The 72,089-nt window shown below is 45.5% G+C and overlaps 2 protein-coding genes across 3 annotated transcripts in view; one reads left to right on the forward strand and one right to left on the reverse strand.

Moving 5' to 3' along the window:
• The first annotated feature begins 4,575 nt into the window (after positions 1-4,575).
• LOC144807784 (E3 ubiquitin-protein ligase RNF170-like) lies at positions 4,576-54,432 on the forward strand. The gene is made up of 6 exons (XM_078673435.1): positions 4,576-4,712; positions 22,201-22,270; positions 36,281-36,389; positions 46,211-46,284; positions 48,049-48,159; positions 53,212-54,432. The coding sequence occupies exons 1-6, from the start codon at positions 4,666-4,668 to the stop codon at positions 53,509-53,511; spliced, it is 711 nt and encodes a 236-aa protein (XP_078529561.1). The 5' UTR covers positions 4,576-4,665; the 3' UTR covers positions 53,512-54,432.
• A 15,842-nt stretch (positions 54,433-70,274) lies between these two features.
• The window catches only part of FGGY (FGGY carbohydrate kinase domain containing), a 2,115,431-nt gene continuing 2,113,616 nt past the window's right edge, over positions 70,275-72,089 (reverse strand). For both annotated transcript variants that reach the window (XM_078669875.1, XM_078669881.1), the window contains one exon: positions 70,275-71,927. In XM_078669875.1, the coding sequence (XP_078526001.1) occupies positions 71,846-71,927 (82 nt within the window). In that variant the 3' untranslated portion in view covers positions 70,275-71,845. The remainder of the gene's footprint in view (positions 71,928-72,089) is intronic.

A 72,089-nucleotide genomic window follows, 5' to 3' on the forward strand; every position in this document is an offset into this window, starting at 1 on the left:
TTAAGGGTTGGGCTTGACGAGATTGAGGGAGCCAGTTTCCCAGGTCCCGCTTTCCTTTACAAGCCGGAGCAGAAAGCCAAACAATGAACTTATTGCATTGTGGGGGTAATCATCATATGATGTGCGGGTCACTAATCTAGGGGGACATTGCACCATGCCAAACATTGCACCTGTCCAAACGACCCTTCATGGATGAGAGGTGAAAGTCAACATTATTGGTAAGCTATCATAGGGTTAGCTGGATTACAGGCAGCCTTCAGGCTAAGTATGGAGGGAGGATAGAGCGGTTTGTTTTACCGGCCTTTAATCTCAAGAATGCGTAAATGGGAAAGGAGCAGATGTATAACAACAAAGATAGGTATTAGTACTGAACACGCCCCGTTTAGTTCGGTCGGTAAACTTATTTAACGCACAAGTAGATTGGCGAGATACGTTGAGCCTATGATGAGATTTGAGGCGCATGATTACGGTGTGAAGACTTATATAATACACAGTAATTTAGCACCGGATACGTAGAGCCCTAGGGGTGTACCGAGAACATATATTAATAAGATAGTGGGGGGGGACCACGAGTGGCATAGAGGCAGGGCCAAGAGCCGTTAGGACGACTACTTGGGGTTCTGATCAGGATACAAACCCTGATGGCACACCTAAAAGGTGCCCATAGGGCCTAGTTGCGGCATCACATAGTTCCGGGGATACATGTGATCATGTCTGGGTGGCTGGGATGATATTTCTCAGACACCAAAGTGGCGAATGGAAAAGGGCCTTCAGGATACAAACCCTGATGGCACACCTAAAAGGTGCACATAGGGCCTAGTTGCGGCATCACATAGTTCCGGGGATACATGTGATCATGTCCGGGTGGCTGGGATGATATTTCTCAGAAACCAAAGTGGCGAATGGAAAAGGGCCTTCGCGCCAGCTTATGGCCTGGCGGAGTTGGGGCTGTGCTATATCTTGTAGCTAAAGACTGCGAGGCTGCACTACCAAGTAGGCTGTCTTCCTTTACACATAGATCCTATGCAAGAAGACATGGCTAGAGAACAGACAAACGGGGGCTATGCTGAACATTTACTGTACGTGTTAATGTGTACTGGTCTGACACTAAGATGATCTAAAACTTAGCGACGGATGGTTCTGTAAGGCTGCGGCGTGTACAGCTGTTATTGCCGGAAACACTAATGGTGTGTATTTATCTTTCCAGTTTATGTATGACCGGGTCCATGGTGAATACCTGGAGTGCCCCACATTACAATGGCTGCAACAGGTGGACAGCCCAAGGGATGCTTACGTCAGTCACGGCTGGGTCCATAGCGGATATCGGAGGAGTGCTCCACACCGCAACATCAACAGCTGGTGGACAAAAAATGGGAAGCAAACGTCGAGGAAGAGGACACCAAGGGCCCAGGTATTCCTGGCAGGTGTAAGTGCTACCCATTCCCTACGGTGGAAGTGGGAATTTGTCACCCATGTTTTCTTGGTCTTTTTCCTGGTTGCTGCAGTTTTCTCAAACCTGTCACGCAGGGGAGGGACTCATCATCAAAGCTGGTGGAGCTACAATGGGCCAGCACAAACAGGCTGGACGCAGGACAGGGAAGAGTTGGTTGGAGGGTCTGTGCCATGGTCAGTTCAGGAACTTCTTTCAGGGACTTATAGCTCAGCAGCCCGACCTCCTGTCAGCGGTGATACTTCACCTAAGGGGGGGTGAATTGGCCAAACTAGGGAGGCGAATACTCATTGATGGGTTCTTCCCCACTGTGGGCGGGTCTTCAGGACTTGGGTGGCACGGTAGTAGTGTCTCAACTTATCCCGTGGTGGCAGGGACTCGGTCAGGGTGTTGAATCACTCGATAACGGGGATCAACACACAGTGGGACAAACTATTTCAAGCCCCCACTCGGCTTGCAGATGATCCAACATGGGTGTATTGTTTCTACCTGGCAATGGGTGTATTGGTTCTACCTGGTAACGGGAGTTCATGTGACGGAGGAAGGGAGGGTCCTGTGGTCCGATGATGTCGGGGCCTGGCTGGAAGGGGTTACTAAAGGAAGAACTTTGTCGGATAGACTTAGGCAGGGGGAGGCCAGATCGTCGGTTAACAATGCTGGCCTGTGGCGGTAAGGTCATTATCGGTGAGCACATATTTGAGGTCTGAGGGGGCGGGCATCATCCTATGGAGGTTCCCGCCCAGGGGGAGGGGCCTGCGGGCCACTCCCAGAACTCCAGGGGCAAGGTAATAGGCAAAGGAGCGCGGGTTGGAGTAGTTCACGCTTTCCTTAGGCTGGTAGCCACCCCGCGCGCGTGGACTCATGACGCCACCGGCGCAGAGTAAGGGCCCTCCTTTAGTGGGTAAATGGAGTTCAGGGCGTAGACCGGGCAATTCCCGGGGTAACACTGCGCATGCGCACATCCAGAGGGGAGGCGCGGCTTGTAGGACCTGACACCGGTAGTGACCCTGCCATATGGCCAGAAATGTACAAAAATTCTAGATGAGGATGTTTAGTGTTGCTAAGAATTATGTACCTAAATGTCCTGCTGAATTTTGTATAAATTGTTGATTATGCAATTAAAACCTTTTTTAATTTCATACTTTAATAAATACGGCCGGGCGACTAGCGCCCGCCTTCCAAAAAGTAAAGACGTCTCGTGTCCACGTTCCTGGGTATTGGGTGCCGGATTGGGGGGGAGGCGGCAGCTAGTCGCTGACCATGTGAAAAGGGGGGGCCCTCGGCCCCCCCGCACGCATGGCGGCGCGGCGACCGTCGCCCCCACTCTCTCCTTTGTCGCCATTCGGCGGTGGGGGCGTGCCCTGGGGGGCGCGGCCCACCGCCGATTGGCTGGCGGCCTCCCTGACCCGGATCCTGGGAAGTGGGTCCGGGTCAGGGGGGGCGGGCGATAGGAGGGGCCACCTGGCCCCTCGAGAATAAAGAGATAGGGAGCGCCCAGGAGACCCCCTTGTCCCTGGACGCTCCCTCGCCGTAACGGTGTGCCCCGCGCTCGGGGCTTCTTTGTTTACCCACCCACCATCCCTTGGAACAAAAGTTTTGTAGCAGTTTTTATGTCTGGTTGAATGGTGAGTTTTGAAGGTACGATACACAGGTCTCACAGGGTAGTAGAGATGGATCCGTTGGTATATTTTGTGATGCTTTTGTTTAGGACTTTTTCCCCTTGTTAGCAAACGATGTGTGAAATGAAATATATTTGATGCCATGTGTCTTTAGGCCTTTTTTCCCTTCGTAGCAAACGATGAGTGAAGTGAATGGTATTCGATGCCATGTGTCTTTAGGCCTCTTTCCCTTTGTAGCAAACCATGTGTGAAGTGAAATGTATTTGATGCCATGTGTCTTTAGGCCTCCTTCCCTTTGTAGCAAACCATGTGTGAAGTGAAATGTATCTGATGCCATGTGTCTTTAGGCCTTTTTTCCCTTCGTAGCAATCCATGTGTGAAGTGAATTGTATTTGATGCCAGGTGTCTTTAGGCCTTTTTTCCCTTTGTAGCTATACGGTGATGCTGTTATTGATTAGCCAGTGTAGCTGTCCTTTAGTGTTTTTTCCATAGGTCGTCGTATTTATTAGGTATGGGGCATGCGGTAAGGTCATTATCGGTGAGCACATATTTGAGGTCTGAGGGGGCGGGCATCATCCTATGGAGGTTCCCGCCCAGGGGGAGGGGCCTGCGGGCCACTCCCAGAACTCCAGGGGCAAGGTAATAGGCAAAGGAGCGCGGGTTGGAGTAGTTCACGCTTTCCTTAGGCTGGTAGCCACCCCGCGCGCGTGGACTCATGACGCCACCGGCGCAGAGTAAGGGCCCTCCTTTAGTGGGTAAATGGAGTTCAGGGCGTAGACCGGGCAATTCCCGGGGTAACACTGCGCATGCGCACATCCAGAGGGGAGGCGCGGCTTGTAGGACCTGACACCGGTAGTGACCCTGCCATATGGCCAGAAATGTACAAAAATTCTAGATGAGGATGTTTAGTGTTGCTAAGAATTATGTACCTAAATGTCCTGCTGAATTTTGTATAAATTGTTGATTATGCAATTAAAACCTTTTTTAATTTCATACTTTAATAAATACGGCCGGGCGACTAGCGCCCGCCTTCCAAAAAGTAAAGACGTCTCGTGTCCACGTTCCTGGGTATTGGGTGCCGGATTGGGGGGGAGGCGGCAGCTAGTCGCTGACCATGCTGCTTCTGTACCTAGGTGCTGCTGGGAAGAGATGATTCATCTTGGCTGGAGTAAATCCTCTACATTACGCCCTCTCGCCGTTGTGTAATGTAAAACAATCAGTTGCAGGAGGCCAGGTGAGCAGGTTCTCCAGCCTTCTGCAGCTAATCGCAGCTGTGCCATGTCCTATGGTCAAACTACTCGTGACCTGTCAAGGATAACGCTGCCATTTCAGCACAGAATCATTATCCTTGTCACAAGCTATTTAAAACGGGGAGGCGGGTTTTCAGATCTTTTCCGATAACCACATGACCAGGTGCAGTCAATTTCTCCTGCGAGGGTTTCCTTTCCTGCTGTTGCTACATTTCTGAAAACCTTGGCATTACATGACCTGGTTAATGGTTAACTGGTGTAGTCAGGCTGCCGCTATGAATTGTACGCGGCACTCGCAGCTCACAACTCTTCCCCATCAGCCGAGGAGGCGCTTCAGAGATAGACTATGGCCACGATGCTCAGCCCCGCTTTCTGCGCCACGTCAGACACAAGGTGAGGAGAGTCGATGGGTTTGGTTGAATTGTTTGTTCGTACCTGACACGGAGGGTTTTGTGTGGTTAGACTAATAACTTGTGTGTGTGTAGGTAAAGGCACGTTTCTTTTCGTTTATAGGGCCAGTGCTGAGGTACTACCACAGGCGTAGTGTAGATAATAAGGCCCTCCTTGTGAGGTGGGGGTTAAATTCTGATCTCTACACAAACAAGAGTTTGCAGATGGGTGGGAGCTGGTAGTTTTGTAGTAAACGAGCACCCCTAACGAGCTTCTCCATGACACTTTACAGCATGGCAAACCTATCGAAATGTGTTCGTGAAAATGCCAGGAAAAGAAGCAAAACATGCAGAATTTGGGTCTGTAAATACCATATTCACATATTATGCCTTATTTCCAGGGCCCAAATTCTGAATATGTAGCATGTGTTTCACCCAATAAATACCTCAACCCCAGTTATCGAGTGTGATAAATACCCTTAGAAACTTGCACAACTTGAAATCAGGGCCTTAATATTATAAAACTGTCCTGACGCAGGGGATTATGTTTACATCATTTATCAATGAGTCACCAATTGTACAGAACGAAGGAGGCACCAACTATCTCTGCAGTTTGTGAAATTGCTCTCATGGTGAGTCTACATCGGGATACCACCATCACTACCCCTGACTTCTGGTTCAGTCACCGGAACACATTTCAAGGTGACACCCACGAATAGTACATTTGTAGAATGTAACTGTCCTTCCCGACTTTGTTTGGATTAATGGAGTCTGCGGCTCATGAAACAGTGTGACTGGTAACGCAGCTGAGAGAAACAAATATGCTAAGAATGTCAAACTCCACCTGCCCCTCTTGAATCTTTCCGTGTTTTTGGTAACGTAATGCGGATTGGCAGAAGAATGAATGCAGAACAAACGTGCAGGAACCTGCCAGAATATCCTGGCCAGAATGAACTGCTCAGAAGCACCAGTCCCATGATAAATTAACAGAGCATGTGCATGTGGGGGTGTGAGTAAGACAGCGTGCCACTGCCACCTTATGCCAACACGTCTTAGAAAACACGGAAGCCAAACGCATAAACAAGAAGGATAGTTCCACCCCCATCTGTACTAGTGTGTTTGTGCTTGATTCACCCTGACAGCAGCAAAACACCATGCGGTGAGCAGAACGTTTATGTCTTTTCACTGGCACTTTGGCCAGTGTTAGCCTCTTCCATTTCTCCAAATCTCTTTTCTTTAAAACCTCAATTTTCACGTGTATCTTGTTGTACAATATGGTAGTACAAGGTAGTCCCCAAGGAAGCCATCAGCATTGGGCACCAGATTATCCCAAAATGCCTCAACTCTAACCAGGTGACATAGAAAAGAGATAGTGAGGTATATAAATGTACATTTTGTTTTATTGTGCCGAAAACCCTCGAGCAAGTCGCTAACATGGGCCTGGTGGGTCTTTATCCTCTAGCTCGTACTGTCATCACAGGTTGCGCCTTTTTGGTTCAACCAGAGGTGCTTTAGCAAACTGTTATATCTGGTTTATTGTATTTTGCATCTTTCCTGATTCAAACCTTGGAGAAACTTAGGGCATATTTACAAGAGGATATAACCACCAGAACGTCACTTTTAGCAATGTTCTGGTGGCGATATCCCCTTCCCCGTAGTTACGAAGCGGCATTACTTAACGTGGCATAACGAACCTTGTAAATAAGGCCATTTTCATGCTTCACTTATCTTGACTTGTAGAGCGCATAGTTACCCTGAGGCTTTCTCAGCGTGAAAAGGGTGTGCAATGGGTGTTGCAGAGGGCGTTCCGATGCAACATCCATTGTTTTTTGACGCTGCCCCATATTTACAAAACTGGGGCAGCGTCAAAAACGAATGCATGGGAAATACCTGGTCCTAGACTGGCGATACGAGGAGAAATTATTAATTGCTCCGTGTTTTTTGCTCTTTGCATATGAGCTGCAGCACACATAGAAAGTGCAAATTGCCTTGCAAGATTGTTTATGTGCAGGAAGGTGTCCCACATAGCAGGCACCCTTGCAACTTGGCGCAAGGATCCCTGCGCTGGAGCTAGGCAGCTTTATTAGTGCCAGCGCTAGAGAAAACACAGGGGTGCGCCGACTTTTGTAGTACCGTGCGTCCCTGTGTTTTAAAAATGTCAGAGCACGGTGTTAGCAATTTTGGCGCAACAGAACACTCCGAAATTTAGTTGTAAATATCCCCCCCAGGGCCCAATTGAGAGTTCGCAGGGAACGAAAAATCCTCTACTTTCTGGAGGAAACACTAAATACGGAGTAGATTTTTCCACTGAACTGTCGCTATGGTTTAGGAGATTCAGCCATTGGACTGTTCTTTTAAGAGTTTTCTGCAGAAATTGAACGTTTTTCAATTCCCCCCAAACTACGAGGCCCTAAAACACAGGTACACGGTCGTTTTGTATAAGACTAGACACACAAAAAATTCCAAATAGAGCCTCTAAAACAGTTCCCTTCCGCCAACACTTTTCACCCAGGTTCCAGTCTGGCACTTGACAGCTGGCCTGGAATCATTCAGGGCTTTTTCTTCCAGCCTTCGATATAATAAAGCAACTGTGAGGAAACCATGCACATTCTAGATTAAGGAACTATGGCCTAAACCTCTCTAAATAAGTAAAAAGTGTTCAATCAATTCAATAATCAAAATATAGAGCCTTTTCGTGACCCAAGCACCCCTTCACCTTCCACATCATATTGTAGATGGAAAAGATGAAGCTTTTCCATGGCTCACGTGAGTGCTCACCTTACACAACCTTCTATATGTCCACCACGTGAGGGAGGCCGGCCTGCAGTTCCATCTCTGTGGGTGCTGACACAGGGCTCGCATAACTGGAAATAAATCACCTATTCCGCTAGAGTTAATTAACTTCCAACAAGCACTGACTCTGTTTCTCAGGGGTTGTGAACATTCTTTCACTCCTAACCTGTGATATGGTGCCGGTGGGATGGTTTGATAGTGTGATTATGCAAAGCATGTGGGCAGCCTTGTGGGAAAAGGGAGCAGGCCTCTTCATTCAAAAGAAGACCGTGACTGGCCTGGTAGCAAGTGCTGCTGACCGGTGCTCAGCGAGAGGCAAAGAGAACGGTGTTCACAAGACAAAGATATTTTCTGTAAGCATCAAAGGGCTTTGGGTCCCTTGACTAAAACCTTAAAGGGGGGTCAACACTCCTTTTGCAAACTATAATTATCTGGGGATCAAACGGAGACAAGTGTTATAAATTCTAATGCTCCTGTTGGGAAAGACCAAGCCAGGCCCGTGGTCTCGACATTAGAACCAGGATGTCCCACTGTGGGTACCAGAGTGCTCTATTGCATGCTATCAATTAATTCATTCACCCATTCATTCATTCTCATGCTACTCAAACAGCGGCATTGAGATTCAGGACTGTGACATAGTTATTATACATTGTTTACCTTTCGGCTATACCTAGTTAATGACTTTCTCATACCATCACATGTCATTATGTAGCTAATTAAGACAATGGGCCATATTATCAAGCAAGGGCGATACATTATCTCCGCTTTTATCGGCAGGAAACTGCCGCTAAAGCGGCGATAATGGCCTTGATAAAATGCCCTTGTGAATTCCCATAGAAGCCCAGGTTCTGGTGTTAACCTGGGCTTCTATGGGAATTCACAAGGGCATATTATCAAGCCCATTATCACCGCTTTAGCAGCAGTTTCCTGTCGATAAAAGTGGTGATAATGTATCGCCCTTGCTTGATAATATGGCCCCTATATTCGCCTGCCAAGGGCTATGGGCTGGATGTACTGATGTCAAGGGATTTCTAAGACTCACCTACCACTAAAGTGACTTCTTTGGGACAGAGGAAAATAAAGCTGCAAGAAATCTTTAAAGATTTTTAACAGCACAGGCTCTAGCACATTGCCTTACAGTAAACATACTCAATGTGTTACAATGGTTCAGGCATTACATTGCATAGTTTGATACATGCAACTGAAAAAGCGCTTCCATCCAGCCTTACTCCTGAAAACTGGTTCACACCCACAGGCCATGATAAGGCCTTAATAACGTCATTTGTTATGTCAGAGTACTTGCAGTTTGCACCACATTAGCTGTTTGAAGTTAGTGCAACCACCCCTGCTTACCAGCATTGTGCTGTATTTTAACAAATAGCTTTTGCTTATTCATAAACTTGGTTCTGCAATTGGGTATTCCAGTTTGATGTCACAAGTCTCTGTCGGAGGGCAGAATCTTGTGCACTATCACTATGGCTCTTGTCTCTAAAGGAGCCCGGATGTGGCGGTGGTGGGGTACCAGCCTGGAAGGTGAGTTTCAGGCCAGCAGGTCTCTTGCGACTCTAGAGTACCCGCAAATATTTTCCCAGGGGCCAAAAAGAATGGTCTGTGGTGTGATCGAAGGTCGCATTGATGCCAGCATGGTGGCAGCTTGGGGGTGTGTTTGGAAATAAGGTGGGTGCAAGGGAACAACGTTTGTACATCTGGTGGGTAAACTGTACAATGTAAAACCATAAAACTGAGGATCAGTCCCGACTTTCCCAGTTGACCACATTGTGTGATCCTAGGCAATTATTTTATTTGCCTTTCACTCATTTTTCTTAAAGGTCACATATAAGCTGACCTTGAAATACATGACTTTGGGGTGTGTGCTGTACAAAACCATCTCCTGAGTTTGATTTAATAAACTATAATGTTGTTCATAATGTGAAACAGTTCTGCATGTAAATATACTTTTTGAATTTTGAAGACACTTTATCGTATTTTTACCCTTTGGCTGCAAGATGTCTTTAAGAAAAAAGGTATTTCTTAAGTTAAACAGTGCAGGAGACTCTAGTTACTTCCTTTCTTTAACACCAATTAACCTTTAAATAAATGCTTACCTGTTCATCATATTTCAATGTTAGTGCTGAGTCGAGTAAACAGCAGCCCAGTGCTGCGGTTGACCAGGGGGGGGGGGCGTATGTAAAGATCTGGAGGGCCACATGCGCCCCCCGGGCCATACTTTGAGTATCACTTCTTTGGGAGAATAGGTGTTTCCACACCAATTTGAATGTGGGTAGAGATGGTCCTATCTACCATTCCTGCTCAACACTTGCTCTGAGGAGGCGGCAAGTAGGAGAAACATGTAAGTGTACAGGGTACTGCTTCTATAGATGCAGGTGTGACTTATTGTCCTAAGGAACACACTTTATTAGGCATTATTAGGCCCAATGAGCAGCCAAGCTGCTATTAAATTGCATTGAAAAGGTTGACGTTGGACAAAGACATTAGTGGCTAGTTTTCACAAGACTTTTTCAACACAGTAGGATATAAGAAGGCTACTCTTTTGACAGGGAGGCACAGAAAATCCTAAAACTGGAAAACTAGACCGACATACCTACTCTCAAGGAAACACACTAAATACATTGCAAAGTCTGCCACGTGATCATTCAGCACAGAGTAGCCTTGTCTCGGCACAAGGGGATTGAGAAACAGAGAAGGCCACACCTCTTTTTCCCTGCTTCATTTAACAATGCTTAGTTGAGAGCAAGGCTAATGATGGCAGGCCAGGCGGTCTTTCTAGTGCAGGCGATGTTACTAGTAGATCAGGAAACAAGAAATGCTGCAAAGGCTCCACAGTCACTGTCCATAAGCGAGAGACTGTCCATCAACATGAGACTGTCTATCAAACCCAAACATAAGAAGTCTAGACAAAACTAAGGCCTATATTTAACAATGAGTAGCGTTGCTCTTGCGCCACGCCACGGGGCGCAAGAGCGACGCAACTCATAAGTAAAATGTATCAAGCCACGCAAGGCATCCTTACGTGGCCCTGAGTGGCTTGATAAATCTAGAGTAATGCAACGCAGGGCAGCGCAAATCCCTCCGTTGGGTTACTCTGCCCCAGGGAGGCATTTCATGGGTAGTGCACGGGTGTTCCCGTGCAACACCCATGGAGTTTGATGCATTCCTAGATTTACCAGTACTGGTAGACCTGGGAGTGCGTCAAAATGCTACGTATCCCCAGGGCAGGAATAACGAGGAGGAATACCTTTATTTCTCCTTGTGTTTTCCTTTTTCGACGTGAGCTGCATTCTGCAGCAAATATAAAAAGAGGAAAATGCCTTAGGGGATTATTTTTGTGCAGGAAGGTACCCCTTCCTGTGCAAAAACAATCCTGCCTACAACACAGGCACCCTTGCACCAGAGGCGCAACTAGAGCCAAATTTCGGGGGGGGGGGCTAAGAAAAATTTTCCGGGGGGGCTGAACTTTTAATCAGTAGGCAGAGTGGAGCTGCAGGGCCTCCAACAAGGGGTGAAACAACACCAAGGCCTAATTAACATTCAAATGGTATTTTAAAGACCTGTGAAACGTTCGGGTGTGGCTGTGTTTGTGCCCGGGATCTGTCTCATCCCGGGCTGCCACACACGACGGGGGAGGCTGAAGCCCGGTGAGTCCAATGGGTGTTGCGCGCCTGCCTTGCACCATGGGACAATAGTGCCTGCATTGGTGTTAGGCATCACATTGTGCGCCAACTCCAGGAAAAGACAGGAATGCACCAGATTATGTTAAACACTGAACATTCCTGTCCTTTTCCTGTCACTCAGCGCAGCACAGTGCTGCGCTGCGTGACTTTTTACTAAATATACCCCTGAATGTCCCTCTTGCATCTTCTTACTGAAGAGTAGAGTCAACTTCACTGCAACTTTTGGAGCACCCATCTGTACCTCACTCACAACGCCACAAATGTGCCACTTTGGCCACTCATTCCACCCACACTCTACCAGCTATGCATAAAATGGAGTAGCACCTTACTATAATATGGTTGGAATGCACAAGAGTGACCCCCTCCCTCTCTTACACCACTCTCACTCACTCCATGCTTAAGCACAGGGCCAAGCTCACAGCAGCATGTTGAAAGCACCCCTCCGACCCTCACGCACGAGACTCAAACTCTTCCCATGCAGGGCACCCTTCAAAGCGACATTCTACCAACCATACAAAACAGACTATCCCACTACAGACCACCTGGAAGCGCTTCAGGGCCTAAATATGGGAGTGAGACGCTATACAAACTCTACATTACAACACTGCTATCAAACCATACAGAAGTTTCCCTCTCGAATGATTAATGTGTACGTTTGTGTCGCCAGTCAAACACCTTTGCCTGTTTGCCTAATGTACATTTCATTCAAGAGAAATCAATGGTCGCAGGCAGATGTTGGAAGGCATTATGCTCTGTCGCGCACTGCAGCTTATTAATAGGAGCCCATTCCTCCTGTCATGTTTGACTTCTCAGAGCGGCTGCCAAAATCTACGGCTGACATTGGCGCGGATTCAAGGTAAACAGAGGCAGCGCCGCTCGAAAGGTGAAAACTCCCCTCTTTATTCTGTCAATTTCTGGCGTCCTTTGTTATTTAAAGATGGGCTCGTGGTGGACGGCTCTGACCTCCCCTTGACCCCCTTGACATACTTTGAAAAGTTACTTTTGAAAGTCAAGGCTCGGTCACCAATCACACAGAACGACTCCTAAAAGTTGCCCAATCACGGTGTCAGGTTTCCAGTCTATTTTTGGATGAAGTGAATGGGACCAAGTGACACCGAATAGCACTCGACTCCTCCCACCCAACCCTTTCCAGCCAGGAACTGGATCAAGTGGCAGATTTGATGATAAAAAAAAAGAAATCTTATACAGTAGCACAGGTATAACAGGTGCAGCAGGAGAAGTGGCGCCGGAGTTCATGGTGGTCAGGGGGCCCTTTGCACCCACATTATGTCTCTCTTCAGCACCCACCAGGGTGTGAGGGGTACTTGTCCTTGCTTTCATTAGTGCCCACGGGCTTATTCTAAAATAGACATTAGACATTATAGAGTGTGGGGAGTGGGGAAGGGGGTAGGACTTTCTGTCAACTGAAAAATCAGTCCACTGGGTTGCCATCAAAGAGAAAGCACACACTTTATAGTGTTGTAGCCGTTGCACAAGTTGGTGTGTACTCTAGGCACAGCTGCTCTGATGTGGCCACTTAGAATGCAAGTTGGGTGGCACCGAGTTCACAGAAAAGCAAAATAAAAATAAATAAAAAACAAACGCAAAAAAATAGTGGGGGCATAAATGGACTGATTAAAGTGGGGTGCCACTGCTGGTAACTGTACCAGGGTCACACCCGCGCCGCACGGCCACCAGCTGCTGCGTGTGCCCCTGCCCGCCCTCTGCCTCGCTACTGCCTCGTTTTGCCGGCTGCCGGCTGCCCCCGCAGTAGGATTTGTTTTGACAAACATTTGTGCCTGTTTTCTTTCCTTAACTCCGTGCATCTCCTTTATTCTTTCCTTTTTTTTCCTGTTTTGTCCAACAGTTGTGCTTGTGTAGTATTTTCCGTGTATCTTGGTATCTTTCCCCTCATACCCCTTGTTTTGTAGCAGATTTGTGCCTGTTTTGTTCATCCCCCTCCTTCGTGTTGTCCGCCGCCCTCCACCCTCCCTTCCCGCCACCGCCGCTTGTCCCCGCCCCTTTCTTCTCTTCTGTATCCCTCCCCGCTCCCGCCTCCCAGCTGCTCCGCCCACCCGCGCACTTCGCCTTAAATGGCGACCGTGCGAACGCGCAGCGTTGACGCGCAGCGGGCGCGCCGATTGTGCGCCGAAGGCGCGCCAAAGGTAAGCCCGTCTGCGCCCGTCCGCGACCGGACCGCGACCAGCGCCAGGACCCCTGGACCTCGACGATCCCGACCGACCCGCAGGACGTACTCCGCCGCCACCCTCAACGCACTCAACACCGGCCGACGCCCAGAGTGCCACCAAGCCACTCCACGACGCACCCACGGACCTTCCAGCTGCCACGCCTGCAAGTTCGCCTGCATCCGGACCTGCCTCACACCAGCACCCGCCAAATCGAACACCAGCAGCACACACCTCAAGTGCATCCTGCTCAACACCCGTTCCGTCCACAGACACGCCGTAGAACTCTGGAACCTCCTAGACGCCACAGCCCCTGACGTTGCCTTCCTCACGGAGACCTGGATGAACGCCTCTTCAGCTCCCGACATCGCCATCGCCATCCCAGAAGGCTACAAGATCGTCCGCAGGGACCGCAACGCCAACCAGATGGGAGGAGGCATCGCCATCATCCACAGGAACACCATCCGTCTCACGACCAGCACCGACAACACCCTGACCAGCGCCGAACACCTGCATTTCCAGATCCACACCAACCCGAACACCACCCTCAGAGGCACCCTGATCTACCGACCCCCTGGACCACGCACACATTTCAGCGAGGACATCGCCGACTTCGTCAGCCCGCATGCCCTCCCCTCCGCTGACTACATCCTCCTGGGAGACCTCAACTTCCATCTGGAAAACAACAACGACCGCAACTCCAGCACCCTGCTCGACAACCTCGCCAACCTGGGACTCAAGCAACTGGTGTCCACCCCCACCCACCGCGCCGGACACACACTCGACGCAGTCTTCTCCTCCAGCAAAGACGTCAGCTTCAGCCACGCCACTGAGCTTCAATGGACGGACCACAGCTGCGTCCACTTCACCTTCAAGAGAACGACGACCCACCACCACCAGCAACAGACCGCCCGCAGAAGCTGGAACAAGATCACAGCAGACCAGCTCGCCACGTCCCTGAGCCAGCACCCTCCTGCCAGCTCAGCAGACCCCAGCCAGGCCGCCGACAACCTCACGAAGTGGATCAGCATCTGCGCGGACGAGCTCGCCCCTCTGAGGACCCCGCCTAGCAGACCCGGCAGCAAGAAGGCCCCATGGTTCACCGACGAACTCAAGAGCTCCAAGAAGAACTGCCGAGCCCTCGAGAAAGTCTGGAAAAGGGAACCGACACCGGACAACAGGACCTCCTTCAAACTCGCCACCCGGAAACACCACCAGCTGATCCGCGCCGCCAAGAAAACAGCATTCAAGGACCGGCTGGACAACAACGCACACAACTGCAAGGAACTCTTCAACATCGTGAAAGAGCTTTCCAACCCCAGCGCAGGAAACAACGACATCACCCCATCGCAAGACCTCTGCAACTCCCTCGCTTCATACTTCCACAACAAGATCACGGACATACACAACAGCTTCAACAACCAACCAACGCACACCATGACCGAACAACCACCCCCCACCACCACCCTCCACGCCTGGACCCCGATCAGCACCGAAGACACCATCCGCACGATGAACTCCATCCACTCCGGATCACCAACCGACCCCTGCCCTCACCACGTCTTCAACCAGGCCGACGCAGTCATCGCACCCCACCTGCGAGACATCATCAACACATCCTTTGACACCGCCACCTTCCCGGAGAGCTGGAAGCACGCCGAACTCAGCGCTCTACTCAAGAAACCAACAGCGGACCCCACCGACCTCAAGAACTACCGCCCCCATCTCGCTCCTCCCGTTTCCAGCCAAAGTCATTGAGAAGAACGTCAACAAGCAGATGGCCGCCTTCCTCGAGACGAACGGATCCCTCGACCCCTCACAGTCCGGCTTCCGAGCCAATCACAGCACCGAGACCGCCCTCATCGCCGCCACCGATGACATCCGAGCCCTGATGGACAATGGAGAAACAGCGGCCCTCATCCTCCTTGACCTCTCCGCGGCCTTCGACACGGTCTGCCACCGCACCCTAGTGCAGCGCCTCGACAACGCCGGAGTCCAGGGGAAGGCACTGGAATGGATCATCTCCTTCCTCGACGGAAGAACACAGAGAGTCCGCCTACCACCGTACAAGTCAGAGGCCACCGAAGTCATCTGCGGCGTCCCCCAAGGATCCTCTCTGAGCCCAACCCTCTTCAACGTCTACATGAGCCCCCTCGCGGCCATCGTACGCAAACACAACCTCAGCATTATCTCCTACGCCGACGACACCCAGCTGATCCTCTCCCTGACCAACAACCCCGCCGCCGCCAGAGCCAACCTGCACGAAGGGATGAAAGAGGTAGCCGAGTGGATGACGACCAGCCGCCTGAAACTAAACTCGGACAAGACGGAGGTCCTCATCCTGGGCTCCTCGCCCTCCGCCTGGGACGACTCCTGGTGGCCCCCCGCCCTGGGTACCGCACCCAAACCGACGGACCACGCACGCAACCTGGGCTTCATCCTGGACTCCTCCCTCTCCATGACCAGGCAAGTCAACAACGTCTCCTCGGCGTGCTTCAACATCCTGCGCATGCTACGGAAGATCTTCTGGTGGATCCCCACCGAGACCAGGAAGACCGTCACCCAGGCCCTCGTCACCAGCCGGCTGGACTACGGCAACGCCCTCTACGCCGGGACCACCGCCAAACTCCAGAAGAGACTCCAGCGGATCCAGAACGCCTCAGCCAGACTCATCCTCGACCTCCCACGAACCAGCCACATCTCCGGACATCTGAGAGACCTTCACTGGCTCCCCGTCAACAAAAGAATCACGTTCCGCCTCCTCACCCACGCACACAAAGCCCTACACAACCAAGGCCCGAGCTACCTCAACAGCCGAATCAACTTCCACGCTCCCAAACGCCACCTCCGATCAGCCAACCTCGCCCTCGCCGCTGTCCCCCGCATCCGAAGAGCGACATCAGGAGGAAGGTCCTTCTCCTACCTGGCCGCCAAGACCTGGAACTCCCTCCCTCCCGACCTACGCCTGACCCAAGACCACCTCTCCTTCAGGAAGAAGCTGAAGACCTGGCTATTCGAGCAGTAGCGGCACCCCCCCCCCCCCAGCGCCTTGAGACCCTTCGGGTAGGTAGCGCGCTCTATAAGTGCCATTGATTGATTGATTGAATGTTAAGGCCTTCCTGGGATGAATATTTTGCTCATAAGTGTGTCCCTTTGTGTATTGGAAACATCTCCAGTCCCAGGGACGGCTGCTCCTCAATGGCGGAGGAGCGTCACCCCACTGGCACTGAGCCAGCAGGTGAAAAACTAAAATGATGTTCTATCATCGTGTTATTTTTCACCTGCTGGCTGAGCCAGCGTGTGTAGGAAAGGGTGGGGCTATGGGTGGAGAACTGGCTTGTGCGCTCCTAAGTGCACATGTGTGCTTGGCTGGCTGCATTAGGCTTGTCAAACACATGTGCACTTAGGTTTCTCCAACCAGGCTGTATTGAACAACCAGGTTGGAGAAACAGCACAGACTACCTGTCCTGAGCGGAGTGTCAAACCAGCCCGCTCATGCCAATCCCTGCGCTGCTCTCACAGAATGAGAGCAGCGCAGGGATTGCACAAGGAGTCTGTGATGCTGTCCCAGTGTCTGCTGTGACCAGAAAGAACACCGAGGTGCGACGCGGGAGCTAGCCGGCAGCTTCAGGTAAGTTCCTGTATTGTTAAACCCCCTCCCGTGCTCCCCCTCCTGCACTCCCTCCACTACTTTTTGTTTGTTGCGGACGCCACTGTTCAGTCCTTCTGACAATTTCCAATTATTCGTGGTTTTATTGGCCTGCGAAAGACTTTCAGAGCTGGCCCTTCCGCCATGGAGCCTCTACACTTAGGGGCTTATTAACGAAAGTCTTGCGCCCCTGGAGAGTAACTTTTTTATGCTCTGGACACCCAAGCCTATCAATGATATCAATGAGGACAAGCAAAACCACTTTGCGTGGCCTCATAGATATGGAGTAAGACAAAGCAGCGCAAGTGGCTGCGTTTCTTACTTTGCACCAAGGAGGCATTCCATGGGCGGTGCAGTGGCTTCTCCCACGTATAACCCATGGATTTTAATGCCGCCCCAGAACGAGGAGAAATATTTTTATTTCTGCTCGTGTTTTTCTCTTTCCATGTGTGCTGTTTTGTGCAGCACACATGGAAATAGGATAATGCCTCACTGGATTTTTGTGTGCAGGAAGGTCCCCCTTCTCTGCACAAAAACCATCCTGCATGCAACACAGACACCTTTGCACCATGGTGCCAGTGTGCCTCTGTAGACGCAAGGTAGCATATTGTGTGCCATCACAGGGGGAAAGGACAGGAATGTACCTTATTTCATAAATACAGGGCATTCCTGCCCTTGCACATTACTGTAGGGCAGGGCAGCAAGAAGACTTGCGGCGCTGCCCTAAGTCATTTCCCTGTAAATATGGGCTTTGGGGCGCATAGCTCCGCACCTATGTAATTCTTCATTAAGTCCCACCCATGCCAAGGTGAAGCAGAAGTCATTTTAATTCAATTAGAAAATAGTCGCTCTGAGGCTCCTTTAGAATGCTGTTACACCACCACTGTTATGTTTTTATCAAAGAGGGAAATGTGTAGTTAGTTGCAACCAGCCTCCCTCAACAACAGCAAAATCAGAAACCGAAATATCTGTGAATTTCTGACACCAGAATTTAGATTTTGGAGTTTAACAGTGCTTAAAAAGTGCAAAGTCACTCCTTCCAAGCGGTACCTCTGCCAAGCTGGGACGTGCTTTCTGTCATGTATCGCAGGCGAATGTTGGCAGATTTTCACGGTGAACGAGTGGTAATTTTCCAAATGCCCGCCCCAGGGCCTGCCCAAGGACTTTGGTTTCCCATATCTGAAATTAGTCACCCAGGGATGTAATCCTGCAGTTGGCAAGAACATAACTTAAAATGCCCACAACACACCAGGGCAGGCACTGTTGATCAACACTTGTATTGTCATTCAGCTTCCAGAGAGAGCCCTATAAAAGTAATGTGGGTTTTTCTACTTTTCTATTTTTTCTGAGCTTCCACTTCATGTAATTGTATCAGGGAATTGTTTAGGATTTGCAAAGGTTCTATTGAGAAATTATACCAAGAATGCTACAGATTCAACTACCTTTGTGTGGCAAATCTTACATTAACTTGATCAAACGCCACAAGTAAAAACACACAACTATATGTGAAAAAAGACAAGAATATGTAGAAAAGGGAAGATAGATTTCTCGCAGGGATTCGGCTGGGAAAGCAGAACTGTGCCTTTGGATGTAAGGATATCAGAATGGAGGGACTGAGTCTCTCTACCAATTCAGTACTTGTAGGCCCAAATCTGACTAGCTCGCAGTGCCTCACCTGAACTTCTTACCTTCCAGAGAAGCAGGTGATTTTGGCAAACCTAGAACATGACCCTCTAGTCCCCAAGGGAACTGTGAAAACAGATCATCACCTTTCGTTTCTCACTCATGCATGTTCATAGTGAACAAAGGAGAGACCCAAAGAAAGTTAACAACATGTTTATTTAAACTATTGTAGCCTATTTTAATGGAAGTGTGCTGTGATAAGTAAACAAATACAACAAATCAACATAATCAACATTACTAGCAGGCTGTATATAAAGAATAACACAACCATGGCAACTAATATATCTTTCTAGGCCTACCCTTACTATGTGAGCACAGGGATGTATTAGTGATCTCTGGGATTAGCAAAAGACCTTATACCTGGTGTGTGTAGTTAGGTGGTCTGCATCGTAGGTGTAAGCTCAGTTTACGCAAGGCTGCTGCCTCCGTTCCAGGACCGGTCTCTCTGCTGGCATTCTCCTCTCTACCACCCTACGGGAAGGGCATCGTTTATATGATAAGAACTATTGTGTTAGACAACTGCAGCTGTGCTACTATGGTATGTCTAAAAAAGTTACGTGATATTGCTGACTGGACACAAGAAAACAGTACACCATGTTGTTCGACCTTGTACGAAATGTAAGAAGAGTCAATGAATAAAAAATAATATGTATAGCATATTTCTAAAAAGCATCATGTCACAAAAACAAATATTTTATGTGTGACTGTGCTAAGCAGTGGCAGGCAAAAACAGCTAATACACAAAACAAAGGGAGTACCAAAGTGAGCCCAAAAGGGAAATCACTACAGCATTTATGGAAGGATGACTATTAGTATAATTTAATATGTGGATCATTAAGTTTTCTGAATTCACTGTTCCTGGAAATAACATGCAAGAACACATAAGCCTCACCTTAAAAAAAGTTATTTGGTCAAGCGTGCAACATACTGCAACAATTCAAAATCCCTGCACCTAAACTGACCAGGTTCCGCAGACTCAGAGACACATGGCCACTGTGTCAATCTGTAATCTGAAAAAAAAACAGCAAAAAACACAGGGGAAAGTCATAAGGAGTATTAGGTGCCAAGGGATAGCACATGGGGGTCTATCTAAAAGAGGTCAACCAAATTACCTTCTCTTCCCCCTACATCCGCATAAAACCTGGGGGGGGATCGCATGGCACTTCCCATCCTGGAAGTGGTGTTACCCTAGCCTTTGGCAGGGGAACATCTCCTTCTATTTGCAGGGTGGAAAGGGGTGGTACTGAAGTTTGAGAATGTCCACAAATCTATATGATTCTGAGAGTTCCCAAAGTTCCAAGAGATACCACACTCTTTCTTATCTCTAGAGTGAGATTTACAACGGCGCATGTCTCCACACTATTAGTAGAAAAAGACACAGTTATAAATACATTTGCACCCACCAGGAATACATTTGTGAATTGCTAGAAGGAATAAATTAATTATTGTGGGATATAAACTTATGTTTATGGACAAAAATACTTTTATGACAAGCATTTTTTAAATTTTATTTTCTTTATTTTACAGAGTTTTATATAGTGTGAACTTGACCCGAATCGGGATTCAGAGCGCTTTACATAGCACCAGTTGTATTATACAAGGACATTCATTTTTGTTAGGCACGGGGAGATTAAGTGATTTGCCCAGAATCACAGGATGTTCAACGTCATTGCCGAGACGCGAACCCAGTTCCCCAGATTCGAAGTCGACCGCCCTAATCGTTAGGCCAACTCCTGTATGTCTTCGAACATGCCAGCTACTGAGATATAGAGAGAAAGAAAGAGAGAAAGCTAAGCCATGTTCCTATGACAGCCCATACCACCCCAATTCACACGTTTGCCCTCACTTATAAACTATGGGGCATATTTATGTAGTTTTCATGTAGCACAGCAAGCCACTTAGCTGCGCAGTGTGAAAGGTCAGGAATCTGCCATATTTTACATAAACGACGCATACCTGCCCTTTCCTTGCTATGATGCCCATTTGGCTGCCTAGTGCCAAAATGAATACCCTTGCACCATGGTGCAACAGCACCTGCATCGAAAGCAGGCATTTTCCTCTTGCTATGTGTGCTGCAAAATGCAGGACACATAGATAGAGGAAGTAACAAGAAGAAATTAAGATACTTCTCCTTACGCCTCACTTGGGGAGGCATAGCATTTTGATGCATTCCCAAGTTTACCACTGTTGGTAAATCTGGAAATGCGCCAAAATCCATTGGCGGATGCTTGGGAACACCCATGCTCTACCCATGGAACACCTCACTGGTGCTGAGTAACACAACACACCTATTTGTGTTGCGTTGCGTTGCTCTGGATTTATCAAGCCATAAAGGCAATGCAAGGTAGCCTTGTGTGGCTTGATAAATCTAATTTATGAGTTGCGTCGCTTTTGCACCCCATTGCGTGGTTCAAGGTAGATGCAACCCCTACTACTATTTCCCTGTCCCTCATGTGGCCACTTGAACAATTCCAAAGTTTGGAACGATGAAGCACATGCAGTTGTGACAGAGGGACCTTGATGTAAGAGCAATGTTTTTATATTCCTGGTCGAACCATTGCCAAACATTGGTAACTTGGTTTAACCAGGCTTCCAGCTGCACATCTGGTTGGGGAACCATCCATGTGGATTCTACCGTTGGCACTGAGAGTGACTAGATGTTCAGTAACTGTGGTCTAAGTCACTGTAGGTGGCTGGCACCACTAGCCGTGATACCCACTTCGTACAGTAGAACCAGTGGTACTGATGTGGCATTTGAGACACTGATGGTGACAAGTGGCATTTTCTATGATGGTAGGTGGGAGGTTCAAGGGGTCACTGTAGGAAAGTTATATCTGACTTGTCTTTATTATGATTAACTGTGCAGAGGTTGCATGTCAAAATATGGTGGAAAAAAATATCGACTCGCCAAAAAATAATGGGCAAAATGTTGACTACCACTTTATTGTGAAGTTAAGTATATATAGGTATGCGCAAAATTACTATTGTTAACCCCCTTGTATGCATATTGAAGATATGTAACATGAAGGTACATATAAGTGGAGTTAACAACAGTATATGTATAGTTATCTACATATACTTGCCGTCACAATATTGTGACAGTTGATATTTTGGTCACAGCATCTTGATATCAGAAGTTCAATATTCTGGTCAAAAATCCTATGTGGTTCTTGTTGAATTTGCCAATTTGTACACATGTGGGTTGTTGTGTACCAAAAAGAGCAAACAGGTATACAGTTTTATTTACATTTATCTTAATGTTTTGCCCTGAAAAAGTGACTTGACCTCGCAACACCAAACACCAAGACAACACCAAGGTGAGGTGATTACTACTCAGAACATCCCTAACAAGACATCACCATGCATCGCTTCCTCGTTCCTGTGTTTCTTTTGTGACATGAGATGTTAAACTATACTATCTCTATGTACTATACGATCGGAGTGTTTCATTCCTTTCAGTGTATCATGACATCAATTGTATCTTTTCAGATTTGCTCATGTTCACCAACATAAGATAACCAAGCATCCAAGACTCAGCAGTCACTGTTCTGCTCACAAGGTAGGCCAATCTTCTTAGTCCGCGTTTAATTGAATAAATATCACTACCTTAGGCTGCATTGTAATCATAGACAAAAGTAGCTTATACTTGTGTATCATTAATATCCTCCAAAATGTTGTTGATCTAAAATGCTATCACCAAAGTAGAGGTGACTATCCTAGATTTATTATGTCAAGCCCAACAGACAGCGCAAGCTTTCTGGTTGAGAAAGACATATTGTGGGCTTACCAAGAACAGACAGGGGCTTACTATGCACCCATTGCTTACCATTGGTTGGCTATAATTTCACTTTTATTTGCTTATTTTCTATTAAATGGCTTTCCTTGTTTCAGCCTGTGCATCTTGTATTTGACCCTCCCATGGAGCATAGCCTGTGTACAGCTCTGTCATTGACAGGCTTCTGGTCATATTTAGTGTACTCAATTTTTCTTTTTGTTTAAGCATTCTGTGAAAGTGCATGAGATTTTGAGCTATCTCACTTGTGTACCTTTCTCCCTTTATCCATGTTACTCTCTCACCTATGTGCTTCTCTCCCTTCACCCGCACTCATGCTGCTCTCTCTTGCCTGTGTGCTTTCCTCTAATGCTCCAAGTAGCAGTTATTCACCTGTTTGTTTGTCTCTTTGCCCATGTGTTCTTTACCTTATATTGCTTCTCCCCTGCCCACTGTATTGCTTCACACCACCTCTCAACCTGCTCCTGCAGCCTGCTCATCTGTTGTATTTTCTTTTTTTTAAATCGCTTTCACACTAACTTTAAAGAAAATGTTTTTGTACAACTTTCTATCTTGCGTCAGTAAACAAAAAGAAACACAAAAGCTTGTGCCCTTATGGAGGCATGCAGGTACGTACTAAATTACATGTTAGTCGTGTAATTGCAAACACAAGGAGATGATGGACAGAGCACTGAAACTTTTCAGACACTCACCCCCAGTCACTATTAGATCAGGGTTAAATCCATCATCATTCTTTATCTCACTTCGCCACCCCAGTTCAGAACCAGCCATTTACAAATCAGTCTTGACCATGTTTACCATGGGAACAGTCCAGCCCGAACTGCCAAGTCAGGTCTTCACTGACAGGAAACAGGCGCCCTGGGACCGGTTTTGGGCTAACACTCCTGATCAGCCAGGCTAGCTTGAATCCAGTGGCAACCTGAGCAAGGGGCCCACATCTGGGCATACCCTGCCATCCATTTTTAGCTGCATAGCAGCCGTGATGCTGTACAGCATGGGTATACATTACCAAAGCCAATAGGTCTCGTAGGTGTGACCTTTTGAGTTCACTAATCCTTGTTTCTTTAGGTACTGCACCCCTATGTAGCACTATATGTGGTCAGCTCTTTGGATAATCTGTAAGTCATTAGACTCACTGGGCTACATTCTTTCTTATAAAGCAACTCAACATTTTAAACCCAGGAAACTATTATTCTGGTCAAAAGCCAGGCTACCAAAATGATTTAGGGATTCACCTACTTGTCATTAAATCCAGTCTAAGCTAGATACTTGGGAGCATATTTATCAAAGTTTTGCATTGGCCTTGTACCACTCAAGGTAAGGCCAAGGTGACGCAAAAGCTAGATGAGATTTACCAAGCCACGCAAGGTTGACACATACAACCTAGATTACATTTAGCAAGCCATGCATGGCCACTTTGCGTGGCCCTGTGGTGCCTGGTAAAGCTGGAGTAATGGAAGGCAGCTCAAGTAGCTGCATCCATGACTTTTTACCTTTATTTGTTGGTTTAAGGATGTTTCGCTTAGTACTCAGACACAGGGGTAGCTAAGTACTGCAGCATTACAGTAGCTAATTCAAAAGACAGAAATCCTAGATGTATTAAGTTCCTCATTTTGTATAAATGCTTTTCTAAATTATATTTTGGTTCACTTTTTACCAGTGGTTAATTTGTGAAAAAAGAGTCGGTGCTTTTGTCAGGAGGCAGCTTGCACCAGCACATTTCTCCTATAAGCGCTGCCTAAAACAGAACTCCTGTGTCTACAAAAAATGAATGTGTCCATGCCGCAATACCTTTGGGTCAAGTTTGTGCTATAAGCACTGGTGTTCATGATTAAGTGTCAGTGCTGAGCACCGGAAACCACAGGCTCAAATTAAGCACTGCTTCTTACCACCTGCACTGAATTTACTTTTCTATATACTCAGAGTGGTCTGTTCTGTATATTTTAAGGTGAATATTGTTTAATCACCTTATGAACACAGCTTTAGTCTTGACACTATGTATACTGTCATGATAGATGTTGATGATACCCAACACGATGTAATTGCTCTGTAGTGTCTATACAGTGCCTCAAATGGCAGGGAAAGTTGTGCAGCACCACTTGCAGGCAAAGCATGCCATTGCACCATATGCTCACTCCCAGTGCCAGCTTCCCACGCATGCTCAGTGGGCATACCTGCCACACACTTCCACTGCGCGTGCCACCCTAAGCTGCCCACTCACAGAGACCCTTTACTGCCATCAAGTCTATATCACAAGCTGCACGTGCACTGCATTTGTTTTAGGGTGTACATACACTTTGGAAATATGCAAGGGCGATTTCCTTTACCGGAACACAGACTCTGTGTAAAGGTTATATTTACTCTCAGTTGCCTAGGGTAAACAGTGACCATGGGTGCTACAAGGCCAAATTCTCAATTGGTAGATATGCCTGCACTTCTCAAGTTTCCTCTAAATTTAAACATATACACTGGCCTATAAGTGGAAAAAATCGTGATAAAGGAGTGTCCGTTGCAGAGAGATATGCAGAATGCGGGTGAAATCTTACCAGATTTACGCAGGTTTTTATCTGGCTGTAATAGCTCATGATATGTGTATGTAAATACGCTGTATTAAGTGGACAGAAGCTCGTAATAAAAGACAAACTGTTAATATTACAAGCGACTACATAATCTCTCACATTCCATGAAGGAAAGCACTCGCTATATGTTAGCAGCTTCGATATTGGATTTGAGAATAGTATTCTCATTGAAAATGTAAGTCCAAAGTAAGACTATACAGCGTCACTCATGAGTGCATAAGTTGTGGTTCAGTTTCATTACTGACTTGAAAGTAAATTTACCATTTCTTAGACTTAACCCACGAAAAGCAGTAGACGTGAACACATGGACTCGGTGGGCGCCTGATGCCATCTCTGACAAGGATTAGGGAAGGCGCTCCTACTTCAGCGCCCCTGAAGAAGAGACCATTTATCCATCTATTTTACAGACTGAAACCATTCACTGTCTTGAGAAAGACAGAGGGCATATACGGCCTGAGCGAAACAGGTGTCGGCTGATCTTGTACAATATGTATCTTAGGTGGGAAACATTGGTTACATCGCGGTGTTCACAACGCAATACCTTTACAATGCGGTCATTACAAGTATGATTTACTGTTCCAACACCTTCCCTACTGTAATGTAGGCTGGAGTTGGAATAGTAAATCATACTATTCCTAAGTCCAGGACCCTCCAGCGCAAGTCGCTGTAACGACTTGCATTGTAATGCCTGCGTTGTAAAGGTATCGAGGTGTGAACCCTGCGAAGGTCTATGATGAAAATCTTTAATTTGAAGTAATTACAAATTTCTTCACAAAAAATGAGAGAGAGCATGGAGGGCCTGATTCACAAAGGGCCTCCCCGCTCGTGGCGGAGGCCCTACAGTCGTGGGGAAGTCTCTGCACTCGGGGTGGAATCTCCGCAATGAGAATCAGATGCGGACCATTCTTTCTCTTTATACTAAAGAATAGTTCAGACTCCATTTACTCTCAGTATTAACATAGCTTTAACAAGAACTAGGTGAAAGGTCACCTGAAATCCATTTTACGCAGCTCAGAAGATTAATATCTGAAGCTGATAGGATTTGAACTTTGGAGCCTCCGGGTGGTTGCAGGTTCCTACCATAGATGGCTATAGGTCTGACACACATGTGAAGGATAAGGTATGCGAACCCGCTGAACTGTAGGCGTCTGCAGGTGTTGCCATCTCACACCTCCAATGTCCTCCTATCTGTCCTTCTGACGCTGCACAACATTTATCTTTAAGTCAGATGATGCTGAGCTGAGCGATGTTTGATCATTAAACAGGGATGACGGGGAAGGCGAGGTGTTCCATGCTAGCAACGTGGATTGTCATGTAGTGTTATTAATTCCGACTGGAACCCTCTGCTTACAAAAGCTTCCTTAGAATGGAGTGACAACATTTTTTGCAAACTGGTCACTGTAACAAAATACACATTAAAAATGTGCTACTGTGGGTCAGTGAAGTTAAAGATTGGAAAGTGATTGCTCGATTACAGGATAGTCAAATGTGGTTTCATGAGCACCAGAGCTATGCCCGCTCTTTAAGACAACTGCTGTGTATTGTATTCCAATGTGGATTCATTGTATCTAAATCTTGTATAGAATTCATGAAAACTTGCCCTGAATCGACCCTTGTGAGCTACGATTTGAGAGGCCTTCTTCTACTATTATCGTTGTTTTACGTCAGGTTTTCTCAAACTAGCAGGGTAGGTTAAAGGTCATGATGCAGCCATGTTGGGGAGCCAGATCAATAAAATGCTCATCATCGGCTTAGCAATGTTGAAAATGAAGGGTGTGGAGTTGTGCGATTGTTAAATGATAATGGATCGTGTCACTGAGAAGTTTGAGAAGGCCTGATTTAACAAACTGAGCTGCAAAGCTAGAGTAGAGAGAGGTCATAGGCTTGATATGCGCTGTGAGAACTCCAACAAAGCCCAAGCAGTGTTGCTCCTTCTATAGTTTTAATTATGTCTGGAATATCTGCTCATCCCGGGAGCTGCCACTCAAAATCAGGCTTTCTTTTTTTATTTCAAAATATTTTATTGAAAGTAAATTTTTCCATATACAAAGGCAAAACATTCGTAGTACTTGTACTGTTCTTGCAATGTTGCGGCCTGGTGGGGCCAAGAGAGAGAGAAGAAAGGAAGAGAGAAAGAAAAAGGAGGGGGGGGGGGTCACTGCTCCATATAGGTGTCGAGAGCTTCCCACATGTTGTCTTTGGCAGTGTGGTTCGCCGTTTTTTGCTTGGCAGTGATGTTGTCTGCCCCCCGGAGGAAGGTTACCCAATTGAACCAGCGTTTGAAGGTGGCTTTGCTGGTGTCCTTCCAGTTACCCAAGATCGTTTTCACCGCAGCCGTCAGAAGTAAATCGACCAGGTCTCGTATTTCTTTGGACTGAAGTTCTGTTGCTAGGAAGACAGTGGCTATCCCCGCTAGTCATCTATGTGTGTTACTTCCTGTGACTGTGTCTATGACGTTATAGACCTTGTTCCAGAATGTTTTGACTTTGGGGCATTCGTATAACATGTGAGAAAGATCTCCTGTTGCCCTCTGACAGTTCCAGCATGTGTTGCTCTCGCTAGCTCCCACTCTCCCTAGTTTCGCTGGTGTCCAGTGCAGCCTGTGGAGTAACCAGTATTTTGTTTGTGCTAGTTGTGGCGTGATTTTGTTTTTGGACGCTGTCGTCCATAGTCTGGCTCTTTCATCCTCATTTAGCGGTCTATGTATGGTCTCCTCCCAAAAGGCCAGTGTCTTATTGTTTAGAGTTGTGGTGCGTGGAGTGATTAGCTTGTAAATTTGCGCTGTTTGGTGGCCTGTCTTGTTTAAGTTTTGTGCGTATTGTATGATGGTGGGTGTCAGTTTCGAGAGGTTTGCTTTGGTGATAGCTGCTTTGATTTTTAGGAATTCGTAGAACTCCTTGTTTGGTAGGGAGGTTGTTTGCTGTAGTGCCTTGTAGGTGAGTGGATTGTTACCTGCTTCTAGTTGTGACGGCGTTGTGATGCCTCTGCTATACCATTCTTTGCTGTCTAGTGTTTTCCCCTTGTATGTGACTTTGGTGTTATGCCACAGTGATTCCCATTTGGTGCCTTTGATACTTACTGCCATTTCCCTGTCTACTTTCAGCAGCGCTGTCTTTGTGTTGCGGATTATTGCGTTTTTGGCCTCTGGGTGCTTGTGTGCCGTGAGGGCCATAATTGGGTCTGCACCACCTAAAATACTCCGTTCCAGGTCCAGCCATACCGGCATGTATTCTGGTGTGGGGGCTATCCAGTGTATACCCTGTTTGGCAAGGCATGCCGTCTGGAAGGCCTTGTAGTTTGTGAGGTTCAGTCCGCCCTGTTCTTTTTTAAGTCTGAGTTTCGCTAAGCTGATTCTTGGTTTTTTCCCTCCCCAGAGGAACGTGTTGATGCTTTTGTCTATGTGTTTGTGGAAATCTGTTGTGAGTGTGAGAGGCAGCATGGAAAGCAGGTAGTTTAGCATGGGGGTGACCATCATCTTTATTGTCTCAATTCTTCCCCACCAGCTTATGAATTTGGGGCCCCACGTGTCTAGCATGGACTTAATTTTTTTTAACATCGCTTCTTCATTGTGGTCTTGTGTTGATCTTAGGTCCCTACCGAAGAGGAGGCCTAGGTATTTCAGGGGTTTCGTTTGCCATGCCAGGCCGGACGTGCCCAGGACAGCCTTGGTGGTGTGGCAGTTCATAGGTTTGCATTCGGATTTCTCCCTATTAAGTTTGTATCCTGAGACATGTGCATATTCTTCTATTGTTTGCACGAGTGCCTCAATTGACTCTTGTGGGTTGTTTGTGGTGATCAGAATGTCATCCACGTATGCAGCTAGTTTGAAAGCTTGACCTTCTATCTGCACCCCCGTGATCCGGGGGTTTGACCTGATCATGTGGAGGAGTGGTTCTAGGGTCAGCAGGAATAGTCCCGGTGAGAGGGGGCATCCCTGCCTTGTCCCTCTACCTAGTGCGAGTGTGTCCGATGTAGCTGCGTTCACCACCACTCGGGCCCGGGGGTTTTTGTAGAGGGCCATGACCATGCCCTTATATTTCTCGCCAAGTCCAAACTTGAGCATGCATTGGTTAAGGAAGGGCCATGAGACTCTATCGAAGGCTTTTTCTGCATCCAATGCGATCATGACAGCCTTTTCCTCACTGTTGGCTGTGCGGTTGATTAGATGGCATAGCAGTCTGGTGTTGTCCTGCGAGAGTCTGTTTTCCAGGTAGCCCACCTGAGATTTGTGTATGAGAGAGGGGAGATGTGCGTTTAGTCTTGCTGCTATGATTTTAGCGTAGATTTTGCAGTCCACGTTAATTAAAGAAATTGGTCTGTAGTTGTGTGGGAACTGGGGGTCTTTCCCTTCCTTGGGGATAACGATAATGTGTGCCTCTGCCATTGAGTCTGTCATATTGCCTTTCTCCGCACACGCTTGGAATATTCTGACTAGCGTGTCTTTGAGTAACGGTTGGAATTGTTTATAGAAGGTAGCTGTGAAGCCGTCCGGACCTGGGGCCTTGTTTGGTTTTAGTGAGTCTATGGCCCTCCCTACCTCCCCTTGGTAATGTTTTGATCTAGGGCCTCTCTCTGTTCGTCGCTTATTTTGGGTAAGTCGAGCTTCTCTAGCAGGCTTGCCCCGCCGTCTGCCCCCAGCGATGTATCGCCAGTGTATAGGTCTTTGTAGAACTTCATGAATGTTTCGAGGATTTGTTTATTTGCTGTGTGTGTCTTGCCGTCAGCGTCTGTAATTGCCGCGACTGAGTGCTGCCTTTGCTTGGCTTTCAGGTAGCCCGCCAAGGCTTTCCCTGCTTTATTAGCCGAGCATAAGTTTATGGATTTATATTTATTGATCCAAGTGGATGCTCTCTCGCTTAGGATTCTGTTTAGCTCATATTTTTTCTTTGTGAGTGTTGTGAGTGTGTTCCTGTCCATTAAGTTGGCCGTGTGGTTCCTTTCTAACTCCTTAATCTGCTCCTCCAGTTCTTTGATTTTTTTGCTCCTACCTCTGTTCATGCGTGCTTTGATATTCATGAGTTTCCCTCTTATTGTTGCTTTAAGCGCGTCCCATAGTGTTGCTGCCTCTGTGTCTGCTGTGTCGTTGTACTGGAGATATTCTTTGATCGCTACCTCTATTTCTATAATGTTAGCGGGGTTCTCGAGTATGTCACTGTTGAGGCGCCATCTCCTGCTTGGTGTTTCGTTGTGTTTGCCGCTTAAGGAGAGGGATATGTGTGCATGGTCTGAGACTGTTATGGGTCCTATCTCTGTTTTGTCTGTCAGGTGTGTGTGTGTGGCGGACATGAGTATGTAGTCTATCCTGCTATATGAGTTGTGGGGGTGCGAATAGAAGGTGTATTCTCTGGCACTAGGGTTTTGTAACCTCCACGGGTCCGCTAGTGCGAGTTTGGTGCATAGGTTTTTGAGTGTGTTCTGTTCTTGTGAGGTGTGGCTGGGTCTGTGTGGGTGTCTGTCTGTGGCATTATCCATCGCTAGGTTCATGTCTCCTGCCGTGATTAGTAGCTCGCCCAGTGGGATCCTGCTTAGCTCACTCTCTAGCTCCTCCCAGAATTCCTTGTCCACCGCGTTTGGCCCGTAGATGTTTGCTATGTGTATTGTTTCGTCGCCCCTTTTGATAGATGTGAGCAGCCTCCTCCCTTTATTGTCTGCGACATTGTTGTGTACCTGGAAATTCCCTTTCTTACTGATTATGGTGATGACCCCTCCCTTTTTGTTGACTGCCGGTGAGCATAGCACCTCGCCTATCCAGTTGGCTTTGAGCCTGTTAGCGTCCTCTAAGGACACTCTAGTTTCTTGGAGGACGTATATATCAGCCTTCAGTCTATTTAGGTAGTCTAGTGTTTTCCGTCGTTTGACGGGGTGGTTGAGGCCCTTGACATTGAGTGACACTATTTTTATGTCCGAGACTATCTGCGCTTGGCCCATAATGTCAGGTGTCGTCATGGTGTGATAGTTCTGTCGCTGTTGCTTGCAAGGGATCTATGTTTCTTCTCTTAGTTTTTTGCTCACTTGCTAACTGACTCCCGTCATTGGTGCCCCCCTGGGGTGTGGGATGGGATGGGGAGTTGTGTGTAGATATAGGAAAGAGGTGAGAAGAAAAAGAGTGCTGCCACCAGGCTAAGATTGTCTGTGCTACATGGCCTCCCGCCCGGCCCTGTCCCCCCCTCCGCCCCCCCGCCTCCCTCCCCCGTCAATGTACTGTAAACGTGCGACAGCAACGGTTCCCGCCCTCCGCCCCCCCGGAACTTTTTTAAAAAAAAACAAGAAAAGACCATCTCAGCCCCCCTCCCGTGCTGCGCATTTTAGGCAAAGGATATTGGTTTTACAAGTGTCTAAGGTCTTGTATTCTCTTGTGAGGTAGTCTTTCTTCCTATGAGATCGGTGTTACTTTGCCGGGTGGAAGTGTTCAGTGTTCATAAAGTGTCCAATGTTCTTATTCCCATTGTTGAGATAGTACCTTCTTCCGATGAGGTAGGTCTCTTTTCCGTAGAGGTAGATGTTGTTCTTCCCGGGTAGGTTATTATCTGCCGCCTGCTGCTCCCTTCTCTGAGCTATCTGATGAGGCTCTCCTTTTTGCCGTTCCAGGACTTGTTTGTTCCATCTCCTCCTGATCCGGCTTCCTGAGGTACCTACGTAGTTCTGCTGGGTCATCGAACATACGTGTGTCCTGCCCGTCTGTTACCCTCATTCTTGCTGGGCCTACAAAGCTGAACGTTATCCTTGCTTTCTTCATAGTGTCTCTTAGCGCGAGGAACCCTTTCCTTGCTTCCACCGTGCCCTTTGAGAGGTCTTGGGTGAAGATTATCTTCTTGCCTTTCCAGATGGGGGTTTGGCCTTTGCGAGCGAAGGCGAAAATGGCATCGGTGTGGCTGGATCTTAGGGCTTTGCAGATGATCGTTCTTGGCCCTTTCATGTGCGCTTGTTTTGTGGCGGGGATTCTGTAGGCCTTGTCGATCTCCAGAGCTCTTTCAAATTTTATGCCAGTCAGCTTGGGTATCAGTGTCTCAAGTAGCGCCGCGCATGAGCCTGCCCCCTCCTCTTCGTCCTCTGGTATGCCTAGGATCCTGATGTTCCCTTTCCGGTTTTTATCCTCTTGCTCTGCGAGCCTTCTCTGCATGTCGCTGGAGACCTTGGAGATGTAGCATATGTCTTTGTCCATGACGCCTGATTTATCTTCTATGTCACTGATCCTTCTCTCTGTCTCCGCTACTCTACTTGCTATTTTGTTCTGGTCTGCACGAATGGCTGTAAGTTCAAGCTGGACATTGTCCATGGAGATCTTCGTAGCCTTGGCCAGGTCGTTGGCTTCGGTTATTTTTTTGACAAGTAGGTCCATCGCAGACTCTGTGTTTTGCAGGTTTTTCATTTTGATCGGTGAATCCAGGTCTTTCCTAATTTTTTTGATGTCACTGTTCATCATCTCTAGGCCTCTTCCTCGTTGATGTGTGGACAGTCTCTCCTTCTTTTGCAGGTTGTACTGTTGTGTTCCCTTTGTCGGGCTGTTTTTGGTGTTCGCGGCTGCGTCAGCCTTTGCAGTGCTGCCGAGGGTGAACCTGCTTGGCCACTTTATCACCCTGGTTCTGGTTCTGCCGGTCGCCAGGGCTACTGTCCAGAGCCAGGTGCTGATCCCTGGTCTCTGGTCTCTGGTCTCAGTGCTCTTTTCCCTCTTTTCCCCTTCGCTGTCGCTCGCATCGGCAGAGCGTTGCCGGGTGTTTACCGCCCTGCTTGAGTAGGAGGCTGCAGTGGCGCGTTCCGGTGCTTAGTTGCGCTCCCGTTGTCCCTCGCCCCGAGGCTGAGAGCTCCGCTATCTCTGCTTGCCTACCTGTGTGCAGCCTCTCTTGTGGTGTCCCCCTGCCGGTTTCACCTTTCTAAGATAGCCTCCTTTGTCCACAGCCTCACTTCCGCCACCTTGCGCCTTGAGTCGCACTTCCGCTTCTCGCTTGTGACTCGCTTTGTTGCGGTGTGTTTGCCGCGCCTCAGTCTGTCTGCTGTGGTGAGGTCTGATGTGGTCTGCCCCTTCAAAGATGGCCGCCGCTTTCTGCTCGCCTCTTTCCTGGATGGGCACTTCACTATTTGCCGGCTGCTGCCTTGGTGCTCCCCGGTTTCGATGTCCTTCGCTCACCGGAAAGACCAGCAGTGTTTCGTTTTTTCCCCCTGCCTGCCTTGCGTCGGCTGGGCTGCGGCACGCTCTCCGCCGCGGTGTACCTTGCCCCTTCCAAGATGGCCGCCGCCGTTCCAGGTGGGCGTCGCCTCAGTGTTACCGGCCGCTACACTGGCGCCTCGCCTCATGAAACGGGACAGGCATTAGCTTCGTTTTGCTGCTTTGTGCCGCTTCCTTCACGTCGACTGGGAACTGCTCTCGTGCCTCCGTTGCAGGGGCGTGTCTTGCTGTACGGCTTGTGCCCACCTTCCGCCTCACTCCCGCTATACCGCACCGCCACTCGCACCTCTGTGTGTGGCTGCTTGCTCCGCTCTCACGCAACTCACGGTTGTGGACCTTCCGGTGGGGAGCTTCGCTGGGCTTGCCCCCGTGTGCTGCACCTCCTTGTTGCACTTCGGATGCAATCAAGATGGCCGCCCTTGTTTACCTTCGGGTTATTTCTTTTGTGCCTGCGTCCGGATTCCCGTTCTCCTGCCCAAGCCGTATGCCGCCTCTGCTGTGGGTTGTCCTTCAACCGTGTTCACCGCGTTTGGCCTGGTTTTGGATGCGCCTTGTGTTCCCCAACTCGTTGTGGCTTCTTCTTGCGCTCTTTATTGCACCGCCATCTTGGGTTTCCACTTCGCTTCCCCGCTTGTAGGGTTTTTGTTAGTTTTGCCGTCGTCTCGCTCCCTCATGCTGCCTTCCTCCGCTGCTCTGAGTATTCCCCCACACTTTCCTCCGTTCGATGTGGGAGACCGAGGGCTATCGCTGGTTAACTCGCCGTTCTTGTCCCCGGGGTTGCGGAGCTCTCGAACTTAGGCGACCGCCTTCGTTGCCATCCAAGCCACGCCCCCAAAATCAGGCTTTCAATAGAGAAATGTATATAATGAAAGTGTGACATATGTTCGAAACCGAAATAAATGTAAGAAAATAAAGAACATAAAACCAAGGTACTAGGCATGAGAGGAACTGAATAAACAAAATGAAAGCAACCTGATGTAGGTACCAAAATATAGCAGAAAACAACTGTTTAACAATAAAAGTCAGCTTTTAAAAAGTAAAATCAAGGAAATCATTTTCTTGGTTGTGGATCTCAAAATGGCCACTAGAGTGCAGTATTGTCCTTATTTTTGGCACCGAAGAAAGGAATTTAAACGAGTATATTTCTTTAGGGAAGATATGTGCATCCTTTTAACAGGAATTCTACCCAAAATATAGTTCTAAACATTCTCGTTAAAAACTATCTTGAAAAAGAAAAGGCAATTTCTTCTAAACTGGCTCCAAGACACCAGTCCACTGTGTAAAGTTCAGAGAGGGCTACCCTGCACATCTATTTCAGGCCTCCAGCAGCGTATACCTAGACAGCTAGTTCCTGGGGTTTCTCTACATTGGCATCTTGCGTTGCATTAGGCACTCCAGAGGTCCAGGGTAACAGTTCCGTCCAGTGCAAGTAGGAGAAATGTCTAGTTACTGCTGGTCAACTAGGTTTTTCTGACTGGACTAGAATCCCTTTGTCCTTGTGAGCCAGCAAGAGGCTATCCTTCGTAGCACCTACATCAGCTGCCAGTCCAGAGATTCAACTAAGAGATGGAGAGAAATACCTCTCCACAGACCACTATCAGACAGATGAGGATCGTTTCTGTAGAAGCAAACAGCCTTCTCTTTTCGATGCCTGGCAGTGTTTACGCAGGGACCTCTAAATAGCAAAGTCAATCTGTGATTTGCAACAACCCATAAGCAAATCAAACTAAGGGGCATGTTCATAATGAAGTGACAGAGTGCGGCATTAGCCTTGTTGACATAACGCAGCGCTCCGCCACTTCTGAAACGCAGGGCTGCACCGTATTTACAAGAATATGATGCAGCCCTGCGTTTCCCCCTGCACTGGCGCTAATTGCAGCTGCCTATTGCCAACGCAAGTACTATTGCACCATTATGTAAGGGAGCCTGTGTTGCAGGGAAAGATTGTTTATGTGCAGGAAGGTGTCCCATCCTGCACATAAACAAACACCAATGGCCTTTTGAAACTTCTATGTGTAATGCAGAATGCAGCACACATACAAGTTGCCATGCGTCATTTTTTTCTAAAGATTGTTTATGTTCAGAAGGGTCACCTTCTTGCACATAAACAACCAATGGCATTTTGCTGTTTCCATGTGTGCTGCACAATGTAGCACACATGGAAACAGCAAAAACAAGGAGAAACAAAGCATTTCTCCTCGTTTCGCCAGGGTAAGACCAGGTTTTTTTTGGCCTTCATTTTGGCGCTGCCCCATATTTACGCCACCCTTCCAAATATGGGGTAGCATCAAAATTAATGGGTGTTGCAGTGGAACACCCACCACAACACCCATTGACCTCCCCTTTCAAGCTAAGTATAGCGTGAAAGGGTGCCCTGTAAATGAGGAGAAGCCCGTATCGCCACCACACTAAAGCAACATTCTGCTGGCGATAGGGGCTTGTAAATACACTCCTAAATTTCTCTTCGTTTCTTAGCCTATTATTCAGAAGAGTGTGCCTCAGGCACTCTCTATAAAATGGCCCCTGGGGCCGCATTACAGACAGAGCGCATTTTCATTGTTTGCACCTGGTGCACCTTTTAAAAGGTGTGCCGGGCAAACAATGTGTAGGCACACTATTATGATGAATGTGCTGACCCCAGGGCAGCGCATCCATCATAATAGGGTGCAGCGCATTCAGTGAAAACATTTAGTGGCTGCTTTACAGGAATCATGCGTGATTCTGAGTGAAGTCCAGCAAAACATTTGTTACACCACCCTTTTAACTTTATGGTCCTGTATTTTTAGGAGCACATCTTAGTATGCCATTGAAACGTTAAATGTTGTATTTGTGTGCATTACGTTTTTCTCAATAGGCATTTTACATGAACAAATCTTATGTTTTTCATGTACAATGGGTTCTTCCTTGATAGAATAGTAAAATGAATCCATTGAAAATGCCTTCTTTTACTTTTTATGGTGAAATTAGCATAATATATTGTTGGTAAAAAGACTCACCAGCGCTTACAGATTCCTTTTTTATATTTATTTATAGGAGTGCATCAAAAACTGGCAGCCTCGTTACCACAGTGACTTAAACTGTCCCATCTGCCTCCAGACAGCAGTCCTCCCGGTGGAAACCAACTGTGGGCACTTGTTTTGTGGTAAGTGGAAGGGTGCTGCACACATGCTTCTTAGGATATTTACCATGTTCCATACCAAGTTAATTTGTTCCATAAAAATGTGTTCACAAATGTCATGCTTTCATGAGGAATCATATTGTACGTTCTTCATACAATGATGGTGCGATTTGAGTGTTATGCAGTATATGCTTTCATGGAAACCCAAATCTGCCAGACTCCCCTTGTATGCTAACACACAGTTGATTATAGTCACTTTAACATCTAAGAAGGTCTGGGATTGTGTTTCTGGCGCTTCCAGTTGTGTGTTAATAGTATTTTTTAAGCGATCACAGGGGAAGAGCAAGAAGTGACACAAAGCACAATAAAATAAACAGAACACCCCCGCTGAATGATGTATCTGGTGGTATAACATTGGAAAAAAAGGGTGTTGGACGCCAAAATTCAGACAGATGCACCAGAAGGCATACCTCTGCAAGATTTGACATTATAAAGAGAACTTCTGTAGTGAAGGAGTCAACAGGATGAAGTAGTTATATATATTTATTTAAGTTAAATAAAGGTAACAGGTGAGAGCCAGGGAAGCGATGTCTTGCCTTCAACCGCTCTCCATCTACTCTCCGTGTTCCACATGGAACTACAACACTACACGCTCTATATTCTAAATCACGAGCTAATTAAAGAGAAACATACAACATAACACATCCCCCCCCCTATACTATAAAAGAAATAAAAATACAAAGAAGAAAGAATGACAATATAAGAAATTTAAAAAAAACAACAAGATAATACATTGTAGAATCCTAATATGGTTACATAGTAAAATCTTTAAGCCAACCAGGCAAAACTCTAGTTCTTTTGTCAGGTAAAACATCAACCTTATCCTGAGTACCGCTCGAATCCAATCGTGTCGAATCCAAACGTGTAGTGGCATTAACATTAGTCTGAACATTAGAACTGCCACCCTCACCCACTCCCCTCTTAAAACACGAAGGTGGGCCGGATTTCCTGGGTTCAAAAGTAAAAGAAGTAGAAGCAGACACATTACCCAGTTGAGATTGAAGATGACTATTCTCAAAATGGTCTTCCACCCAATCAAAACTATTTACATCAGGATTGGAAAATTGTTCTATACAATTCTGATCAGGATTCATTGCAATATTCTTAAGATTCCACACTCTTCCATCATCCAATCTTACAGAATTCCTCAAGACTTCAGCAACTTTACACGGTGGTTCAAAACGACTCTCGCCTTTTGGCACTTTAAAGGGTTTCTTAACTCTCACCCAATCTCCAACCTTGACTGAAACCTCTTTAGTGTTATGATGGCAGTCATAAAACTCCTTGCTCTTGTCGTGACTAGACAGTAATCTATCCTTGACCTCTACCGGAGACCAACAAGCTATTTTCCCTTCAGAAAGCCATCCAGGGTTAAATTTACACCTTGCTCTTCTGCCTCTCATCATAGTGAACGGTGACATGCCAGTGCTGTTTTGCACAGTAACCCTATATGACCAAACTGCCTTCTGAACTTGCACTTTCCAATCAAGTCCACTTTGCACAGAGGCTTGGATGACGCCCTTGATCACTCTGTTGAACCTTTCAACAGTGCCGTTACCACTAGGGTTATACAGTGCAGTAGTCTTATGCTTAATACCACATTTGTCAAAATACTCCTTAGCCTGCTTGGACGTAAATTGGACACCATTGTCAGAAAGAATACAAACAGGCAAACCTTCAACAATGAACAATTTATCTAAAAATTTGAGTACCGCCTGAGTGTCAATTTTCTCTACAAATTTGACTACTGGCCACTTGGAGAAAAGATCAATGGCAACTAAACCATATTCTTTAGAATCACCAATGGGTCCAATAATATCAACAGCAATAGTGTCCCAAGGATAATCAGGAATTAAACCATCACTCATTTTAGGTTTAAATGTCCTAAGGGTTTTGTCAGCGGACACACAAACCGCACATTTCTTTACAAACTCCTCTATCTCACTGTCCACACCCGGCCACCAAAACATCCCTTTAACCACAGATTTGGTTCTCACAATGCCAAAATGTCCCTCATGACAAAGTTGCAAAATTTTCTTTCTCAATGACACAGGTGGAACGACTCTATCACCCCTAAAGAGTATATCATTTTCAGAGGACAATTCCGTGCGGATTTGCCAAAAAACATCCAACCCATGAACATCTCTCTTCTTGGGCCAGCCCTTGCAATTGTATTCTAAAACACTTTTCAAAATTAAATCTTTTTCTTGTTCCGCTAACCACTCAGTCTTACTAATGGCAGGCTCACCACAATCCTGCACTAACGCCACACAATATTCACTCCAAGGATCATCTTCACATTCTTCAAGAGAAGGTGGGAGTCTAGATAAGCAATCAGCAACACAGTTATCCCTCCCAGGTAAGTAAACCATCTTATAAATATACTCCTTCATCCGCATAGATAGTCTTGCTAGTCTTGCTGACGCACCAGAAATGCCTTCACATGACAATATGCGGATCAATGGTTTGTGATCTGTACGAATGGTCACAGGTTTGCCCCACACAAATGCTCGAAAGTGTTCCAATGCCCATGCACACGCAAGGGCCTCTCTCTCAATGATAGGATACCTACTCTCAGCAGGAGAAAGAGCCCTAGACGCAAACAGGATTATCTTTTCTTTACCCTCCCCATCCTGTTGTGACAACACTGCACCCAAACCCTTGTCACTTGCGTCAGTTGTTAATAAGCAGTCAATATTTGGGTCAAAACTGGCAAGTGCATTAACATTTTGTAATTCACGCTTGATCAATTTAAATTCCTTTTCACACAAATCACCCCATATGAACTTAGTGTTTTTCTTCAAGAGTGTGCGCATATTGTAAACTTTAGCAGCAAAATTTCTTATAAACTTGGCGCAATACTCGGCCATGCCAAGAAACGCTCTCAACTCAACCTTCGAAACAGGTGCAGGAAATTTGACAATATTTTCCACTAACATGGGTTTCGGTTCTACTCCGTCCTCACTTATAACGTGTCCCAAATATGAAACACTCCTTTGGCTGAACTTGCATTTGGATAATTCCACAGTCAGGCCAGCTGACTGTAAGGTTTCCAAAACTTGTTTTAATTTAAAGTCATGGTCCTCCTTGTCCTTTGCCGCAACAAGTATATCATCCTGAAAAAAAAAGATATTTTCCATGTCTCCAAAAAGCTTGTGCATCAACCGCTGAAAAACCGCAGCGGCTGAGGCCAAACCAAAAGGCATGCGCCTGAATTGGTAGCAACCAAATGGTGTAATGAACGCCGTAAGGTTCTTAGAGTCAGGATCTAACATCACCTGGTGGTAAGCGGCAGAGAGATCAACTGTCGAGAACCATGTAGCACCTTTAAGGGAAGATACCATTTCGTTAATCCTAGGAAGAGGAAATTTGTCCACAACTATATTATTATTCAAATGGCGCAAATCTATGCACAAACGGATTTTTCCATTGGGTTTCCTGGCTACCACAATTGGAGAAATCCATTCAGACGCCTCAATTTCCTCTATAATACCTTTAGCCAGCAATCCCTGAATCTCCTTCTTAACCTCCTCCCTTATCAGTATCGGTATGGGTCTTACCTTGTGGACCTTAGGTTGTGCATCAACCTTTAAAATAATTTTATGTTCAAATCCCTTAAGGACACCCAGCTCCTTAGTAAACACTTTAGGAAAACTTTCGACTAATGTCTCCCCCATCCTGCTACAATCATCCAAGATCAGTACCTTTTCCTTAGAATTAGGGTCTAAAATGATGTGCAATTTTTTCTGATCAAACCATCCTAACACCGATGGTCCAACATTTGCAACATATAATTTCGCTCTAGTCGACCTACCCTTAAACAAGAAAGTGAGCCACCTATAGCCTATCATCCCAATTCTGTTACCTGTGAAGCTGATTGGGTTAACATCTGATGGGTATAATTGCTCACCGATCTTACTCACAAATTTCCTTTTCCAAACTTCTTCATTTATAATTGTATATGGGGAACCGGAGTCCGCATACACACTTATCACCACTCCACCGAGAGATATCTCACAAATCGGTTTACCTTTTAGAGATTCTTCCGAAATGTTAATTACATAGTTCCCCCGAATACTCTTTATGCAACAAACATCCTCAGTTTCCACTTCATCCATATACTCATCATCATCCTCATACACATATTTCACATTACTGCGTCTACAACACATTTTGCTGAAATGACCTAAAAGTCCACATATACCACACTTTTTCTTCAAGGCTGGACATAATCTACTAAATGCCAGATGTTCTTTACTGTCACATCTATAGCATCTCCTATCTTCAAAGTTCCTATTCTGAACCTTTGGTGTTTGACTGTTCCATTTTCCTTGTTGTTGTTGTTGACGAAAGTTTTTGTTTGGAGCTTGAATCTTACAAATAGTTCCAGAACTTTTAGACACATCTTTCTCAGTCTCTTTCACGACGGTAGCGCACCTTCCAGACATTTCAGATTTCCTCATGATAGCTACCACATCATCAAGAGGAGCATCCCCATTAACCCAAAGACGATCTTGTAACGCAGAGTTGTTGTTGTGCATCACTAGCTGATCACGTATTAGATCATCATGTAAATTTTCAAATTTACAGTCAATGGCAAGCTTTTTAAGGTCATCCATCCATTCATCTACAGTTTCTTCCTTGGTTTGTTTCCTTTGAAAAAATTTGTGCCTTATCACCCCAATACATACTTTGGGTGCAAAGTACTTATCCATGTTTTTGATCGTATTTTCAAATTCATCAAGACTGGAATCATCAGACTTGCTCATCCTTGAAAAGGTTTTTAATCCTATTGGCCCTAAAGAATGTAATAAGAGTCTCTTCTTTTGTTCAGGTTTCATTTTCTTTGTTTCGTCAACAGCTTCCAAATAATTAACAAAATATTCTTTCCATTCTACCCATTTAATATTGGGTTGAGCACCTTTAACCCAAAATGGTTCAGGAGGACTAATTGAAAAATTTTGTTGCGCCATGCCTTTGTCTTTATCAGCAATGCTCACAATGCAATCACCTTCTTCCATGCACTGTGAGATCCTGAATGTACAACTTTATTCAAACCAAAGAAAAAAACAACCTTCTCCCGACTTCTCACCTGTTAAAATGTCACAATTTTATAATATATTATTTACTTCACCTTAAAATGTTGACCGGACTATATATTCTCCATGTGTTATCACTGCCTCCTTCGCGCTGTGAAAATAAACAATTTCAGCGTTTTTTTTTTTTTTTTGTTGTGAGAACGATCTCCTTCGCGTTGAGTATCCAATTTATAAACAAAAGTTCATTAAAATGGCCGCCACGTTGGGGTCACGCTGCGTGACCTGCGTTCGACGTCACCTCCTGAGGACGCGCCAGTATTTGTGTTGTTTAGTGACGTGCGCAGTCACAAAGGCAGTCGCAGAGGCAGGCGGCGCGTGCAGCGGAATGGCGATGCTGTTCAAAGCATGCAGGTACCCTTAAGTTACAACGGTCGCTTTGCGATGTACACGCAGCTTAGCTGAACGATTAAAATTGAAAGCGTAGTCAGCAAGGCGGTGACAATTAAAATTCAACTCGCAGGCATGCGACTTACGGATTTTGTCTACTCCGGTCCTTCCTTCACGATAAAAAAAACGAATTCTCCAGATCTTGAATTTTTTTTTTTTTTTTTTGTGAAGGTCTCCTTGTGTGCTCCAGTTTCCCTCGTCGCCAATTTGTAGTGAAGGAGTCAACAGGATGAAGTAGTTATATATATTTATTTAAGTTAAATAAAGGTAACAGGTGAGAGCCAGGGAAGCGATGTCTTGCCTTCAACCGCTCTCCATCTACTCTCCGTGTTCCACATGGAACTACAACACTACACGCTTTATATTCTAAATCACGAGCTAATTAAAGAGAAACATACAACATAACAACTTCCAACATCTCCATTAATTGCACCCATGCTATATGCCCTTCTATGTAAAAGTAGGCCAAGAACTCTTTATTTTCCCTCCGTCACCCAAACTCAGTATGCTCCAGTCCACAAAGATAAGTCATGCCATCTAGGAACCTATTTACAAAAAAGTTGCGCAGCACAGCAAGTCAACTTTCTGCGCTGCGTGACAGGGAAAGGGCAGGAATGCACCGTATTTTAAAGAACATGGCACATTCCTGCCCTTGTTCTTGTGCTGGCACCGTTTTGGCAGTCTATTGCTAATGCAGGCACCCTTGCACCATGGTGCAAGTGCGCCTGTGTTGCATGCAAGTTTTTTTTTGCGCAGGAAGCTACACCTTCCTGCACAAAAACAATTCTGAGAGGCAAATTCATCTTTTTAATACACATAGAAACAGAAACTAACGAGGATAACGATATTTCTCTTTGTTGCGCCTCACCTGCGGAGGAGTATCTCTATGGCACATTCCCAAGTTTAACAGTCTGGTAAATCTTGGAATGCGTCAAAAACACCCCTACAATGTCCATCGAAGGCCTCCCTGGTGCAGAGTAAGGTAATAGAGTAATTTGCAGCGTGTTGCTTTACTCAAGATTTATGAAGCCACTCAGGGCCATGTACGGTGGCCTTGCGTGGCTTCATAAATCTCATTTGCAACGGGGCTCGTAAATATGCCCTGGTGTCTAACTATCCATTTGTCTCAGGATATGATTCCATCTGACCGGGATTTATCTCTATCACTCTACCTTAGCTGACTTAGACCCCTCCTATTGTATTCCTCCTCATGAGCTTCTTCCCTCCTTTCTGCCACTCCTCTCATCAAACTAATGTCGCTACCATCCTCCTCACAATTTGGTTCCTTCTTTAGGCGTTCATTTGAGATTCTGAATTGGTAAAACCTTCCAGCGTTGTATTTTATAAAATCGCCGTCTTCACATTATGCTTCGGTCGTTAGTCCCCAGACCCCCTCCATTTTTATTATGTTTTAGGTTTTATTTTCCCTAATTGAAATCAAATATCCATTTCCCTTTACCACAGAAGCTTTAATAGCAAATCATTTATTGGCAGTGATATAGTGATAGGTAGATGTATTGGAGTTGACTTATTTTTTTGAAAACATTTTTTATTTTTATTTAATGCAATTTTATATAGCGCAAACATTACCTGGAGGTGTCAGAGCGCTTTACCAAAGAATCAGTTGCTTTACATAAGGATTTAGGATTACATGAGTTACATGAGAGAAAAAGACAGAAAAGAATTGCAAATGTACAAGTTGTAAAGTCACTCAAGGAAGAGATACAAACAGATAAAATCATATAAGAATGGTAGTAAGTACAAAGGTCTAACATATACTAGTGGTTAGAGTTGTATATATATATATATATATATATATATATATATATATATATATATATATATATATATATATATATATATATATATATATATATATATATATATATAAATCTACAAATTCACTCAGGATTACATTTTGGCTTGGAAAATTATATATTACATATTTACAGAACAGGAAATTCTTGCCATCGTACAGCCAGTAATAGGCGTGTACCCATTTCAGGAACCTAATCTTAGAGCAGGTGAAGTGTGACACCCTGCACCTTATTGAAAGAAATGACCTGAAATCAGATTAAGGTTTTCAAGATCCCTGACTTGCTGAAGAAGTGCAGCTTGAACAATATCAACACTTTAATTTAGAGTCATACACCTTAGCCTGTATTAAGAAATGGAAGATCTAATTTATTCTGTACACTTTTGGCCACATGTATATGTTGTTGTATTTACACTTCTAACCTAGAATAAACTCAACACTAATCAATAGTGGAAGTGCCGTTTATTTTATGAGGTTTTTATAAGTTTTGAGTTCGGCAATCATAACATTAAGAAATAGGCTTATAAAAGGATAGCCCTGATTGCACATAAATCAAAATCCATGTGACTAATGAGAAACAAACTACAATTAAATAAAGAGAGTGAAAGCCTTGCCCAGACGCTTGGAACGAATCAGTGGAATGACCTAAACCTATTGATGAAATGACTTGAAGATTTGGCTGATGCTCAGGGGACCTTCTGATTTTTGGAGTTCTCAGGAAAACCTTTACTCTGGTGTATGTTGTATGAAACTATTTCAAGTTTGACAGTATTGTTCTGCACAAATATTGCATCCACTACAACGCCAACTGCCTATTCTTAACTCTGCATCTGCTTACCTAGAGTTACCTTGTGATGTAATGGTTAAGCCGATGCAGTGAATGTTATATTGCTGACATGCAATATCATTTTTTTTATATAGTGGAGTCCCCTTCCCCCTTTGGGTTGAGACCAATTGACTTGCTGGGAACATACGACCAGCAGCACAGAACGCAAATCTAAGATTGACATCTAGTCAAAACATCATCAAGGGTAAAAGCATTTAAACATAAACACTATTTTCTCCAACCCTGAAGAGCACTTTGTGGACTCATTAACACCTTCCATGCTCAGGACGGCTCCCGGCCGTCATGAGTCACAGTAGGCGTGTGCTCATGACGGCCGGGAGCCGTCTAAACATTGCTCCTCCACCCACGTGCGATTAATTCCCCGTCTGTGCGGGAGAATTAATCAGTGGGTGGAGTTCGGACGGCTCCTGGCTGTCATGAGCACATGCCTACTGTGACTCATGACGGCCAGGAGCCGTCCTGAGTACCCGAGCGCCATGCCCAGTCCCGCCCCCGTGCACCACAGCAGAATTTGCTGCGTGGTGAAGGGGTTAATCCTGGTTTTCTACAGAGCCTTCTTTGTAGATCATGTCGCCTCCACCTACTCCCCAAGATGGTCATGAATACACGTGAGATATTTGGGACTTGTATCCAAGGGTATCTGCTGATATTTTACAATCAGTAGGAACAACGACATGTATTATTATTATTAATAATATTAATATTATGGTATCCTATTCATCTATCATATATCACACAAAATGGAGTTTGCAATTTCTAAACAATTAAGATGGCTGACTTAGGTTGGCCCCTAAGTCCGCAGTCCAAGCAAACCGCTACTCTCAGCCTTTAATTAAAGCGCGGTAAACACGCAACTTTATGGCGATGCAGCCATCACTGTAAGCGCTGTGCAGTCACATACGTAGCATCGGGGCAGGTGTTTGAAGCTGTTTTGGGTGAATCTGTCACCACAGTGTTAATGCTGACAGCCCCAGGGTTTGCTGTACTTCAAAGGGTTTTCTAACCTGCATATTCAAATGCTGCCTTTTGTAAATGTAAATGTAAATTGATACTTGTATAGCGCACTACTCACCCACAAGGGTCTCAAGGCACTTGTATGAATACCGCTGTGGAACCCATCCTGGCTTTCCCTGTGAGGTGTCCACTCCTGGGCACCCCCAAGGTGGAGGCCAGGCATCCTTAGCGCTGTGGGGGCCGTTGTGGAGATTAAGCAAGCTATTGCCCAGAGTTGCAGAGTGGGACTCCATGATTGGAATAGGCACCGAGGCGAGAATTATCAGGTCCGTGGAATTTTGAGCCCAAGACCCGCCGAGGCGGGGAATTGAACCCAGGTCCCGGGCTAGACCTCTGCATCAGGGTCTGCCGCTCTAACCATTGAGCCACACTTCTTCACTTTTTTGTGCTTATCTTTAGAAGGAATGCTGATCGCAGGAACCTTCTGCATGAACATAACACTGTATTTTATGAGAATTTGTTTTAAAATATTGACGCTCCTATTTTAGCATGCCGTAATGACTTTTAATGAACAAGATGAGTAGAACGACAACAAGGAAACGTCCAGTAAATGAATATGTATTTCCATGTATGCCAGCAATCGCTTAAAAGAGCATTGCCTTCTTTCTTTTCCCCTCTGTAGGCCCCTGCCTAATGGAGTACTGGAAGCATGGTTCCTGGTTAGGAGCTGTGAGCTGCCCTCTCTGCAGACAAAAGGTAACGCTGCCAGGATGTCAGTGCCAGACTTACAAATGTGTAGAAGTAGATCAGGTTGTGCAGTGGCAAGGGACCCGTCCACGGATGGGTGTGGGTACGCAGAGCTACAGACAAGGAGTCATACATCGTGAACCATGGGTAAGGCCCTTTCAGGGCAGGTTTTAAACCTGTATATGGAGCTTCAGGGGGATTTAGTGGTCAAGCACTTGTTCACCTTTCATCACTATCTGACGACTCTAGTTAGATCTTTAGTTGTCACTGAAGGCCTATGTTGAAGGGCTTCCTGTCATTGACTGAGGCCTGGATGACAGTGCAGCATTAAAAGACTATCAGAACATTTGCTCCAGAAAAGGACGCACTTGCTTCACGTTGTTGTGTTTCTATTTTAGCTAAAGATGTGATGAGACAATCGTGGGGTGATTCACATCAATCTCAGGGCTCCTTCTCAATTGTATATTTTTGCTCCATGTTTACCTCCAGAAAAGACCCGATTAGTCGCACAGGGCAGACATTAGTGTTATTGCATATTGAAGAATGTATGTATGTAATAATATGGACTTTCCAAATGTGCTCGCCTGTCTCCAAACACTGCATTCGGCTGCCTCCCTTTTTTAGTTTAGAAGTTTGAGCATGCTACCCTACCCTAAAATCATTTCAACGGGAACCCCAGATTCTTGAAGAGGCTCATTTTTATCAAGAGCAAGTATATTTGTCTGTCGGTTCTATGTTAAGCACCTTACTTTCTCAAAAGATAAGTAAGTAATTTTCTTTAAAAAAATACTTTTTGTATTTTGTTTGTGTTTAACTATTTTCCTAGTTGCTGGCTCTTCTAAACAGACATCCTAGTTGAAGTGACTTTCGATTTTAGTGTTTGCTGTACCTTGTAAAATTGTGGGGAGGATGAGAATGTTGTTGGATGTTTTGTGGTTTCCCTACAGCAATATGCACACTTACTGCTTATTTTAATGTCTGTATACCATAGTTGTGCAGAATTATATGAGCAATTCCTTATAATGCACTTCCTTTTCAAATACTTTTAATAAAACAAAATATAAAATTCTAAAGGATACAATAAATCTTATTTCGTGAAGCAAAGAGGTTTACACTGGCAGATACTTAATCAATTCCACACCATTATTAGAGGTGGGCTGAGAACTGACTTACATGAAGTAAAACAATTTGGCAGTTCTTGGTCCTTCCCAAGTTTTCATTTTAAATTCACTTTTCCCTTTTCCTGCCCTTTTGAAAACTACAGGCCAAGGACAGGACCAGGTAAATGGTTCTTATCTTGACTAACTCTATGCAAATGCATATAATGTGGATATCCTGGAGATATGGCATTACTCTTGGCCCTCCTAAAACAATGCTATAAACTTGTGCCCTACATTATAGATGGTTGATAAAGACTTAGGGGCCAATTATGATCTTGGCGGATGTGATACTCCGTAACAAATGTGGTGGACATCCGGTCTGACGTATAACAAGTTCCATGGGATATAATGGAATTGCAATACAGCGGAAGAGATATCCGCTACATTTGTAATGGAGTAACCCTGTCTGCCAAGATCATAATCAGGCCCTTGGTGATGTACATGAAAATTAGAGGATGTTATAATATCCATGTCTTCATTTGGTTAGGACTAATGGTATATCTAGAAGTTACATTAAATATTATATGTGGACAGTGTTTTCAATTACGGAAATCAGGAGATGGAAGAGGGGAATATTCTGAATAAAGCTGTACCTCTTGCTTCTTTTCTTTAGGTTTCCCTTCTCCATAATCTGTTTTGTGAGAATCAGCAGGAGAAGCAGAGCAGAGGAATTGCACACAGTATTCGAGATTATAATAAACGTTTTTCTGGTCAGCCCAGGCCTGTAAGTATATATTGTTTATTAGTAGTTTTAAAGCAGAAACACTGAATGTGTGTTTAATAATGATTGTTATTATTCTAAATTTGTTTCTGCAACCTCTTAGCAAAACTGATTTTCTATATGTCTTGTATTACTCTGCTTAACCTTGGCCCATCTCTATGCTTTCCTTGAAAATGTTCTGCTAGGTTGCACTCACTCCTGAGGGCTCCTAAATTTCTAAGGTCGACAACAATAATTATTCTGTCTTTTCATGTAAACCGTACTGGTTTTTTAGGGCTCGGACTCCTCCCCACTGAAAGTGGGAGGAGTTTGAGAACTAATGTTAAAGAAGAAAAAAAAGAAGTATCTCCTAGGGCTTTGGCTGAGACAAATTCCACACATTCCTTAGCGTGTTCTGTCATCTGGCCAGTGATTCGTCTTCGTTGTGTTGTCGTTTTAATAGGCTTGAAGTGATAGGGTAAATGTAGTTTTGTTCCGCCATTTTGGGCATATTTCGTTCGTGCTCGCGCAAAGAAGTACATTAATTATAATTAGGAGCTGTCAGGATGGCCGTGTAATGCATTCCAGATGGTGTGCGCGCGTTCACCATCTAGCAGTGTGTTTGTCTGGCGCGCGTCCTCCTCACGTGCACACAGGCATAGACGCCGTGTGCGGCTCCTTCCTGCCGGCCCGGGGAGCTGCTCTGCCGCTCTCTGGCTCACCCCCCGTCTCCCCGCCTGATTTAGACATCGGGCACACGTGTCCTTGCTTTTTCAACGGAAGCTGAAGAATCTGTGGAGGAATGGGTCGGGGGATTTTGTGCAACGACCTTAGTGCTCCAGGGCCCCGTGTTTTTCCTGCAGAAGGCATAACGCCATCCCTTCCCCGTGGATCAGGGGTGCTATCAGTCAGAATAAAAAGAGCGCGGAGTCCTCAAGTGACGGACGTGTACTTGGTAATCGGCTGCGCGATTATGCAAACGTTGTATTATCCGGTTTTGTGATGCAGTGCAGGAGAGGCTGAACATACAAATCTTTTACATCCCTTTCCAGCAGATAATGGATGCTCGAATGATCAGAGCAGAGGGAGACACAAACTCACAATTCAAAGCTCATAACTACCCTTGAGTTGTTTATTAGCCGCCACAGATGAGCCGGCAAACAAAAAGCCATTAAGCACCTATTATTTTAAAGCAGGGTGTGCGGTTTTCATCACTTTCTGTGGCTGAATTTTCACTCCCGAGTCCTGTTGGACATAATTAATTGCTTTCAGCTGAGAGCAGTAATAATGGAATAAATTATCCCCACACTTCTGGTCAGAGGACTAGTCACGCGCCAGCCTCCTTGTTAGAAGGGACGTGTAAGACAGGTGAGAAAAGAAATATGGTACAGTTGGCCAGCACTGTAACATTTTAAATGATGTCATTGACTCGCCAGTCAATCACGCGTCCTGCCTGGAGCACTCTTGTCTTATGATGAATAGCGTTCTCTTCTCAGGAATGTTGAAGTGGGTGGCTACACCGCTTCCCCCCCCCCCCCCCAATTTCATGTCGTCTAGCCCTGTTTCACACACAAGTGTATTTGCCTAAGTCACACTTAATGTGCAGGAAACGTGGAAAACGGTGCACAAATCCAGAGCACATTCACAAAGACAGGGGTGTCCTAGTTCTCCACGAGGAGAAGTCATTCGCTGAAGCTCTGCCCGTTTAAGTTTTAATTAGTGAGTGCAGAGATGTGAGTGCAGAGTAGTGAGTAGTGAGTAGAGTAGAGTAGTGAGTAGAGTAGTGAGTAGAGTAGTGAATAGAGTAGTAGAGTAGTGAGTAGTGAGTAGAGTAGTTAGTAGTGAGTGCAGAGTAGTGAGTAGTGAGTGCAGAGTAGTGAGTAGTGAGTGCAGAGTAGTGAGTGCAAAGTAGTGAGTGCAGAGATGTGAGTGCAGAGTAGTGAGTAGAGTAGTGAGTAGAGTAGTGAGTAGAGTAGTGAGTAGTGAGTGCAGAGATGTGAGTGCAGAGATGTGAGTGCAGAGTGGTGTGTAGAGTAGTGAGTAGTGAGTAGAGTAGTGAGTAGAGTAGTGAGTAGAGTAGAGAGTAGAGTAGTGAGTAGAGTAGTAGAGTAGTGAGTAGAGAGTAGAGTAGTGAGTAGTGAGTAGAGTAGTGAGTAGTGAGTAGAGTAGTGAGTAGGGTAGTGAGAAGTGAGTAGAGTAGTGAGTAGTGAGTAGTGAGTGCAGAGTAGTGACTAGAGTAGTGAGTTGTGAGTGCAGAGTAGTGAGTAGAGTAGTGAGTAGTGAGTAGAGTAGTGAGTAGAGTAGTGAGTAGAGTAGTGAGTAGTGAGTAGAGTAGTGAATAGAGTAGTGAGGTGAGTAGTGAGTAGTGAGTGCAGAGTAGTGAGTAGAGTAGTGAGGTGAGTAGAGTAGAGTAGTGAGTAAAGTAGTGAGTGCAGAGTAGTGAGTAGTGAGAAGAGAGTAGTGAGTAGTGTAGTGAGGTGAGTAGTGAGTAGTGAGTGCAGAGTAGTGAGTAGAGTAGTGAGTTGAGTAGTTAGTAGTGAGTAGAGTAGTGAGGTGAGTAGAGTAGAGTAGTGAGTAAAGTAGTGAGTGCAGAGTAATGAGTAGTGAGTAGAGTAGTGAGTAGAAAGTAGTGAGTAGAGTAGTGAGTAGTGAGTAGAGTAGTGAGTGGAGAGTAGTGAGTAGTGAGTAGTGAGTGCAGAGTAGTGAGTAGTGAGTAGACTAGTGAGTAGAGTAGTCAGTAGAGTAGTGAGTAGAGTAGTGAGTAGTGAGTAGAGTAGTGAGTAGTGAGTGCAGAGTAGTGACTAGAGTAGTGAGTAGAGTAGTGAGTGCAGAGTAGTGAGTAGTGAGTGCAGAGTAGTGAGTAGAGTAGAGTAGTGAGTAGTACATCACAGGCAGCAGCTGTGCAAGCATCTTACACTCACAAGGAGACCACAGGCAGCTGAGGTGCAAGCTTCTCCCACTCACAAGAAGGACATCACAAGCAGCAGCGGTGCAAGCTTCTCACACTCACAAGAACGACATCACAGGCAGCAGCAGTGCAAGCTTCTTACACTCACAAGGAGACCACAAGCAGCAGAGGTACAAGCTTCTCACACTCGCAAGAAATACATCACAAGCTGCAGTGGTGCAAGCTTCCCTTACACACTGACAGCAGGTACTGTGCCAAGGCAGCAGCAGCAACAGAGCAAGAGTCCCTTACAAAGAACAGGCACAGCACAGAGATGCTCAATGCAATCTTCTCATACTCACAGGCAGCAGCGGTGCAAGCTTCTCACACTCGCACGAAGGACATCACAGGCAGCAGCTGTGCAAGCTTCTTACACTCACAAGGAGACCACAGGCAGCTGAGGTGCAAGCTTCTCCCACTCACAAGGACATCACAAGCAGCAGTGGTGCAAGCTTCTCACACTCACAAGAACGACATCACAGGCAGCAGCAGTGCAATCTTCTTGCACTCACAAGGAGACCACAGGCAGCAGAGGTGCAAGCTCCTCACACTCACAAGAAGGACATCACAGGCAGTAACGGTGCAATATTCTCACACTCACAAGGAGATCACTGGCAGTACACACCACATGAACACACTCCATAACACATAGCAACAATACATTGGCATTTACAATGCCATTAGCTCAAACTCAAAAAATCCGAGCCCTATTGCATTTCTAATGCTTGTTTTACCTTGTGAACACTGGGCCAGGACATGGTGGTGAAATGTGCAGGTGAAGAAAGGTCTGGTGTTTGTAAAAAGCCTGTAGAAATCAGTGCAGGACTACCAATTTCTAAATAATACCTCATTTATGAGGTGTATAATCGGAATATGAAGGTATTCCCACGCCTCAGAAATACCGATCGACGTGGTATCGGTAACTATAGGTGCAGAAACTCTGAAGCGATTTACCTAATAAACTAGTAAGAAAGGCTTTAAAGTTTGTCCTATATCATCTATGTAATGTAGGAGGTAATATTAAGTACTTCATTCCAAAGATAATCGCTCATCTGCTGAAAAATGGTTTTAAGCTGTGTTGCCTTCAGGATTTTCACCTTCAATTAGCCAGGTAGCAAAATACTTGGGAATAAATATGGACAAGACCCTAAATGTTCATGAGCATGCTAATAACCTTGGAAGAACAGCTACAAACCACCTCCACCTTTTAAAGAAAGTTCACAATTTTTCCTACTATAAGACTTTAAGATCGTCTGTTGCATCAGGCAATGTCTCATATAAAATGCAAGAACCTCAAATGTATAATTTCACCTCTTAAACCCACACTTCATATTGCAGCACGACATGTAGTAAATACTGGGAAATCATTTTCCTAACATGATCCTAAAGCAACTCTACTGGATACCGGTAGAAGTACATATCAACTTCAAGATCACCTATATAACACACAAGATGTGTAACCCAGGCTCCCATGCTACCTACAAAAAACTCCATACCACAGGGAGACAAAAACTAGTATGAGGAAAGGTGAGACTAACAGTGGAAGTCCCAAAAACAAGGAAACCAACCCTTCGAAACAGGCTCTTTTCTGCCCCAGAATTTGGAACCAAACTCCTGAATTCATAAGAACAATTCCAACCCTTCTTAACTTCCTCTTTAGGGTCTTTCTGTTGTAGTACTCTGCTCCCTTGTACTTAAGTTCTAGTTATACAGATTCCCCCAGAATGCATTTAGAGTTGAAACTATTTTTATAAAGTTATAAACTATTTTTACTGTTACTGAACTATTATATTTAAAGTGCTCTGCTGCCCCTTAGCTAAGCTGGACTCAGGAAATCCCATAAGTAAATAAATGTGGCAAAAACAAAATTTCTGGAACTATGACATGGCGTAGGTGCTGTTGGAGGAGACATTTCAGGGCTTTCACTTCACCAACATAGATTTCACAACTCTTAGAACCATCCATGTCACTATTTAACAGCCTTTTGTAAATAACAAGCATTGTGGATCTGTCTGGTTTGCTTACCGTACATCTTGTTTAATGTCACTGTGTATGTTATAGAAGTGAGACCTGAGGCCAGTCTGTGCCTACTGTGTGAGACATGACCTTAACCAAATATTTTCTCTCAGTTTACAGACTACATCTACGATCTGCCGATGCTCCTCCATCTTGCCTTCCGGACAATCTTCACCATGGGTGGTCTGGTCTGGATCTTCTGCTTGAGGATCATTGTTTGCGCTTTTGGTGCCATCTTGTGCCTGCCATTTGATGTAACGTCTGAACCCCTTTGTGGGATTCTTGGAATGGTTGATGACTTAGTTGTTATATTCCTGCTCCTTCTTTGTATGATGAATATCTGCCAGCAAATTGAATCTGGAGGAGTGGATAGACCTCACTCCACAACTCAGAGCGTTCTAGCAGAATCTTAAGACACACAGTATTGACACCTGGAAATTTAACTTGAACATTCATTGAATTTCTTCATGTACTCTTGGCCTTAAAACATCTGGAACTTATGGAGAATGGTGCCATGGGAAGTTTTCATATGCACTGAGATATTCCAAGTGAGTAATTTGTAGAGATGTATAGTAAGAGTTTCCATTTGTGTAACTACAACCAGCCAACTCACATGCCTGTTGCTATGGGTCTTGCATGTGTGGTTTTCAGATATCCTTCTTCTGTCAATCATAATCCATCATACACATGGTGAAATGTGCCTTTGTAGCATGCCTGGTGGAAACTACAATTGATCACCTGCAAATGGCTTCTATTGGATACATGCTACAGTATTTGGGTTTTGCCCATTGGATTACAACAGTCCACTGGAAAGAAAACAAAGGGAAGTTTGGGGCAAATAAAATAGCAACTTAAAGCAAAGAAAACCAGTAAACACTAATCATCAGTTTGAGAATTCAGCTAGACGCCACTGGAATTCATTCCACAGAACTTCCCAACCTGAGGTGAGAGACAATAATGTGGAGAGCAACAAAGCAACTGTGGAGAATTCTGCAAAGCCTTAGTTCATTGACCACAGCCATAGAGACTTGGAGTTCGTGTTAACAGTATTAGCAATTTTCAGCCAGCCTTCACAACTTGGAGGACTTTTCACAGAAGCTCTTGCAATATCTGTCGGGCCGGCCTATTTCAAGTATTAGGAGATGGTAAAAGGATATACTAGGCTCTGAAATCTTGGCCGATAGGTGCATTTCTTTCTCCTCTGTCTGTACTTGTATGTTCTGAGAAAGCTTTGGAAAAAGCACATATTTTCTATATTGACTGTATATGTTGTACATAGCTATATTTGTAGATATGCGTATTTATTAATATAATAAAATGTATATAATACACAAGTTGTTTTCTTTGGTGATCCTTTCATTTTTTTGTCTGTCTACTCCTCATTAACGAAGCAGGGTTCATAAAATGGGTCTAAAAGCAACCTACATTTGAAATCTACTACCAGTATGTTTTCTTGACATTTTTCATGAATGCTCATACGAACTTCAATCAATCAAACAGGATTTATAAAGCTCGGATAATCACCCGATAAGGTAGTCAACTTCACACTAAGACCTCTTCCTTTGTCTTTTAGATCTCATAGTAAAAATGTACCCTTTATGGTGGGATGGGGTGGCATGCTGTTTACTCAATGGAGACATTCGTATTTCTTATTTCCGTTAACGACTGCACTCTAATCAGAAAAATGTAATTGAGGATCAAATCCTACACCTCTTAAATTTGAGAGACCGCATGTTCCTCTAGAGATGGGCGAGCCAATGAATGGCAGAGTCTGGATGGAAACAAATGACTGGCTTGGCTCGGGTTCAGTGTCTTTTTCATTGGACGAAATAGAGCCAAGCCAGATCTTTGTGTAATGAGTGATATTATTGATCCACTATAGCACCACTGAGGCAATGCCTCTTTTGTAAATATTTATCAGTCCCCACATTTCTTTTCAGGAGGCTGAATGTGCATAGGGTGTCGATAGCTGTCCTTCTAGCTCTACACTTAGCCTGGCCAGAATACTATCCAGGCATAGAAGCAGCTCTGGCAGTACAAAAAAGCATTGGCAAAGCCAAAAGGTCTCACCCCCTGGGAGAGCTTTTGACTTTGGCAATCAGTTGGGGAGGCTTATAGGGGAAGAGGGGTGAATAATGGGACTTAAACAAACACTATAAAGTGGCCATACCTAGATGCTTCATGTCGCTCCTTCAGTCTTGATTGCAAAGATGCAGGGGGAGGGGGGAGGAAGGTGGAAGACAAAGAGTACAAGAGAGGGAAGTGAGACATTGGGGAGGAGGGAAAAAGCAAGAGAAAAGGGGAGAAGGAGAGAAAGAGCGAGAGACTGATGATGTTAGGAGAGAGAAATGGAGAAAGAGAGAGATTGGAAATGTATAAAAGAAAGTGAAATTATAGGGCAAAAAAAGCATTAGAGCGTGGCATGGGAACAAAGCAATTAAAAAACAATATACAGCAGCGTCATGCAAAGACACAGATACACGTGGCCGTGGAACGGGAGAAGAATCAGGGACAGGATGGAGGGTGGCAAGGGAGAAGAAAGCGGGGAGTGTGGGGATAAGTTAAATGAGTTAAAAAAAAGAGCTATGGAGAAGGTCGCAGAGCAGAGCGACAATGACTCCAACCAATAGTAAGCTGTGGGCGGGTTCCAAGCCCATTATTAGACACACAAGTCTCTCAAGCGAGAGCACATGTGCTAGTGTATGCATTTGCAGGCTCAACCTAAAAAGGGGCACATATTTACACTCCACCTGTATTGCAAAGCGTACCAGCAAGGGAAGTATGAAAGACAGGAGTATTGATAAAGGCACCGCAGTTGTACGCCTGCATACCTCTGTCAGAGTGATGAAAGCCCGCCAACTAGAAAAGCAAGTCAGAGCAATCTGCTTACTTCAGTCACTCTGGCGAATGAGGCGAGAGAGGCTACACTTCTTACATGTGAAAACCTGCGACATCTCCTTACAGGCCCATGTAAGGAAGTGGCAGCCGCAGCGTTGGTACAGAAAATGTAGAAATGCTGCCAGTGTGATACAAGGTCGATACAGAGGGCACCTTGCTACGAAACGAGCTGTGTTGGTTGTGGTGTTGCAAACTGCTTAAAGAAATATGCGCTCCAAGAGAGAAGTGTGTATGTTCAAATCTGCAGTAACAATTCAGGTCTTTTCTCATGCTTACATAACGAGGAAAAAGTTCCAAAAGTTGAAGCGTCCAATCTCCAGAATCCAGGCTAATGTGCGGATGAGGCAAGGACAGCATAATTACTGTGCTCTGTGTTCGAAGACATTACTGTTGAAAGAAGTGCGCCATGCAACATAAAGTGGAACTCAGACGCAAGCGGGAAGCTTGTATTTGTTTGCAGGCTGCGCTCAGGTGGCATTTAATCAGGAAACAATAGCACCAGTGGAAGAAAGCTGTAACTGTCCTACAAGCTCAAAATAGGATGTTCCGGCAAATACAACTGTACATCAGACTCCGCAGTGCACTGCTTTACCAGAGGCAGGAGTTCTTGAAAATTAAAGCATCTGCAGACAAGCAGCTTACCATTGCTGGGTTGTCCATAGCAAATCCAAAAGCAACATACTGCTGCTGTAGTGTTTCAGTCCTCCTACAGGAAAGTTGTGGCTCAACAACAGTTTGCTTGCACTTAATAAAGACAATTATAGTTTTCCCCTGTTAAACAAACGTGCCAAAGGCTACTGCTTACACTTCTGCTGAATTGGCGGTAGGATGTGGCATAACGGGCAGAGCTGGTGATGGTGGAACTTCGGTACCATGGGGCATATTACCAAGGCAGGCGAAATGAAATTATCGCCGCTTTTGCGGCCGTTTTCGGCCGCAAAGCGGCGATAATTTCATTGCCCTATTAGCAAGCTGTCGCTAATATCAGCGACAGCTTTTAGGTGATAGCAAGCGGTCTGGGGCCCACTTTGCATGTCAGCGATATTTATCGCTAATGACATGCAAAGTGGGCGTACCCAACCTGTTAGCCACTGAAAGCAGTCGCTAACATCGCTATCACCTACTATCAACGTAGGCGTAGCGATTAAAATATTCGCGCTAAGTGCGAATATCGCCAAATCCTAACGCCTCCTCAGACCACTTCTTAGCGATAATGCCTGAATATCGCTGGAAATTTCCAGCAATATTCACGCATTTCGCCACTATCGCCGGATATTTTTTCGCCTTGGAGATAACGTTGCTAATAGCACGTTATCTCTGCGATAAAATCCGTTGATGCGCAGCGATAAAAAAAGTCGCTAAGCTTATTTAGCGATAAATATCGCTAGTTGTTGATAATATGCCCCCATGTTCGAGTCTCAGCGTCACCTCAACATCCTGTGATTCCGTGCAAACAGCGACTTCCCAAAAGAGTGGCTCACATTCTAGAATTGTTAATTTTGTTTGTAGCGTTACATAGTGTGAAGTCAGCGTCTGGCAGGAAAAGGAGGAGATCAACAGACTCATTTATGGCCCCCCTTCTTCCATGAGGGGAGAGGGACACAACCTGAGGAGCTCCCTCTCTGGCCCTAATCAGCCCCCACCACCCTAACTTTCCAGTCCTCCTCCCTACCCCAGTACTCTGCAAAGCGAGTGCTAATGGTTTCCCATCAGCAGCTCCTTGAGGCCTCTGTCCCACCTAGAGGGAGGCAGGGGGCAGGGACACCTCATGCTGTGACAGAAGGGGCAGCCTATTGTCAGTCTGCCTCTGACAATGAGCCGGCCTGAGGTGGGTCAGGCTTAGTATATGTATGCAAAGACTGGATTAGCATAATTTTACGTTGTGCACTTGCTGTGGAGATAGGGACGGCTAGAACCTGCACCCAACTGACTTGGGCTGTGTCCAGTGGCGTTGGTCTGGCCTTGAAATGAGCTTAAGTAGCTAGCTGCCAAACCACAGGCAGATTCATCAAACAACACCACAGTTAATATTTACTATAATGTCTATTCGCCCCCCCCCCATTTATCTTTGTACCCACTTGATGGAGTTGTTCAAAATTTGACATAACCAACAGAAAGCTAAACCTTTTAAACATCTACTAATTATTGGGTGGGTTCATCAAATGGGGTCAAATGTAATTGAAAATGAACACTCCTTTGACTCCAACCCCTTTGAAATGGGCACGTCCTCCTTGATTTGCCTGCATGGAATTGAGACAAAACAAATGGGTTAAAAATGCGAAGTCTAGGCCTAATTTCATGCAGATCCATCCAACGGTGCCAAAGTTATTAGGATATAAAAATATTTCTGATGCTCCCCCTTTTCACTCCCCCTCTTCCACTGGATCTGATCTCTAAACCTGATAAAACTGCCCTGGGTGTATCTTGGTAGGAGTCTGTCACATTTGATACAGATTCATCAAACAGTACTGAAGATATAAGCAAATGAAAAGCATATTGCCCCCCTTTAATTTTGCCCCCCTGAATGGATGACACAAAATGTGAAATAACAATAGAAAGCCAACCCTTCCAAGCTTCTGACAAATATTGTGCTGGTTCGTCATACAGTGCCAATGTTATTACAAAATAAACACTTTTTGCCTTGATTGCTCTGTGTCACCTTTAATATACCATGAGAAGGCCAAACAGGCAAAGTCTCTGCCAAATATCGTGCAGACCCATCAAACAGTGCCAAAGTTATTAGTGAATCAAAAGTATTTTTGACCCCCCCCCCTCCCCCCTTTAACTTTGCCCATCTCCATCAGATCTTCATGAAACTTGAAATATCTGCACTGGGTGTTACTAGCTCACTGAAGCCACATTTGATGAAGATTCATCAAACAGTGGCAAAGTTATAAGCAAATTCATGTTTTACTGCCCATACGCCCCTTTAAATTGCCCCTCCCCGATGAAATGGCACAAAACCTGACATACCAATAGAAAACTAACCCCTTCAAGCGCTTGCCACATTTTGTGCATATTCATCAGACAGTGCCAAATGTATTAGAACATGAACATGTGTTTGTCTCCCTCCCTTTTTAACTTGGCCCCTTTGATATATCTACATACATTTTTCAATGCCAAGAGTGCCCCCCTCAGCCCAGTACCTCAAGCTTCAATATTGCACTACCAAGAACATGCACACCGTCCCAGCACTTCTGTGAGATCTCAGAATATATGATAAATGTACTGCCTCCTTGCGGTATGTTATTGTATCACCAAGCTAATAAATATGACTGCTTTCTCTCAGCAACCTAAACTGCTGTCTTTTATACGGCGCCTCACTTGTCACTGAAATGATTATGCTCCATTATCATATTGTTCTCCAACATGTTGTAACATTAGCACCACAAACATATTCATTCTTAAATACATGAATAAATCAGCACCAATAGATGTACGAACACACATGAGTGTAGATGTATTCATTTAAGGAATTCACAACATTCTCCCATCTTTCTTCTGGAACTCTGCTTCAGTTACAGCATTCCAAATGAAATCCTGAAAACGTTTTTTTAATTCCTTTTACACATGTCAGAACATATCGGCAGTGCTTTAGCACCTGCACTTGATCATTTTTTGTTTTGCTTTTTTCCTCCAAGGGGATAACCCCCTTCCCCTCCCCCACAACATTTATGTGGAGGTTCCGACCTACCTCCCACATTGGAAAAAGATTTATTCCACCCCCTGATGGGAGTAAATCCGTGCAATTTGCTTGAATGTGGAATGGTTGGGAACATGGTTAGAGGCTTTGTACAAACAAAGTATATTCCTGCTCTGCAACACCCACTCCCCACCGACAAGAGATGGTTTACTCACATGGAAATCTCCTGAATTGGAAAAATGGTTTAACTCTCGCAATCCATATTATTAGCAAGTGTAAGTCAAATTTATACACACAAATAGTTTTATGATTGAAGCACTCAATATTGTTCTTTCTGCAAAGAGTTTGACTAGAAAATTGTTTTTTGTCTTGTTAGTCTAATAAAGAATGGTGTCCCAGATCTACAGAAAACACAAAGAGTAACTGTGGGTCTAAGACAAAGAGAAGGCTATGTGTGTGTGGGGATGACTAAGTGTACGCTTCCAACTAAGAGCAAACAACCGGACATTTACCTCATGTGAAAAGTGTCCATCAGTTACTTTTCCTGTGCCGCCCAATTCAACATTTGGTCTACTTCACATAGTAGGCAATCCGTATTTTTACCATCTCTTAAGATATTAAAATGAGATGGATCGTTCTTGTGATATTAATGCCCAAGATGATTGGTGGATATTGTCTGTTTGTAACTGAAAGCAGTGCACTTCTGAACAGGTGATATTTACCATTGTTGTTCACTAATGATTTTATTTAATCACTTTTGAGCAGTAGCAATAAAGTTAATGGGTCCTGAGGAAGCGGCAGACACCACTTTGGGTCTTTAAATGTCCGCAGAAACATGTCGACCAGAAAACCCAGTCAGAAGTTATTTGTTTGAACCATCTGACTTTTTTGCACTCCTTTGTTTTTAGTATTGGAAGTGCACGACTCCAGAATAAAATTGACATTGTGTACACTCTCCAATTTTATCAAGAGCACACTTTTTTCTTTTCATAAATCACACATGCACTGCTTTCAGTTACAAACAGACAATATCCACCAATCATCTTGGGCATTAATATCACAAGAACGATCCATCTCATTTTAATAACTTAAGAGATGGTAAAAATACGGATTGCCTACTATGTGAAGTAGACCAAATGATGAATTGGACGGCACAGGAAAAGTAACTGATGGACACTTTTCACATGAGGTAAATGTCCGGTTGTTTGCTCTTAGTTGGAAGCGTACACTTAGTCATCCACACACACAAATAGCCTTCTCTTTGTCTTAGACCCACAGTTACTCTTTGTGTTTTCTATAGCCTGTTAGGGGGATTGTAACTGTGTTGAGGTCGTTAAATATTCCCTCGGACCCTCCACCCATCTTTTTTGTTTGTTGTGTCCCAGATGTACAAACACTTTGTGTCTCGTTTCTGTTACGGTTTTGACACAAACCCGATGCAAAGTGTTGCAGTGGGATTTACAATCCAACGCAAATCACGGTTTTTGCTGGATTGTAACCCAAAGTAATGTAAAGGTGTGCAACATGCTAGCTTGTGTTACTTTGCGCCAAGTGGACGTTCCATTGATGGTGCATAGGCATTCCCTTGCAACCACCCATGAGTTTTGACGCAAATCCTTATCTACAAAGAACTGTAAACAGGGATTGGCACAAAAATCATGTGCCTCTTCAAAGCAGGTGTAATGAGGGGAACTATTTCATTTCTTCCCAGTTTTCCCACTTTGCATGTGTGATGTGTTGTAGAGAACACATACAAAGTGGAAAACATCTTAAAGCATAGTATTAGAACACAAAATCTATGCCTCCCACAATACAGATGCCCTTGCACAATGTTGCAAGGGTGTCTGCATTGGCGCATGGCAGCATATATTGCGCCGTGCAGGGAGAGCTCAGAAAAGCGCCACATCTCAGTAGAAATGGTGCTGTTCTGCTCTCTCGTGTTCACGCAGGCTATTAGTGCTTAATTTGTAAAACAGTAAGTGCCAGGGCCCTTCTTAGGAGGCCACTGCTGCTTGCACCGCCCAATGACCCCTGCCAGCACTGCCAATGACAGTATCAACAATTCAATTTATAACATTTATAGAGTGCACAGCTTCCTCATAGGAGGAGTTCCGGTGCTGGCAGAAAGCTCAAAGTAAGGGAAGGAACTATCAGCCTAGACACCCATTAGACAGGTGCCGAATAGTAGGGTTTTGAGATGAAGTCTAAAAAATGATTCAGAGGGACTGCTATGCAAACTTAGTGCGTTGTATGCCACAGTTTGGAAGCCTGGTAGGTGAAGGATTGCTCTCCTCTTCTAGCTTTGTGTTTGTGGGGAACTTGGAGCAATTTCAGATTGTTAGATCTCAGAGCTCTGGAATGGAGGTAGGGCTTGAGCCTTCTCTTCAAGTAAAGAGGACCTTTAAGAGTGAATGCTCTGAAGACAAAAGTGAATGCCTCAAACTGCATCCTCTTGATGACAGGGAGCCAGCGGAAATGCTGAAGTTGATGAGACACTGGCGAGCGCAGGGAGATCTTCAAGATAGAGCATGTGGCAGAGTTCTAGATATTTTAAAGCCGTTGGATTAAAAAAGCCGGTAGACCCAAATATAAACTGTAAACCTAATCCAGTTTCACTATAACCAGGACGTGGACTACTGTTTTTTGAGAGTCAACAGGAATGATCCATCTGAAAGATTTGAGGGTAGCAAAACAAATAGAGGATAGGGAGTTAATTTGGGGCTCAAATGTGAGATTTGCATAAAAAATTACCCCTAGGTTTCTGGCCATCAGTTCTCTGGCGGAGGGAGCAGCACCCAGTTCAGGTGGCCCCCGTAGACTAGCCCCTGGGAAGAACGTGGTTCCAAAAAAGAGAATCTCATTTTTTCTGAGTTCTGGTTGAGGTAGATTCCCTCCATCCATTCCATGACTGCCTCCAGGAAGAGTTTGAAGGAGCTCAGGACTGCTGGTGCGTTTTCAAGGAAGCCAAGGGCAGCTGGGTGTCATCCGCATAGGAGACCACCCGCACACCCCAGGACTCCACCAATTTTACCAGTGGATCAAGGTATATATTATAGAGGGTTGGGCTGAGCGCCAAACCCTGAGGATTGCTGCAAACCAGAGGTTTGGAAGAAGAGGTGCATGGTGGAAGGAATTCTAGCCTGAGAACGATCTGACAGGAAAGATTTAAGCCAAAGCAGAGCCTGGGCTCTGATAACAATTCTCGCGATTCTATCAAGTAGGATGGCATGGGAAACCGAAGACAGAGCCAAGAGCATTACCATCACTGGAGAGCTCTGATCAAGCATTCCAACACCTCACACTCCTACAAGTGTGACAATTCAGACTAGTCCAGGCCACTGAAAGATACGAAAATGGCTTCAGCAGCAGGTATTAGTCATTTTTAGGTTTCGCCTGGAGAACGGAGCGTAAGCTCCGCCTCCAGAGAAATCTCTTGATTTCAGTAAGGACTCTGGAATACGCCCCCCTGTCCCATTGGCTAGCTCCATAAATGGAGGCTAGCCATTGGAACAGAGATCTGTCCGTCATGGCCGGACCAGATTCGTGGGCGTTCCTGCATTTTTTTCCCTCTCCACCCTTTTTGCATCGTCATTGGGTGGTGGGCGGAGTTTCGTTTTTTTTGGGGGGTATTTGTTTTCCTCATTTCATGCCGACCACGGCCGCCGGAAGAAGTCCATGTGAGTGCGTTCCTTCCCCCCCCCTGTCCGTGTCTTTCCCGCCCCCCCTCCCGCTTCCGTCGGCCATCTTCGCTTGGGAGTTAATGCCTGGAAGCCTTCCCGCCCCCCCGCACGCTGTCCGTTCCCGCCCCCCCCCCGACAACGGAGGAAGCCTTCCCGACCCCCCTCCCCTGTCCGTTCCCGCCCCCCCCCTGTCCGTCTGCTTCATGTTTTCCCGATGCGCGATATCCAGCGTGGCGTCCAGGTCATCTTAGTTAGTGAGCACCTGGCCACCTTGAACATCTTGCTAGTGCCGTATTGAAACTCGTATTCGTGCCATCCTTCACGGCCCTCAGCTTCCCAGTTACCATCCCGTGGCCGGTCTGTTCCCTGTCCGGTGTGAATGTTTGTAGAGTGTCCTTATAGTATTTTATAAGTTGTCGGGGACCTTCATTGTGTTTTAAAAAAAAAAGTGAGCATGGCGACTGATCTTGCAAGTTTACTTTTCACAGTCTGCGTACTCCTTCGCCGGTCTGGACTGAAGCAGCACGACTGACATGACTCTCGAGGCTGCAACTTCTTAACTTTTATTCTTTTTGGTTTGTTTATTTGTAAGAGTGGAGCCCGGGCGCCTTGTGTTTGCTGCGCTGTAGAGTACCCGCTGTGGATTTGCTCCGGGAGGGAGGGGAGGTGCGGTTGAGCTTGTGAGTAAACTGTAAAAAAAAAACAAGAGAGTCAGATGTTTCCTCCATACTCGGACGGGTGGTCTTCTCGTCTGCAGAACGTATACTGATGTATTGAGAAACGGAGCATATACTTTATAAGCTAAGGAATGTTTTATGTGCATTACTGTACACTCCTGTAGCGGGCACCGGGCTTGTTCCTGGTGCGCCGGAAGGGTAGGGGTCGGTTTTGTTACTGGGGGCCAGCTATGCAGCGGTTCTGCAATATGGGCACCAGCCCCCTGTAGCAAAAGCGGCAGTATTGAAACTCGTATTCGTGCCATCCTTCACGGCCCTCAGCTTCCCAGTTACCATCCCGTGGCCGGTCTGTTCCCTGTCCGGTGTGAGTGTTTGTAGAGCGTCCTTATAGTATTTTATAGGTTGTCGGGGACCTTCCTTGTGTTTAAAAAAAAAAGTGTGTAGAGATATATATCTATATCCATATTGTGCAGTCTTCTTTGTGCCCATTCCCGTACCCCCCTCCCGCTGTCCGTGCCTTTCCCGCCCCCCTCCGCCTGGCTGCTTTCAATGCCGCGCCACTTGTAAAGAAACTGAACGTTTCACTATCAAAGCCGAGCTAAGATTCACGGGCTTTGATCTGTGTTGCTTCCCCCAATCCCCCGTCTCTCTCGGCTTTTCTTCATTCTCCGTGTTGCTTCTCCTGCCCCTACTCCAGCTCGTCCTTTGCTTCCTATGTCACATCCCTCTTTTTTTAAACATATCCAGCCCTCACCCGGCTCTTTCCTTGTTCCTATTATTTTATTTTAAAACACCCCCCTCGGCCCCCACCTCCGCGCGATTCCAGGGGTAGAACTAATCTGACTGGGCAGAGACTGGTGCAACTTCGTGATGGCGGAGGGCAGGGGCTAGCAGTCTCACTCTCGACGTTTCACAACATCCTGTGAATCTGCGCAAATCACTTAATGCTGGAGCCTAGCGATCAGGTAAGGTTTCCTCATAATAAGAATGTGTTTTTACCTATTTGTGCATTTTTTATGTAGCGGGAACTCCACTAGAAGGCATCGGAGCGCTTTTCACGAGCACCGGTTACATTTCGGAAGTGTTATTGTTCACAAGCACGGGGAGATTGAGTGATCTGCCCAAGATCACAGGTGTAGAGCGGACGCCGGGACTTGAAATTACGCAGTCGGCAGTTCTGACGTAACAGAAGCCACATGAAAGCTCGGCTCCTGGTGGGTTCCAACAGCACCTCGAGCCGAGATTCCCGCCTCTGGGGCAGTGGTTCTGTGCCAGTCCCTGGTCTGTGCTCTCTGCCCCTGTGGTGAGCACACACCCTCTCCCTGGGGTCTTTGGTTCGACCAGGGCCTGTCAGCGGTCTGTCGACCGTCCGTGGGCGCTTTGAGGTTTTAACCACAGTGGTAATATTTTACAAGTTGGCGGAAGCGATGTCCTTAGATGTTAAATTGCCCTGGAGTTGTGCCTAGGACCATCATCCTGGGTGAGTGTAACGACCCTCCGTGGTCGTTGCCGCCCCCCTCCTCCCCTTCTTCCTGTGTTGGTGGATTCCTGGGTGTGGGTGGGGTCCTGTGGTCCTGGGATCTTAAGACATGGCTGCAGCACTTCTTTCATGATTTCGGTATTTCATCTTTCAACGCCCCTGTGTCTTGTTGAACCCACGGGGTCCCCCCCCCCTATGCTGCCCCCTCGGTGGTGGCGGCTGCTCTCCCATTTACACTGAATTTGTCTCTACAGGGGGGGGGGGGGGGCGTTTTCTGCTCCCCATTGACCTCTTGGAAGGCCAGCACGATAGCTCAGTGAGCTAAGCTCCGCCGGCATCAATCTGTGCCTAGCGCCCTGAAGCCCCCATACTGCTGGCAGTCTGGGTGCTGGGCAGTGGGGTAGTGAAACTTGAATCCCCCTCGCACCCCTGCAAAGTACATGGAGCCCTCCCCCCACCTTCCGGCCCACCTCCTACCAGTATTGCTGAGGGACCCCCCTGGAGCTAATCCCCTCCCCCCCCCCACTGCGGGGTGGGGGGTGGGGCGCATTGTTACACCTCTGGTGCTCAGATGTTGATAAAATGGGGTGTTTTCAAGCGAGCCCCCCCCTCCTCCAGATTAGACCCCGTCCGCATTCAGTGCCCTCCCTGTTGAAAAAGGTACAAATCGTTTATTTTACCAGAAGAACCTTAACCCTCCTCCCTGGCTGTCCCTTATTTGTCTTCCTATCTGTCTGTCCCTTCCTACCTGGCTGTCCCTTCTTTGTCTTCCTATCTGTCTGTCCCTTCCTACCCGGCTGTCCCTTCTTTGTCTTCCTCCCTGGCTGTCCCTTCTTTGTCTTCTTACGCGGCTGTCCCTTCTGTGTCTTCCTACCCGGCTGTCCCTTCTGTGTCTTCCTACCCGGCTGTCCCTTCTGTGTCTTCCTACCCGGCTGTCCCTTCTTTGTCTTCCTACCCGGCTGTCCCTTCTGTGTTTTCCTACCCGGCTGTCCCTTCTGTGTCTTCCTACCCGGCTGTCCCTTCTTTGTGTTCCTACCCGGCTGTCCCTTCTGTGTCTTCCTACCTGGCTGACCCTTCTTTGTGTTCCTACCCGGCTGTCCCTTCTGTGTCTTCCTACCTGGCTGACCCTTCTTTGTATTCCTACCCGGCTGTCCCTTCTGTGTCTTCCTACCCGGCTGTCCCGTCTGTGTCTTCCTACCAGGCTGTCCCTTCTTTGTGTTCCTACCCGGCTGTCCCTTCTGTGTCTTCCTACCTGGCTGACCCTTCTTTGTCTTCCTACCCGGCTGTCCCTTCTGTGTCTTCCTACCTGGCTGACCCTTCTTTGTCTTCCTACCCGGCTGTCCCTTCTGTGTCTTCCTACCTGACTGTCTCTTCTTTGTCTTCCTTCCCGGCTGTCCCTTCTTTGTCTTCCTACTCGGCTGTCCGAGTATATATGCAACCATTATAAGTGCACAGAAAGTGCCTGCTGCTTTTCAGGCTGGGGTCGCATCACGCTTCAACAAGGAACTTATCCGCATGCAGTGCCTACTGCCTTCCGTGTTCTGGGTGGAAACACTGACTCTCATTCACATCTAAAGCCTGATGCAAGTAGTAACGTTTATTGAGACCCCCCTCTCCCTGTACTTGGCACAGGCCTGCCTGTTTTTATGCGTTATCTTCTTTTTTTTCTCAAGTTGTTGTATCTGTTTTTTCCAAAACACTCCTACTCTAGGTTACAACCCGCTGCTCCCTCTGTCCCATGTCCCTGTGTTTCTATGCCCCTTGTTTTCCTGCCCAACTGGTGTTATTCTCTCTAAGGTTACCTTTCCTCAAGGCTACTTGCCCCCTGGGTCTAGGTGCCTGGAGATCCTCTATCCTCCATCCTGTCCTTCCCAGGCTCCGCGGATAGATATTGATAAATGTGTAGACAGGTCGCTGAATCAGAGGCATAGGTAGGTAGATGGACAGACAGGTATGTCAGTAATGAAGGATAAACCCTAGGATAAAGGCAAAGCTCGACTATCTGTGACCAGTGGAAGAGGACAGTGAAAGAACAAACATCTACAGAGGATAAGATACTCTGATGGGCCAGACATGTGTATATATATATATATATATATATATATGGCATTGGAAGGCCTGGGCCAAGAGCCGTAATCTGTCTGAGTTTTTCTCAATTTTGGTCTCAATGTAACATTGTGTGGGATATTGGTCATAGGACAAAAAGTGCATGCGATATCTTTCCCTAATGAAAATATAGAGAGTAAGACTTTTTGTTACGAGGGACAAATAAGTAAAATATTATTGTTGTATTTTATTACAAAATGACTACTTGTTGGCCGCACTATTGTAAAGCATTCCCCAAGCGGGGCCAATCCGAGCCGCAAAGTAGGACCGAATGCCATGGGCTGAGGTGCAAGTAACGAAAATGCAAGAGGCTCACACACAACCACACACACTACCACACACACAATCACACACAACCACACAAACACAATCACACACACACAAACTAACAATTCCAATCCAACCCACATAATTCCACTACACACCACATGCATACACTCCAAAACACATGGCTAAAAGACATTGCCATTTACAATGCCATTAGCTCTAACTCAAATAAATCCGAGACCTATTGCATTTCCAATGCTTGTTTCTCTCTGTCTCTCGATAAACCTGTTTGCCAGGGTCCTCCCCTGGGCATCGCACTCAGGGCGTATGAGGCTTCCTTACTATGTTAAGTTTCATTTCCGGTTGTACTGCACAACACTTTGTTGCCCATGTGATTAAGTTGGCAAAGAAGTTGCTCAACTCTTGCAAGCTTTTTACAAGCCTTGGGGTGCTTTCTTTTATCAAATCCTCGTCTCGGGACGATGTTTACAAAGCTGAAGGCCATCCATCTCTACCAAGAAAGTGATAATCTGTCTGGGGAGTCGGTTTCTAAGCACTAGAATGCCAGAGTGTGTAGGCATACACTTCCAAGAAGGGGCCTTGGGTTATGAAATAAAATAGTAGTGGAGAAAATATTGAGAGGAAGAATGGATAAAGATCTGTTATCAGATAGTGCTCACTCTCTATTATAAGTAGGTGTTACTGCCTGCTTCTTAGGGCATTAACAGCTGTTAAAATCCTCTGAGGAATAGGGTAATTAACTGTTGGTAACACCTTGCCACCATTTGGTAATAAGGCTATTACAACTCATGCCCCTATTCACACCTGCCTAACGCAGCCAGAAAAAACATACCTACCCCCGCTGTCTACCTAATGTTTCTGAAACTATAAGATGCTAGCAAACAACAGTGATGGTGCATTAAGCGTTCTGATTGGCTGACCCAATCTCCGTATCCAATACAGTTTCATCTGTCGAATCTCTTCACTCAGTAGTTTGCACCTCTGGTTTTTAGATGGATGTCACAGGAGTAATACAATTCACAAGACTTGTCACGATAAGATTCTGGTCAAACATGTTAGAATTGTGTATATTACTGTATGCAACTGTTAATTTGAGCTTGCCTCCACCGCACGATTATACCACCCCCACTGCTCCCGTCCTTCCCCAAAACTCTGGCGACCAAGAGGGTCATGCACGTCTGCGCTGGATTCAGCAAATAAAACTAAATAACTCTTTAAACTAAAAAAAAGTGAAAAAATGCTTATTTTTGACGTTCATTTTTGCGGACTGGTGAGGTGGAATGTGTCTGTATTCAGTCAGCAGGGAGAGCACACCGTTGCATATGGGGTGGCTGGTTTTGTGAGTGTGTGGGTGCAAATGCAATAGGTGTCGCATTTGCGAGAGATTAGGCTATTGGCTTTGTAAATGACAATGCCATTTATTTATGTTGTCAATGCCAACACATAAATAAAAATGTTGTCATTTACAATGCCAATAGCTCTAACTTTTCCAAAGGCGAAACCGTTGCATTGTAAATGCTTGTTAATGTATATTGAATTCTAAAACAACTGTTGTTGTTCTCATTTCATAATTACAGACAGTGTCACGGGATGGCGAACTTTCATAAGAGCAGGTGTTGATAATTAAGTGCTGGTGCTGACCACTAGAAACCACCATCTCAAATTAAGCACTGCCTGCTCTGCGTGACTGCTGTACAAATCTGGGACTGTGCAATGTGTAGGTAGCGACACCTCTTAGTAACTAAAATATGTATGCAATTATTCACTATTGAGAATACACAGCGTTCGTTGATAGAGGTAATATAATTTCAACATAAACTGAAAACGTACAGCCTTTATTTTTCTGCGCGCTATCTTGCTCTCCCTACACGATCTCTTTGCTGCTTGATTAAATGACAGTTGGCAATGCGCCTTGGAAGGCAGCTCTTGTTCTCCTCTGTCTTAGCGCTAAAGTTTCCCAAGCTCATGCTTGAGTACAGTGGCGTAACAATAGCCCCCACAGTGCGTGGGGCCCCGAGCTCCAGCACCTCTGGACGGGTAGTGGGCACCTGGCCTGAAAACTCCTGACGGGTCCGGAGTTTGGGGGCCACCTCCAGGTACTTTGTAGGGGACCCCCTCAAATTTCATTACACTACTGCTTGAGTAGCTCTTCGGGTCTAGCTTTTTGCTTTTTAAAGGACTGCAAGTTCCAGGGAGCAAAGGAAAATGGAAAAAGCTTGGCTGGAAAAGCTACTCAAGCATGGACGTTTGTAAATTTGCGAATACTGGTTCCTGAGGATTTCATCACTTTCACTTCACTTCACTCCACACGCCACAAGAAAACTGCCATTCTCATTTTCAATAGCAAATACCCTGCCAAGTACAGCAGGCACTTCCTTTTTTAAAATAAAGATGCTAGATTCACTTTTTCTTTCTTGATTTGCATTTTATTTGCGCAAGTGCAACATTTTTAACATATTTGTATCATTCACAAAATTAGATTGAATCTAATAAATTGGATTTACAGTTAACCATTTTCTCGCCCTTTAACAAGAGAGCATACCTGATAGTTGAAAACAGATCTACGCTGTCTTGGTTTTTAGTAAAGGAGAAGTTCTGTTGATTACTGTATTAAACAGCAGCAGTTTGTATTTAAGAAAATATACAGTTTGCCAGTTGGTCCATAAGTATAATAATTAAGGATATACAAATTGTGACAGTACTACACTCCCTGAAAATACCAACTTCCATTTCGTCTCATACGCAAACTTGCAAAAACAGGATGAGAGGGCAGGGTATCAATGTATTCGTTGCATTTCTAAGCTGATGTTATAACCTATGTCAACACACCTGTATTCAACTGTCATCTGAATACATGAAGTGAAATGATCGCAAGGCACTGGCTGTTACAATTAATAAAATTGATTATAAAAAAGACCACTCTCCCGTTTTCCGGTCTTAGGAAATTAATTGCTATATAGTGAAGTAAAAGTGAACTTAAACCATAGTTTTTGGAGGGGTTATTGTATGTTAGACCCATTTCTATATCACTTAAACCAATGGTTCTTAACCTTTTGACTTCTGTGAACCTACACTTAATCACTACTGGAGCCTGGGGACCCCCACCAAATCATTATTGGAATCAGGGGACCCCAATGAGTCCTTACTGGAAGCCAGGGATCCTGGCATAAACAATTCTGTTAATTTTGACTGCAAAAAATACACAAACCTACAAAAACAATCATTCATCAAACAAATACACAAATGATTAAATACTTTATCAAATCCACAAACAAATATAAAAGAAAACATAATTTCTATTTTGATGGAAAGGTTGGAGCTTTTCTAAATTCAACTGAGGCCACTCACCATCCATTCTGTATCTTGTTTGATGCACTGCACTGCTCCAACTAATCAATCTAAGGAAACTAACTTAATTTTTAGCTCCCAATTTTACATTTTGCTTCTGTGTGTATATACATTTTATTAATCTGTTAATATTATTTAATTTTCTAAGCAGTCACTTGGGTTCCCAGAACTACAGGTTAAGAACCACTGACTTACACAACAGCTGTCAGTGGTATATAAATATGTGAGAGCATATCATATCATGGAAATAAACATCAATTTTGGGCCATGATCTGTAAAAATGGAGGAGCAATGAAAACTCCCTTTACCATCAAGCCTCACACATGCCCTAAAAGGAGTTTCATGAGTGATAAGGTCAATGTTTGGAACGTATTGCAGGATATATATTTTAGAATCATCTTAATGGAAATGGTGGTGCTATACCTTTGTGAAAAGAATACAAAGTCCACTGTGTTCGAGTCCTGGATTGACAACTAGTGATGCAAGGTAACTATTTCGTTGCTATGTAGGTTTACAATACACCATAGCTTTTAACCATACCACTCGATTCCTGTTATTACTGCAGGTGTGAAAATTTGTCGGAGACTCATGGTAGCTGCAGGCAGTTGCCAATCATAGGTACATCGATTATACACCTTTCATGATGGCTTTATACTCTCTCTGGTGTTCCACGAGCTTTAGAAAGACTGCATACTTCTTGTCATAAAACCTGCACAAATGAAAAACAGGTTGAGAACAGAAAACAAGTACAATGTTGGAATTCATGAGATTTGGCATAAAGTTAATCTGAGAATAGTCCCCAGCTGAAGGAAGCTAGAGAAGCCATTGAAGCAAATGCATTAGTCCTGGTTTTACTTTCAGAACGAAGGAT

Source organism: Lissotriton helveticus, chromosome 1_2 (assembly GCF_964261635.1).
Source record: "Lissotriton helveticus chromosome 1_2, aLisHel1.1, whole genome shotgun sequence".
NCBI classification, from domain to species: domain Eukaryota; kingdom Metazoa; phylum Chordata; class Amphibia; order Caudata; family Salamandridae; genus Lissotriton; species Lissotriton helveticus.

What these genes read in the sequence shown, in the direction of transcription:
- LOC144807784 (XM_078673435.1), top strand. Translation starts at nt 4,666, where the DNA reads ATGGCCACGATGCTCAGCCCCGCTTTCTGCGCCACGTCAGACACAAG. An exon ending in GTCACTGTTCTGCTCACAAG is followed by an intron (nt 22,271 to 36,280) that starts GTAGGCCAATCT and finishes ATTTATTTATAG; the next exon opens with GAGTGCATCAAAAACTGGCA. An exon ending in GCCCTCTCTGCAGACAAAAG is followed by an intron (nt 46,285 to 48,048) that starts GTAACGCTGCCA and finishes TCTTTTCTTTAG; the next exon opens with GTTTCCCTTCTCCATAATCT.